The 72,089-nt window shown below is 41.1% G+C and overlaps 1 protein-coding gene and 1 long non-coding RNA gene across 4 annotated transcripts; both read right to left on the reverse strand.

The window, feature by feature from the left end:
- Nucleotides 1–6,504: 6,504 nt before the first annotated feature.
- CXADR (CXADR Ig-like cell adhesion molecule) lies at nucleotides 6,505–39,046 on the reverse strand. Of its 2 annotated transcripts, XM_064726544.1 has the most exons (8): nucleotides 38,906–39,046; nucleotides 22,938–23,107; nucleotides 22,047–22,251; nucleotides 21,526–21,681; nucleotides 20,428–20,550; nucleotides 20,006–20,144; nucleotides 19,470–19,656; nucleotides 6,505–7,093 (listed from the first exon to the last, which is right to left on the reverse strand). In XM_064726544.1, the coding sequence occupies exons 1-8, from the start codon at nucleotides 38,961–38,963 to the stop codon at nucleotides 7,052–7,054; spliced, it is 1,080 nt and encodes a 359-aa protein (XP_064582614.1). In that variant the 5' UTR covers nucleotides 38,964–39,046; the 3' UTR covers nucleotides 6,505–7,051. The 2 variants fall into 2 exon arrangements, with proteins under 2 accessions (XP_064582614.1, XP_064582604.1); XM_064726534.1 differs by lacking the exon at nucleotides 6,505–7,093 and having other exon boundaries at nucleotides 15,271–19,656.
- A 27,331-nt stretch (nucleotides 39,047–66,377) lies between these two features.
- LOC135443146 (uncharacterized) lies at nucleotides 66,378–68,838 on the reverse strand. 2 transcript variants are annotated; one of them, XR_010438842.1, is made up of 3 exons: nucleotides 68,257–68,387; nucleotides 67,721–67,925; nucleotides 66,378–67,553 (listed from the first exon to the last, which is right to left on the reverse strand). It is a non-coding gene; the product is annotated as an uncharacterized LOC135443146 (long non-coding RNA). The 2 variants fall into 2 exon arrangements; XR_010438844.1 differs by lacking the exon at nucleotides 68,257–68,387 and adding an exon at nucleotides 68,735–68,838 and having other exon boundaries at nucleotides 66,474–67,553.
- Nucleotides 68,839–72,089: the final 3,251 nt, after the last annotated feature.

The raw sequence follows: 72,089 nt of genomic DNA on the forward strand, positions 1-72,089 counted from the left end.
TCCAGCCCTATTTTAGTATTATGTAAATATTAACGTGGTATTACAGTAAACTCATGTAGTCAAATTGGAAAAACACCTCAGAGAGTGCATAATTTAAAAATATATACACATAAAGTGTGTAATATATGTATATGACATCTAAAATTCAATAATAAACGGTATATGTAAAGACATTTCAAAAATAGAATGAAGAGCAGGAACTTTAGCAGAAACGGTCAGACAAGCAATCCTAACAGCTTAAGATTTCAACTGTAAATTCCTTTTATTAACTCCATTTTCCCCTGCTCAGCTATTGTTTTATTGCTGATTCCTATTAGAAGCCTCTCTTCAGTGATGCCCTCTTGAAATCTCTCTGTTTCTGAGCACGCACATTCCCCACACATGAATCACCTCACAGCAGGACAAACCTAATCCTTATTCTTCCGCATGGAAGCACAGTGCCCAGCCAGAGCATTCAGGGACCGACACTGCTCTTGGTGTGGGACACATCCTTCATCCTCTTCCATACATTTCCTCCCTCCAGGCAACTCCCTGACGTGTCAAAATATGGCTTTTTAGCGTAATACAAGAAGACAACAATTTACTTGTGTACAATGCCCTTTGTGAATAGTTATAGCATTGTCTTAGGTCAAGAAACAGTCAGGCTTGGTTTCCAACTAAAAGGATCAGTGGAGTGATCCTGAGTGGATTGTGACTCCTGGGAGGCAGGGAAAGTGGTTCTGAATCTCATTTTCCCCTTGGTCCCCTGAAGCTCCATGCTGTGTCAGCCATTATCCTGCTACTCAAGGTAAAAAAAGCAAAACATGAGTTTTCCATCCATTTACAGCAGTACAGTCAGGGAGTCTGGGAAAGGTGAAAACCCTCACTTTTGCAGGAAACTCTGACATCACAAGGCATTCAAAACCCTCCAGGGCCCCTTTCTGGCCCATACCACCAATGTCCCCTGGATGTGGGTGGAAGAGGAGCCCACTGCACCCTTCTGATGTCTCCTAGTTTCTTACATGTCTCCAATTTTTTTAAAGAAATACTAAACCATTACCATTATATCTTCTTACCAGCAGTGTAGAAAATCATGTGCAATGATTGCCATTGCCACAAATACTTCATGTTACAAATACAGATTTCTTGTTGGCATTTCCATTTCTCGTTAGCATACAAACTATGCCAAGAGCAGCTCCTGCAGAGACCTGCACAAGTCATTGGAATGTGTCTTGTGACATCTAGATGGATTTGTTGCTTACCACACCTTTGCTCTGCCTGAGTGCTTCCCAATCTCCTCCTCTTCTGTATCCAGATGGAAAAGCTGAAGGTGTTACCTACCTACCTACCTGCCTGCCTTTCTGCTGACAGCTCATTCTGCTGGCATATTAGAAACTGTATACACACACATCAAATTAACCCCAGTAAAAGCTCATTTAATCCATGCCCATTAGCTTATTGTACTGAAGCCAAAGCAGAGGCCCTAGAATGACAAACAGCCACCAGACACTAACACTGGTCACTGAAATAGAGCACTGAGAGATGATAAAGGATTCCTCTTTCTTTAAGGAAAAAAAAAAACACCAAAATTCAACCCCCAGAAATTTGGCAATGTAGGACATCTGCTATGTCCTAGGAAAGTAACAACCCCACCTTCCCAGCCTCCTACAACACATGGCCAAGGGAGAGAGACCAAGAGCTTGGAACTGGCAATTCACACTGCTCAAAAAAGGCCAAGATTTTGATCTGGGGGAGAGGCAGGGAACAGAAGTCCCCCCTCAGCTCTGGTTCATCCCTGGGACTAGAACCACCCAGGATGGCAGCCAGCCATGGTGTCCATGGTTTGGGACTGTGCTTGAAGCTAATCCAGGGCACAGCTGCTCCAGACCAATGCTTTGCATGTGCAGGGATTATGACAGGCAATGCTCACTGTTAAAGACAGTTAATAATCTAAAATTTTGCTCTAAGATTTGAAACTAGTCTGGCCACTTCTAAACACACCCCTTCATAGAGAAATGCTTAGTTCCTGATTTAAATTATAAAGACATGTATAAAAATTATGGAATTATGGCTTTTAAAGTGTGAAACTTTTTTGTCATAAGACAGAATTTGGTGTGTTAGTGATCCCTTTCCCAGTTTCAGCAACACACTCCTTTGAGGAGTCCTGCAAGGCTTCCATGCACTTCATCTCCATGTTAGTGCATGATGTGAGATTTATTAGAATGTCCACCTTCTTCTCTGTTAACCTCAGAAGCGGGACTATTGGTGCTTATGGAAAAGTTTGACTACTGACAAGAGGAGAAAGGTCAGAAAAACATTTGTGAAGGGAACACAATTTCTCTGTAAGGACAGCAAATTCTTATTGCATTAATAATGACTCAGTCATGAGGACAGAGAGAAGACATTGTCAAGTTAAATACTCAGAAAAGGTAAAATGCAGAAGTGACCCAGTGTTATTGAAAACAGCAGTAATCCCATTATTATGTTTCTGCCAGCCCAAACTTTCATGGCTTCTGTTGTGATAATTGTAATTAATGTCATTTACTTTGTAAGAGGCAAATTATTCATAAAGAACATGGTACATACAGCTCATTGTAAATATTTTTGCATATTCAGTGTCAGCTCATGTCTAGCTGCCTCCTAAGCATTAATGCAGCCTGCACTGTATTGCAAAAGCAAGCTATTCAAAATAAATTACTTGAGATTTTTAATGTATCCCATTTTCCTGTAAATAATGAAAGTCATGTGAGGAATAGAGATGAAATGGAATGCATGACACTGAAGTTGCAGCTATGCTATGTTAACAGTGCTGTTAAAACCCAGTGAGCTGGGTCTCCAGCCTGCAGATTTTAACAAGCAATCTTTGAATGCTGCATTGAGTTACAGAGAAAGATTGTGTGCCTTCCTTTTAAGTAATGACTTCCTCCTTTACCTTCCACGTGCTCCTGGAGTTGAGATTGAAGTCCTTTCCCTTTGTTTGTGTTTGACCCACGTGGATTTTGTCAGTACCACAGGAGAGCTGCAGCCTGCAGAGGGAACTGCAGCACAGCACCCACCTGCATGGCTGCTGCAGCCAAAGGTGGTTTGCCCACGTGGATGCTCCACCAGATGCCTTAGGGAGAGACTCAGGATTACTTCAGAGTCACATGAAATAACTGCATACATTTTTTTGCAAGCTCATAGTCGATGACAACATCAGCATTATCAACTACCATCTCCTTTAAGTCTTAAAGGGAAAATGGCAACTGCTGCCGGCATGCTCTGTGCCAGCACTGACTGGAGCAGGGTGCCCTGGGAGTGCTGTCATTCCTGTGAACACTCAGCAGGGCTCATACGTGTGGCAGGCAATGGGGTGCACATGCCATGCAATGCAAGCTGTGCATCCTATGCAGAATAAAGGGTTTCTGCACATGGGAGGAAGGTAGAGGTGCCTGGAAACTCCAGTGCCAAAAGCTGGGGAGTCTGTAGCTTTGAGCACCACAGCTAAGGATCACCAGTTTTTGAATGCTGAGAGAATTTGGCTGTGTGCATCTTTTTAACAGGATCACAGAGGACTGGAAAGCTCCTCTGGAGTTTGTCTGGGCCAATCCCTGTGCAGAGCAGAGCAGTTGAGTGCCTTGGGCACTTTTAACCCCACTGCTGAAAGTCCTTTGTTTGCCTTTTTCTTGTACTTTGATCCTTCTTTCCACTTTCACACTGCCTCCTTCCCCTGTTGTCAGCACAAATATCAGTGCAGCTGCCTGCTGAACTGAATGATGAATGTACCCAAGTTCAAACTACACTTCACCATATGTAAGCAATTTTAAACCATATCATGTCTCTGATGTGGCTCACGGCAACTGCTCCAGTGCTTTTGCTGACAGGACAGGAGGGAGCCCAAGGCCAGGAAAGAGGAGTCAAGACAGGCTGGGCCAAATCTTTCTGCAGCTGCCAAATGCTGCAGTTCAAAATGCACAATTTGAGGCTTCTTAATTTTATGCAAGGACTTACAATGATGCCACTTCAGACAGGGGCAGTGTGAAACTGCCTTGCACTGGCATAGCTTCTGTTGCAGCCATACTGCCTGCAGGGCACTGTGTGAGTCTGAATCCCCCCTTGACCATGGGACAGTTCACCTGGTGAGCTGCCTGCTTCATCTCATACTCTACAGAGCCTGCAAGATGCCATCTGGGCAGTCTGAGCCCACAGAACCAACCTCAGTAACAACACACTTTTCCCAAATTCCACATGACTGCAAGGCCTGGCCACCATGGAGAAGATCCCAGGAAAGGTGGGAATGGCTGAGCACAGCAGTGCTCCTCAGAGACCTGTAATTACAATGGCTTTGGGAGAAACAGAGCTGTTTCAGAAGTGGTCAAAACAGAGATCTCACAGCTCCTGTTTGGTAGAACAATGTCGTATGCAAGATGGAGGGGAAGCACTTCAAGTTAATCTCTGCAGCAAAGATACAGCTGCTGTTGGTGACACTCAGGCTTTGTGACTCTCCAGGTCCAGGCCAGCATGCAAAACATCACATGAGATTCCTGTGGGTGTGAACAGGAGCACAGCTACCAAACAAACACATGCCTAAACTCTCCTGTAACAAGCAAGCCCTGGCAAGAAGGAAAGTACATGAAATGCACTACTTCTCCTCATTTAATAGTGTTGGCACGACAGTCAGGGAGTTTTCCACCTGCTGACCAAGCTGTTCTATGTATTACAGAGGATAAATAGTTGAAAAAATAATCTATACCAAGCAAAACTTTCCCCTGATATTTCCAGCCACTCCTAAACAGCCACAATAATCTATAGAGGCACAACCCCCAGGCTTAACCATTGCATCTTTCAAACCTGAGGAAGGTGGCAGAGAACAGACTGAGAGTGAGAATAAATCTTCAGAGTTTCTGTGTGGCACCAGACAAGCTTTCACACTCATGTCCTGCTTACACCATAACAACACAGCAACATAAAGTTAAGAACCCATGCTTGGTGACCTCAGGCAGGATGGAATTCTGGACTAACTACCGAACACAAAGCACCTTCCAAAAAACTCAGTATCTGGAAATTTGGTAAGAAGATGGGGATTAGCCAAGCAACTCTTCAGAGAGATGGCAAGAAAGTTTTACAGTTACTTGGGGAAAAAAAAAATTCTTGGGGGAAAAAATAAAAGCAAATTTCTTTGCAAAATTGACACATATTTACCTTCAATGACAGCAATAATATATATTTTTAAATTTTTTTTTTACTTACAATATATACCTATTAATTTGGATAGGAATTTAAGAACAAAGTTTATTTCACTTATTCATTTAAGAACATATATTAGTGCAGCAAGCTTTGCAATTTTTTCTGCAGAAAAAAAGGTCTACAAAATTCACTTTTTAAGCATAACTATAAGCTTGCACAGTTACTCCTACCTTTCTCCTACTTTCTAAAACACCAGCAATTAAGCGCTTAGATGATGGTGATCACTGAGGGCAGGAAAAGACACTTTCTCATCTTATATGGAGCACAACATAGCATAAAAGGTAAATGCTGTCTACAAATCATTACCTTACAGTTGCTGCTCCTTGACAAGGCAACTTTCATACTGATCCCAGTGGAATTTTACCCTGATTAATTACTTGCCAGATTCACTCAGAGACAAGTTTAGGCAGCGTGGAGTCAAAGGAGAAAATGAGGAATGAAATATTTTGGCACAAAAACAAGTGCTTCTTAAAGGCAAAGTATCTTTCCTGTAATTACAACGTTGAAAATAGATTTGGAACAATTTTTTGTTTTTAATTGGCTACTTGAGCCTATGATATTTAAAAACCCTACACACTTCCATTTTTCTCAAGAAGTTGTTAGACAATTTTACCAGACTGTTCATGTGCAGTAACAAAACTCATTAAATGGAACTTCTGCTTGACAGTATCTGAGTTTATTCTGGAATTAGCTTCTCTCCAAAACAGAAGCAAAAATAAATTAATAACTTTTCAACATTATAACCACCAGTTTCACAATGGATGATGTGGTTGCCTTCAGACCACAGTGTAACACATGCCCCGAGATTAATGTTTAAATTAATAACTATGTATTTACAATAGTCAGAAACCAGCACCAGTATTTCTTAAGAGCACAGACAGATGTAGTTAAAGGCAGGTTTGAGTCTGCATATGCTCACTGCTACTGCCTAAATTCTGTGTGTCCTTCAGTGTGCTCTGATTTATGTGGACTGTGACAGGTAATGAGCTACCAAAAATGCCCCAAATACAGGATACCAGGCTCCAAAAATTGACTCAGTAAATTCCAGTCCATTAGATCAGATTACAGTGGTCTCATCCTTACATGGTTAAGTAAATTAATATTTTCATTGTGAAATCAGTACCCAAAGTCTCCCCAGTGCAGGAGGAATAGGGACCCCATAACCAGCCTGGTTTAAAGAGCAAGCTCTTCTTCCCTCTGGACTCCTGCATGGTAAATTGGGGAGCAGGAGGAATAAGGAAGTGCACAGACAGGAATTACCACACCACCTGCATTAACAAATTATGCTGAAGCATGTGTTAACTGTAACATTCAAGTATGTTTTATTAAGTGTTATAAAATATATACAATCTCAAAACACAGCCCATTTTGCACACAGTTTGTCAGCCCTCATGGCTATCACTACAGCATTCAATAGATAACACACTTCCTTATGAAATCAGTAGACCAGAAAGCTAGGAAAACCCAAAACTACTGTATTTCAGATTACAATCTTTTTACCACCCCACTGGTTAAGGCTCTATTTGTGCTACCTGAGTTGATTTTGTTAAATTCAAAATTTTTTGCATCTCCAGGAATGGGGTGGGGGAAGCAGAGAGGAGGGATGGTGCACGCTTTTCAAAACACAAAAGTAGTCAGAAAAACGTCAGGAGTGGCTTTGTAAACTTTGCATTCAAAATATGAAAAAGAAAAAAATTTGGTACTTACAAAACTGAATACAGCCTACTTTAAAATCTTGAATCTAAAGTCAGATCAAGTAAAAAAAAACCAGCACTTCATTTCATAATGTACTTCAGTTTCACCATACTGGAAAGTCATGCAAAAACAGATGCCTGTTTCTTCATGTTTATACCACTGTTATGTCACCAATCTTGTGTGCGATGTCATACTACAAAAAGAAAGAATATCATTAATCTATAGCAGCAAGAGGCCAGGGGCTGAAACATACAGTAATTTAATGCATTATTCAGATCATCATCCAATTGGTGATCATTCAGATTCAGGTTTGTACCAGTGTCTGATAGCAAAAAGGTGAAGTGGTGCAGCAAAATAAAACTTCATTTATCAGTGGACTACAAATAACTGTACATTTAACTTGGAAATTTTCAGTATCTCATGGGTTTCCCAGTCAATACCTAGTGCATTGCACTTTTAAAGTACCTGTCAAAATCACTAAATCCTCTTGGCTAAGTTTCATACCAGTAACTTTCAGTGTCAAAGAACCACACAGTTCTGTTGTTTACTGCCATGAACACTCGGTTTTCTCAAAGTGCCTCATCCCTACCAGCACACCTGCTCATTTCATCGTTTCTTTAGAAATCAGTTCTAGTTCTTTGACTGTTGTAACTGACTTTTTTGTACAAAGATAATAAATAATTCTTTGTTGCAGTTCCAATTCTCTAACAGCTCTATATTCTTTGTGTTCATATTCTAAGACTGTGGTATTGTAAGAAAAATGATAACTCACCATTTTTGCCACATCTCCATGCTACAAAATGCACTTTCTACATGCTGCCTTTACCTAAATGCTGCTGACAGTCACTAATATTAATTTTGCAGAATGACAATACACCAGAAAACAACTAATAATCTTCCTAACTAATAATCCACAAATGTATAAGGATGTATTGTGTTTACTGGAAACATCTCATTTTCTTACAGAATTTCAGCTTATTACAGGCCTTTGTATAATTACACCCATCCTCACAGATTTTTAGGACATGCCTCAATGACACAATAATTTCTCCATAAGAGCAGTAATTAAAACAACTGACTCAGGCTATTTCTGCAGCAGCTCACTTTCTTCCTTGCACTGTCACACTGCAATTAGAATTACACATCAAATGGAATCTCAGTAAAGAGAACTGAGTGCCTTCCCAAAACATTGCTTGGAAGAGTAACTCAAAGCAGCACCAAGTTCTGCTTGGCTGGAAACCACGACCTTTGGCTTCTTTCTATTTCAAGCTGTCACCTGGCATGAGAACCTGCTGTTCTCTGAACTTCATTCTGGCTATTGTACACATAATTATTGTTGTAGGGAATATTAAGAGACTCATTAATTGGGACTGAACACTGAGGCCAGAAACGTCCTTTCTGTATTCCTGTCTTCGCACCATGGATTGCATAATGCTTCTATTTCTAATTTCTTTCATTTCTAGTTCTCAAGTTAATAATTAGCAAACATATACCTTCTAAATAAAGTTTAGCTGCTCCACACATAGTTCATCCTATCACATTCTACTGGAAGAGCTGAAGAAACAGTGCTCTACCCTCCAAAACATGTATAAATCCAGCTTTTCTCAGGGCAGGTGTGCAAGCAGGGGTTCATGTAATGATGTCCCTCCATCAAACTCCTCTGCTCCATTTCATGAACAAGTCAAGAGAAAATTAGCATACCCTGCTTGTGGAGAAAATTCTGCTACACGGCACACTGAGGCAAGCTGGACAGGGGAATAGTTCTTGATACCCCTGTTGTTTGGAAAAGCAAATGTTTTCTAAATCTGATGCTTAAATGAGCTAAAAAGGCAAACACAATCTGTTCTCCCTTGCTGCACTGCCCTGATACTTTCAGTCTTGATTTTCTTTTCCTTTCCTTCTCATCCAAGCAAATCTCTATAATAAAACAAAATTATTAAAATAAAGAAAAATGCAGTCTGGCAAGTGAACCTTAGCATGCAGCTAGGGGCTGTTTGTGCAGCTGTGATGAAGAATAAATAAATAAAAATAATAAAAACAATGAAAACATCCACCCCCCAGTGTTGTAGCTTATAAACAAGATGTGCTAAGTCCTTTGGATCGTGCAAGGAAAACTGTCAGTTAATAAGAAACTACTGTCTGCCCAGGTACTTGCAATCATAACCCCATTAAGTTTAAGCTGGAAAACCAGAGGCCAGTTTGAAAACCACTGTATAAATGTAGTTTAAAGTGCCTAATGCCTAAAGCAGAGACAAGCAAAACAGGCTGGGAACAGAAAATATGATAGAAAGTGACAGTAAAAAGAACGACCCTCCACAAAAGCGTGATCAAAAGCAACATACCACACTCAGAAAAAAAGAAAAACCTGCCTCAAACTCTGTCCTACTCCAGTAGTGAAATCCATACCACAGACAGGAATAGAAAGGCAGCATGTGATAGAAAGAGGAAGGCCAGGCTGTAGGCAAAAGTGTATGAAACACCAAACACCAGGGCAGTGATGCCAAGGAGCTTTCCACCTCTCTGGTTGTATCTCAGCCTGTCACACACAGGGTTAGGCACCTCCCATGTCAGTAATGGTGAAGGAAGCACTCAAAACAACAAACACATCTGTATTTTCATTATCTCACTCTGAGAATACCTTCCAAGACACCTGCAGTGAGCAGCAGGGAAAAGGTGCTGCTGAGGGAGTATCAAATGGAGTGATGAGGACACTTTCCCTTGCATTGGCAATACTTTGGGGGATCTTTCACCCTCAGGAAGCCCCATAATGGGATCTGCTCAACTATTATGTTTTTTACAACCTAAAATACTCAAGGAGTGGCAGAAGTACTGGAAGAGTGACTGCTGTCAGGACAGAATTAAAAAAACAGGAAGCAGCAGGGGACAGAGACAACCGCAGATGGTCTCATCAAGAAATGATCTTCAAATACATCTATTTCAAAATTTCCTAAGATTATGAAAGAAATGGCAAGAAAGTACTAGATGGACATCTGGGGAAGACTGAAAAGGATAGCAGAAAAACTTGCCAAGGATAGCTTTAAAAACAAATGACAGTGTGATGGGAAACCCTAGTTCCAAAAGTCACAAAGAGTCAACAGAACGCTCCATTCTAACAGCTATTAGAGATGATGAACTAAGAGGATTTGTCAATGCCAATAGAAAATAAAAAAATAAATAAAAAAAACACCTCTCAGCTAAGTCATGACAGAGCCAAGACATCAACCCTAATTCTCCAGCTTGTTAATGAAAGTCCTCTGCCTTTGGAATATTTTGTTATTGTTTTTATTACTATATTTTATTCTATCCTGTCAGCCACATCAGGCGTTAAGGATGTCCTCAGCCTCCTTGCATGTTCAGCAATTTTCCCCCCATGTACAAACCATAAAGCCAGCAGCAAATGAATTAGCTCATATGGCTGGCACAGTCACGAGATGTTGACAGAATTAAATTCACATGTAGAATGTAACAACCCAATTGTCACTGTCAGTTGAAATCTCAGCTTGCTCAGGTAACACCAGGGGCAGGGAAATTATGTTAATTTCTAATAGGCAACAAAAGGGACTGTTGAGCATAAAGGCTGTAACCCTCTTTCCAGCCCTTTCATCTTGGAATAAAGGATTTTAGTGGGTTGGTTGAGATTCCTGCCTGCCCACCCAGTTCAGATGTGCAAGGATCATACTTAAAATAATAAACCTAAAATGCTTCAAGTAGCAACAACAACCTTGATTTTAAAAACATAAAATTGCTGTCTAGAACTTTGAGGCCTTTCAAGCATGCAAATCTAGCATGATCACAGCTGTAGGTTATCTGCACAAGAATCACAATTTTCATTGTCTTGCTGCTAAATAAAAACCAACAGACACACTGATGATCGAGCTGAGGATTTTTTTCCCTAAATGAGCTGCAAATGAAGAACCATCACTGGTGACCTTAACTTCAGTCTGAAAAATATTGACATTTTAATGACTAGTTCTAAGGTCTGTTTCATACTAGGCAACTGGACAATAGTTGCACCTACTTTTTTGGTAAATAAAAGGGATAGAAGTATGTACTTCAATCTTTGCAACAATGTGTGTACAGATGATATAAATAAAGATATTTATATGGTGATATAAATATCACAACTGTTAAAACCTATCAAAAACTGCATTCATAACTCAACTGTACATTTCTAGAGCTTTTTTTTAGAACTTGTTAAACAAAAAAAAGGTTTGACTGATGCAGATTTCTCAATTATTTTCCTGAGTAAACAATAAGAAAATAACCATCTGGCACCTTAGAATGTTCCTCAGCTTTCTGTTGGAAAACACTCTTGGAAAGTCACTGCAGAGCACCAGTCACATTTAGGCACAGAGAGATGGGGACAGAGGCTGCTAAAGCATCAGCCATGGAGGACACTCATAATTCCCAAAAACAACATTTATTACTCTGTTTCCATACAAAGCATTTATATTTAGCCATAATTTTTTGGTTTTCAAAATAGGCTGGAGACAGTATGGGAATCCACAGCATTTTTTTGTTTTTTGAAGTTCTGTGTTTTAAACACAGTGAGTTTTCCCATCTTAAAAAGGAATACAAGATCATTAAATTTAAATAGGTTACCTAAAGAGGTCACCCAAACCACAGCTCAAGTCCAAAGCAGAAGATATTGTAATGCCTAAGCAACTTCATTTTGAATTACAGACTACAAGGACGAAACCAGGGCAAGACCAAACAGTTCATTTCAAGCTCTGTCCTTTTAGGAACTTTGAATTTTTCTCATGTACCAACAAGAAAGAGGGAAACTATGTGAAAATAAACTAATTGCAAGCTTTATTTTGTCTTTTACAGATAAGAGGAACGGTTTCTGCTCTTGACAGTTACAGGATTGGAAGTGACATGGAAGGACATTTTATTTATGTGGAGAAGAAGTGCAGTGCTAGCAGCCACAACATAAGCTTTTTGACATGTTTCACAAACCACCAGCTGTGCCCCAGAACTGGCATCTCCTTTAGCAGGCAAAACAATTCAGTAGTGTGATGTGTTCCCACCATTGCCTTTATTCCTAGTCTAAGGTATCGGCTTCCCTCCCACCTGAGCTATTGTACCAGGAAACAGAAATCCTAAATTAATTTTATCTTGATCTCCTACAGCTAAGTAAGGCACAGCACAAGTGTTTTGACTCCAGCAAATAGTTTCTTTGAAACACCACCCACTCAGCTGCCTGAGGAGTCATCTGTGAGTGGCTGGGACTGCCATCAGAGCCCTTAAACATTGGGAACAACTGCTCTGCTGCACAATTTAACTTCCTTGAAATCTGTCTAATCCCAACTACTGTCTCACAGGTAAAATATTGCCTAGTGACACTAAATAGGGAGATTCAGATCCCTGGATGGGATAATGGTTTCAATTACAAATCACTGACCAGGACAAGTCCCAAGTTGCAGAGAGGTGTTGTTTCACTTGCACAGCAGTAACTGGCCACAAGAAATGAAAGCTCAAGTTGCTTTCCTACTCACACAGAACCTGACATAATTGGAAGCTGTTTAGTAATGGCACTAAATGACTTTTATAGCTCTTTACCATCTGATTCAGTACTCCTTCATTGCAAATTCTAACCCAAGTGACCACCACACCTCTGCAGATGTTTGTGCTCAGAGCACCAAAAAGCTGAGCTGTCACCATTTGCCCTGTTTGGAGGGTTCAGGAGAATCTACTTTCTTCTGCTTCCTTACACAGTACTGTTAGTAATGATATAACCAGAGTCATCCTCTGCAGAAATTATGGATGGTAGGCAGAGGACAAGGCTCTGCAATTTGAGCAGTGGAGGTATGCTGGCTACATAAGCAACTGAATGCAAAAATGTTTTAAGACCCCTAAGCCAGATGTTGCTACAAACCAGAGTAGGGAAAGGTTTCAAGAAGTTAGAAAGTTCATGCATGCTTCCCAGAATTCCCATTCCACAGAAACTGATCAGACTCACTGCTTTGCTCTCTCCAGTTTGCAATTAGGAAAACTTCTCTGGGAAGGAGCGTACAATACCCTTCAGGTACAGCACTCAGCTCCTGCCCTGCCTGCAGCTCCCCAGAGCCACAGCATCCAGCCCTGGAAGTGGGACAACTGTCAAGGCATCACGCAGCTCCCCGCGCTTCCCAGCGGACACACTGCCTCCAGAAGTTTTCCCCCTAAGAAAAATTAGATTAACATCTGAAAGCACATCATTTTATCTTTGGTAATGTCTCTTCTAATATTGCCACTTTTTAAAACTGTTACATAATCAAGTTGTGTAATCAACAAGCTCGACTTCCTTGCAAAGCTGTTCCCCTCCCTCCCTCTATCCATCCATCAGCCCTGGCATCATGCAGGTTCCTGAATGAATTTCACTGCTTTGTTTCTCAAATAATATAGTACAATTGTCCTTCGTCTGTTTCTCCAGACAGCATTGACCAAAAGAAACTTTACTAGAAATGAGGACCCAAGTAGGAGCTGCTGCCATTAAATACTACTCATTTTGCATATCCAAAGCAACCTGGCCAGTGCTTCAACAGCTGAAAACTGAAGTCTTCAAAACACCAACTTACGAGGGTAACACTGACTTTGATTTCCAACGATCTAAAAATCAAAAGATACTTAAAGGCTCCCTATTTCCAGAAACCTGACTTTGAATGGAAATCAGAAGCAGGGACAACACAATCCTCCAGGCCAGTTTTCTGCCAGAGTGGTTATTTTATAAAATTAAAGGTTCATACTCTTCTCCTGGTAGCTGTGCCTGCACCATTCCGTAAAAAGCCTAAAGCAAATTAGGAAGAGCAACAGAATCATCATAACTCAAGTACACACATTATTTTTATATTAAGATGCAAGTCTTCATGTCTTGAGAAATCACTTATGGTCATACACAAGCTAAAATTAGTTTTAGAATAAGCTGACATTTGGAAAGGTAGGCAATACTCATAGCTTTGTTTCATCCTATTCCTACTTCTGCTACTCAATCAGCTCTTTTCTTTACAAACTATTGCACTTTATGAATTTTACAGATAGGAACCAAGGCTAAGTTGCTTTTTAAAAGAGCCTAGCAATCAATTGCCTATCAGTATTATCATAGAGCTTTGAAACATCTCAACATCAGGGAAAGAAATTAGAGGCAGTAAGCTCAAAAGACACAGCCAAGACGTTCAGAGAAACAAACAGCCAGACCTTTCTGACACTTTATCCAAGGCATGGTGTAAAACACATATAAAGGACCACAGAGGTTCTGCAGAGCTACCAGGTGCTGAGTGCCCTCTGTTCTGTCAGGACACTCAGGAAAGTTCCAGCTGTTTTGCTGGAATTCCACAGACCAGCTGGAGGTAGTGCTCAGCTTCTGGTTCACGGTCACCTATTCTCCACATAAAACACCTGAGGAGCAGCTGAGGCATGCAAGAGCCATCTGTGACAAAACTGCCACTCTAAGTTCAACACTTCCAAAGTCTTGACAAGAATGTTAAAAAGAGTGTAAGAAAGGTTTCTTAGAACTCTATAAAGAGACAAATCTGAACTTCCATTTTTATTAGGTTTCTTTTGGTATTTAAGCATGACTCTTAATTTGAAATTTAAAAAAAATCCTAGAGGTTTATCCACCAGTATTCCATTTAATTTCACATGTTTGTGCACACATATATTGGGTTTTTTATATAAATAGTCACTGGAACATCTGGCCTGGCCCAGAACACATTAATATATCAAGATAGGCATGCATTATAACATAATAGCATGCACATATTATGAGCAAATGAAAGTTAATTATGCCTCCAATTATATGAGCTTAATGCATGCCATTAATGCAGATAGAGCCCATGCCAGACTTTGGATCTCCACCCTGGAGATGACACTGGAAAAATCACATTAATCTCATGTAAAATGACAAGGACAATAATCAGTTGGCTTGCAAGGCCAAGCAGTGAAGAATATCCCAAGTCAGCTTTGTCAAAATTGAAAGAGATGCAAATTAACACATTAACAATAAAACCCCCAGCATTTTATCAACATACTTTGAGTGCTGTCAACCTGCTTGTTTCAACTTTAAACAACAAAGACTAATCAGTTTCAGGAATTTTTGGTTCTACCAAAAATAAATAAAATAAAGAGGGATGAAATCTAATCTGAAGTTCATTTCCAGGCTTATGTTTCAGAATAACTATACCTACAATTAAAAATCCCACCTAAAAGTGAATATTTTAAAATATCTACAGTTTTATTTGCCTTGGAAGGGGGCAGGGGGGAAAAGCAGTAAATAAAATTATTCATGCCAGCATGGTATACACAGCCATATTTATTAGTTCACTTCCAATTACATAAAGAAAAAGCTGAAGACATATACAAGTGCTGCTTTAAAATAAAGACAGACTACTGTTTTCTCCAACAGTTTTATTTCAAAAAGTACACAAGTCTGTCATGGAATTATAGCATTTTAAAATTTTGGATTTTGTTTTTTTTACAAATTCACTCACAATACCTGTATTTTAAAATACCATTCCCCCAAAAGTGTGAATATAAAAACCTCATACTGAAATTCATATCCATGTTCAAAGTCCATGCTTTGTGCATGAGAAATGTAATGTAACATTGTAACATTTTGGATCCCAGGAAGTTGTTATTGCTCTGATTTCAGCTGAGCTATGCCTCAGTGCTAGGGGATTATCCAACAAAGGGCCCCAAAAAGCACCTATCAAGTGTATAAAACAAGGTTTAAGTGACACAAATAGCATAATATCTTTAGACTGAACAAAGACCTAGAGTGATCCAGAATATATACACTGCTCAGAACAAAACTAAAAGCTTGTCATGGAAACCAGTAATATACAATATTCAGCATTACATAAAAACTTGCAATTCAGAAGTCTTACTTGCACTATTAAACAGGAAGCATACATCTAATATGAATGAGACTACCAAGAGCTGAGAAAGACGTATGCATTGTACATTTCTTTCAAAAGTCATGTTTTACCCCTCCAACAAGGCATTTCTGTGCACCACACAGTTTTGAAGAAGTATTTGTTCTTAGGGAAGGAAGTTTCACACAAGTATCTTTAAATACCCACTGCAGAAAGTTGATGAAAACTCTTGTAATGTATGGACAAGTGTTACGTAACCTCTACAGAATTACAAGTCTAACACTTTATTCACACCATGCTAAAATTGAGGGGTTTCTTTCTATATATAGTAGTCCTCAACAGGCAAGTTTACAGTCATGACATTAACTAGAGGTTTCTTGAGCTCACTTGGAGTATTTACACAATGGTACCACCCTCCCTCCCCTTACCCCCCCCTTTTTTTTTTAACCAAATGAGACTTTAAAAATGCCACCTCCTAACTGGTATATCAGCTGCCATTACTTCCTACAACTGTTCTGTCAGCAGAGCTCTCTGTCACATCAGACACCTCATATGTTTAACCAGTTCATCTCCCACACAGCTAGAAATTATCGTCAAAATACAGTAGCTGCTTTTGAGAATCATAATCCAGTGTAAGTGAACAACCTAGTGACAAAAGAAATAATTTATAAGAGCAGTATTATGTTTTCATAGTAGTGTTGCATCCACCCAAAAAGGCATGATGATAGCAACTTGAGGCAGAGTTTACCCCAAGTCAGAGGTTCTATATTTCAGATAAGGATTGTGTCAGATCCCATTTCTTTCATTTTTCCATGCAATTACATAAATAGACAGACACTGTCAAGGCTGCTAAGCCTAGCAACCAGGCTCTGAGGGCACATCAGGCTGTCCTTCTGCCCATTTATTGTTTCGCACAAGCTGACAGAGCATCAAGCATGTGTAAACTCTGCTCCGTGTGCTTTACTGAGACAGGTTTCTGAGTTTGAGTGTCCTAGGGCTTACCTGACTGTAAGTTACAGGGTCTCAGGCCAAACCAAAAACAAACAAAAAATTAATTTAAAAAAACCCTCAAAAAACACATAGGTCCACAGACGGCTTAGAACCAAATTTAGTAGGTTTGCTGCCTGGTTCCTTAGGTTTATAGCTCTCTCTCAGTCTGTGATTCACTTTAGTCTTGCACTCAACTTGTATTTGCAGTAACTATACCCTTTTCATTAAGAAAGGCCTTAGTTTCAAGGTAAACAATCAGTGTATGATTAACATCTTGGACATCTCTTCTATCACAATAATTGGATGCAAAAACATGTCTCCTCATCTATAGTTCTTCAGAAGCTATGTTTGGCACATTTACTAAGCCTATTATTCACCACATAAATGAAAGTCAATAATCTCTCTCATTGGTACAACAACTGAAGAGCTTACAGGAACACAAACACTTGAATCATAATTAGCAATTGAAGGATTTAAGTGACATTTTGAAATACAGAACAATACAGAGAGAGACACTGAAGTTCACATCCAAAAATAGGCATGAAGAGGTATAAATAGTACATAAGAATCAAGAAATCAGATCACAGTGTCATGTTTTAAGAACTGTACCATCATCTAAGCACCTGTTCATACAGTATGTTTAGGCACCAGAAATTTAATAAAAACTGAAGTTACAATCAGGTAAATTTTATTGACAAGGCACACATGAAAGATAAAAAATCTGATCTCTAACAGTATCAGTTTACAATCTAAAAAAGTCCCAAATGTGTAAAACTAACTCTATATTACTTAATAGCCATTCAAGTTTCTAAATTCAGTATGAAGGGTATGTTAAAATCATGAAATTGTTGTAAGGAGCTTAAAGATGACCTTGTACCAACCACTGCCATGGGCAGGGAAATTTCTTTACATTAATAGTGCCAGCCAAAAATTGTGCACCTATTTACAGATAGGACAAACATTTAGTAGTAAGCCAAAGAATTCATCACAGATGTATAGGCAGCTACAGATAAGCAGATACTAAACCTAGAAGTCTGGGTTAATTTTGTTTTCTCTCACTGTTGCTACACACAAATAATCCTAACATCTTTCAACAGCCTATTCAGATATTTCCTTCATCAACATCAGTGCACACACTGTAATGAATTTACAGTTTTCCAAAATACCTTGCACTTCAACATCTCTAGCTAGGGTCAGCTAAAAGAACTCTGCCCCACCTGCTCCCCAGCACAAGACAAAGAAGGTGGAAAATAGGAAGAAAGGAAGAATTCATAGATTCAAACTGTAAAGAGTTTTAAATGGAGCTTTTGCAGGTATGTAACAACAGTCATTAGAAGCTACCAGAAGTCCTTAAACACATGTGAAAGTAAGACAAGGAATTGTTGTGTTTCTCCTGTATTGCTTTAAGTTTGCAAAATTGGGAAAAGCGTTTTCAATCTTGCAACATGAGATTTGTATAAACAATTCTGGGTAATTGTTTTCTCTGTTACATGAAATGCTTGCTCTCCACAGTCTGAACATTGGTTCAGAATATTTAGGGTTGTTAAAGAGGCAAGAAAAAATGAGCTTTGAACTCCTTGCAAATTCATACAGCCAGACATTAGCATCTTGAACAAGGACTGACTACTGCTTAGGGGCATACAAGAAAAGTTGTTTCCACAGTGGTTAGAGCAAGAGGACAGACATAAAATACCAGTTACTTAAAACAGGTTTCATCAAATCCCCATAGAGCTTCTAGGAAATTGCTTTGGAAAAAACACTAAGAGCACTGCCTTAGTATCTAACCAGGCATTGGAAAATGCAAGGTACAACTAACTTAAAGACCTGTGCAAAGATACATTAACTCATTCTTGCTGTGACAGTAACTGTTGGTCTGTAGGTTTTAGAGCTTAGACACTTCTACCAACAATCTGATAGGACCTCTTGCATCAGATAATGTAAGTATTAAGTTATCTGACAGGACCAGAACTAGTTATTGTAAAAAAATTTGTGTTTCAAAGAATTTGCAAGGTTTTCTGTCACACTTCTACTCATTGCCCTTTTAAATTCAGAACAGATTAATTAAATGAATTGAACCAATCAAATGACTGTCTGCCCCTGACAAATAAGAGCTCCAGTACTCCAAACAAACATCACCAGGTTAAAGAACCACATAAATACTCAATTTGAACAGAATTCAAAGTCATCCTTGGTATTTCAGCCCCCTGCAACTATACCAGACAGTGGCCAAGTTAAAATATTTCTGTTATTCCACAATTAAGAATAAAGTCTCAGGAACTCTGAGAAACTTCATGGTCTACACATGAAATGCTTTTGCTACTTCTCACCTGTGTCTCACTGTTACACATTCAGAACTGTACATTAGCTGACAGTGTCAGAACCTCCTCAGCAACCTACCAGAGGTCCAAATACCTTCAGTGTCCGATATTTATTTATGAACTTCAACGTTTTTAGCAAATAGTTCAACTATCATTTGCGAATAAATTTAAAATTAAACATGAGAATTGGTGGCTTTTCAAACTCACTTGTATATTTTCTTCAAGGAAAATTTCATGCCAGTGTTTAAATGAGGGATGGAACACAGTATTTTTCTCTAATACTTACAATGAACACTTTTAAAAAAACAGCTTTTAAATTAATAATATTTTATACTATCGACCCATCTTTGCTTTGTGCTGGAATCATCACAGGAACAGCTCCCATTCTACTTAAATTAGGTGCAGCTACCTTTGAAGGTGCAAAGGCTGGGGTTTGAGTAGGAGCACGTTCAAAGTCTTCACTTGGGACTTGGCTATATGGAGTTTTGGTATATCCTTCCATGTTGGAGGGAGACATTGAGCCCAGGGAGGAGCGATTGCTGCCGATGTAGCTGCGAGCTGTAGAGCTGCGACTCTTTGGAGGTGGAACATCTTCTCTGAAATGAGCAAAACACAAACAAAATCAGTTGCAGAACAAGAGTTCAGTCACTATTTCTTTAAAACAAATACTCAGTTTGTTTTTTCTATTTCAATGTAGTCAAAAATATCCTTATATCTTCCTTTAAAGAAACAAAAGCCCCCCCAAACCCTCAAAATTCTTTGCCTCTAAAATGTTTGCTGAAATTAGACAAACCACAAGAAATTCTCCAACAAGCCATTAGTGTTATAATAAGCTTTCCAGATTAAGACAGAAATCTCAACTGTTAAGTAACTTATTTGCAAAACTACACATTTAAAAGTTAATCTTCCAATAATACTGCTCAGAAACTAGAGACTCATTGTTACCTGATATCATGATGTACTTCTTTCTCGTATTTCTTCTCTCTGTGCTTCTTACAAAAACAGAAGATGATAGAACACAGTACAGAGAGACCCAGCAGAGTTCCTATAATAGCTCCAGTAATTATACCAGCTGTATTTACGGCTAGAATAGACAAATAACAACACTGTGTGTTAAATGTCAGAGTTATGAGACCTTTCTTTAAACATTAAGCCCAGTATGTTTCACACGAGGCAGGTCAATAATCCTGAATCACTGAATCCGAGGGGAGTGCCCAATCACATGCATTTAAAACACTAAGACTTGAAGTGGCACCCACAAGTTACGTAAGAGCATTGGGGTTTTTAACCATTTAAGAGTTTAGAGAAAAAGACTGCTCAGCTTTAATACAAGAACACTGTGTGACTATTGCACAGCAAACACTTACGAGGGGTGACATTCAGCTCAACAGAACATTCATCTGTGCCAACTCTGTTTGTGGCCACACAGCTGTATGTGCCAGAATACTCTCGAGAGGCGTTCTTCAGAAGAAGCTCCCCTGTATTTTTATCTACAAACAACAGAAGGGAGAGGTTTACCATCTTCCTAAATATAATTCCATATTTCATATCACAGAATTATTAAACCAGCATATACATGAAATCTTAACTTTAAAATGCCATATGAAAAAAAAGAGATTAAACAGTTCTATCATGCTGTAAAATGCTATTGTTTATAGAAGTCTTACTCCATTAGAAGTGTATTCCACAGTATTTGACTTGCTCTATCTGCTAAACAAGTTAGATAGGGTCTAGATTCTACAGAACACACTCAGTGTCCCCAAAAGTACATTCACAAGCCCAAAACTAACATGGCTTTTCTGAGTTACAAGTCACTCTTGCACAATGTGCTCTCATTCTTGTCCAGCACTGATACTGCCAATTTCTCTTTTTGCTACCACAAGACAAATTTGGGATGTGGAGAAAGAAGGGTCACAACAACAGTAGCCTAAAGTCTTGAGGACATGATCAACAGATTCACTGTCAAAACAATGAATAAGAGACATCAAATAGGAGACCAGGAGTCAGGTCCAAAATGAAGAACAGTATTAGGTTCTTCCTTTGTAGATGATTTTTAGGGATCTGTGTTTTAAGATATTGCATACTCTAACAGAATGCAGAAGCTTACAAAAAAACTGGATATTTTTTGCTTGTTTTAAATCATATTGAAGCCACACCTGAATTCCCAATGTCCACTTAAGCACACAAAACCATCAGCAAGCAGGAGAACCAAAAACATCTGGGCACAGGTGAGCATGATACTGCAGCTCTTCATGATAAAAATCTCAACTTGAAGCTTGAAACATTTCCAAGCGTGAATTAAAAGCCAGAATCAACTCCAGCTTGTTTCAAAGTCAGTTTTGTTAGAGGGCAGAAGTGACATTTAATCTTGACAACTCTATAGTAACCCAGAGATGCTTACAAGCCAAAAATAATATTGCAATCTTTTTAATTATTTCAGAGTAATAAATGAAGTTTGACAGTACTCAGCACAGAAGTGGCAGGAAGATTCTGTGTGCCAGACACTCTCCTCCAGTCGTAAGACAGAAGTGGGGATCCTTCTTGTGACACACATTTCAAGGTAACGTCTTTTCCAATCTCCTGTGATCCTTCAATGGAACACTTAGTCCGTGCTGGCTTTACTAATAAATAAAACATCACTGAATTAATAACAGTCACAATTAAAATACTTCCTAGTTGTGTTCTGGCAGCCAGTTCATTCTGTGAAAGATAAAGTTTGTGCCACAAACCATTTCTATGCACAGAAAGATTTTTCTACAAAATATGAGTCAGGTGCAGAACTTCTAGAAATGCTTATAATTCTAAATATCATTCCCTTCATTTCCCAGAACAGAATTAAGCCCATCCCTCCCTCAGTAACGACCATAATCATCACAGATTCTGTACAACACTGCCCAACAGAAGCTTTCTTTTCAGACATTGAAAATAGGGTGGAATAAGCACATAAAAATCATCACTGAAAATTTAAGAAAATAAATTATCTTACCAAGTACAGTCAACTGTATTTTCTTGCTTTGAACTCCAGGAGCCTTCTTCACTTTGCACTGATATGTGCCAGTGTCTGATGCTTTTAAATTCAGGATATCCAGTGAACCATCACCAGATTTGGGATCAAGGTTAGTAAACTGCATTCGCCCAGTCAAACCAGCATAATAATGATTATAAACCCTGTCTACAGCATACATAATTATCTATAAAAAAAAAGAAATATGATTCAGAAATCTACTTAGTGCACAAACATTTAAAATAATTTCATCTCTTTGAATTTTCAAGTTTCTTTCTATAGTTTTAATCCCAGAAATAAAACAGAGTGAGTCAAATATCTCCACCTTCAAAATACCACCACATACAGCATTATAGTGAATACTCCAACTAAACACCTGACCAAGTACCAATATGTCAGCATTGACTTCTGACTGAAAGAAAACTGTTTAGAATTGCTCCAATTTAACTTTGCAAAACCTGCCTACTAATATGAATCATCTTACTTATAAGGCTTTCAAAGACAGGAAAGTATCAATAACTAAAAGAGTTGAATATATTTAAAATTAAGTCCTCGTGAATCTATTTTCAATAAGGAAGATAACGCAGGTACAAAAGCAAAGTTTTCTTTTTGGAACTGAAGTGTATTTAATTTGGAAGTTCTTCATCAGAAGGCAAGTTTATAGTGAAAAATGTCTTAACATTTCATTCTTAATCCAGTATTTCAAAACTTCCACTAGATTTCATGTGACTGGTGCTTCAAAGCAATTTAAGATCACAAGCATCCCAACCTGAAAAGGTGGAACTTTAGAGAGTCAGTAAAAACCTCATACATTGACCTACTAAATTCAGTGTTAACTGAATTAACACTGTAGAAAGAGAAGTCTCTACTTACTATTTGTTCCTTCTTTTGATTATCTGCTGGTATCAATACCCACTCAATATCTAGTGGTCCCTCATCTTCTGCCGAGAGTTCAAATGTACATGGCAACGTAACTTTCTCTCCTTGTGCCTTTTCAAACATTGACTGGTCAACTGAAGTTATTGTTAGGCTTCTTGTCAGACCTATAAAAATATAATTTTATGTTTTGAAAACAAGTCACATGCAGTGGCTCACTGTAAGTGCTCTATGACATACTTCTCCAGTATAGAATTCATGCCATCAGTCAGAGTTGTCACTGCTGAAGAAAGCCTGTGCAGACCCTGTCACCCAACACAGTGCAAAATCCTGTGCTGCTCATGTGGAATTACATCCAACAGGCAGCCACATCTTTCAAGCCATACTTGTTGTTGTTTGGAGTGGTTTTTTTGCACAATTCACGTCCCACACAATCCTAAGCTAAACATTTTCAGCAGCAGGTTTTCAAGTCATTATATAATCACTTTACTATTACTACCTCACTGTAAAATGAAAGTATGGAACAGGAATGAAGTCTGCCAGGATAGACAGAATTCTTGAGAAATCCTGGGTTGGAAGTAACTTACTTCGCCTTTAGTTATAAGGGCTCCTCCATCTACAAGGAGATAGAAGGCAAATTAATCTTTTTGAAAAATCTCAATGAGTTTTTTGCATTTGTTTGTCTGTTCTGTTTGTCTTCCTCCTCTAAAAAGGCTGCATAATCCTTATCTGCATGCCTCTAGGCAAACATGCTTCCAAACAACAAATTTTCCTCAATTCAACCCTGAAAAAGAATTCATATAGTGACACAGAAAAAGCTACTCAAAAAGCCTACAGCAAGATTCCCTGTTTCACCACAAACACAGGCTTCCCTTATTCCAAGTGTACAGGCTTGCACATCACAGCCAGGATGTGGAAAGCAGACCCTTTGCTCATGATGGAAACAAGTTTGGCACTCTTACATCCACTGTTTTGTCCACCTTGCTGGAAACCAAGCTCAGATTTTTGGTCAGTTTATGGGTGCTAGACACACACACAGATGTGAGCACAGCCATGAGAGCTGCAAGGCACCAGGAGAGTGGACAGCATGAGGAAGATAAATGGCTTTGGTGCCTTTTCAGAGGTAAAATAACAGCCTCAGATGAAAAAGTCTTTAAAATCATTTCACACAGTGCCTTTATGTTGTAACTTGCACTTCTCCATATAGCAGAGGAGCTCCAGTGAAGTAGAGGAGCTTCCTTCAGTAGATCATTGAATATGGTGAGTTGGAAGGGACCCAACAGATATCTTTTTGCTTTTTTAAATTTTGCTCTCTATCAAGTGTTTGCATTCTCTTCCTGATGACAAAACAGCAGGATCTTTAACAGCTATTTTTTAAAATCCTTCAGAAAGACAATTCACTTGACATACTAAATTCTAGACTACAGCCTGCAAGAAAAGCCTTTCACTGTTTGATTATTAACAAACTAGGTAGGATTATATGTTTCCTACCATTGATGGTATTCCTTTTCATGACATTACCCTCTGTCTGGTAAAAGAAAAAAAAAAAAAAAGAAACACCAACCAAAAAAATCCACACCAGCTTGAGGTAGGAAAGAGACTTACATGCAAAGTCTCTTACCAACAATGTACACCTTTTCAAGGATAACTCTAAGAGATTTGTACTACCTCTTTTTTGACCACAGTAAACAGATCTGAACAATTAATTCTCTACTACTAGGTTGAATTAATATTGTTCCCTAAATAACAGTGATCTCCATGAATACCAGTTAACTTGTCACAATTCTATCCCCTCCTAAAGGATCTTTTCAGATTTTCAAACTAGCCATTCTAAACCTCTGAATAAGCAAAGACAAGACTAGTACTACCTCTGCTTATGGGTAGATTTAAAGTGCATTCATGTTTCCATAACACCCAGTAGCATTTACATTACTAATGTAAATTCCTGAACTATTTTTCCACACTCTTCTGTTTCCCTTTCCCCCACAGCCTCATTAGGGAACTGCAATACAATACTCTCAAGTTCATCTCCAAATTGCATCTTCAACATTACTATATTAAAGAAAAGGGATGTGAACTCAAGTGCAGCATAAGTGACTGATAATGAAATACATTATGATGTTACTTGCTTCCTTAAAAGCCTCAAATCTGTAACCTGGGAAATTAAAAGCTTTCATTCTGAAGTAAATCACTGAAGCAGAGCTGCTGCTCTGTGGCAGCATCTCCAGTCACAGTCACTTTGCCATCTGAAGCTCCACAACAAAGGATCACAGCACACACATTTGCTTTCCCCTCCCCACAAGGGAGCCTGCTGAGAATTTCACAAATGGGACAATAATTCATGTAAGAGCAACACTCTGCCTTTTCACAGCAGATAGTGGGGAATACAATTCATACTCTGAAGACAGTAGGACACATCCCTACTACTAAAAAGTATCAACCCCTCTGATTTTCAGTTGATACCTGCTGAAACACAACATGGCCAAAAAAAATGGACAGATGAGTATCCATGTGCTGTTTTTTTGACTGCTTTTCTAAACAAATGGGACTTCTATGATCAATGTTTTATTTCTCTCCTTCTTCAGCTGTTACTTGTTCATCTCTTTGACAATTTCAAAACAAATATAAAAGAAGAAATAACAATCCAGTACAAGCAGAAGTCCCCCAAGTACTCATTTGTACTGACATAACTAATAAGCATTAGATTCTTCTACTATCTCTTTTCTCTCCATTGCCATTATGTGAGTGTAATTTCAAAGAGGACATTACACAGTTTCATGGCAAAACACTGAAAAAGTGGCAACTGGGAAGAAAAAAATATGCTAAAAGCTGGAAGTACCTCATTTCAGAGACACACTCCTAGGAAACCAGACTCCAGCAGTCCCACCTATCACTGCCTGGCAGCTTGGTCCAAGTGCTTTAAAAGCCAGAAATAGCAAATGTTTCAGTTTCTACTACAGCACTCATTTCTCTGATCCAAACATATAAATCAACATAGTAATCACATGCCAAATAAAAGCAGAACCCAACAGCCTGAAGAGGGTTGCCCAAAATAGAAGATTGTCATAAAAATATTTTTTAAAGTTTTGATTTTTGATACTTTTGAAGACCAAGTAGTATTTTCATATATGCACATTGACTGCATGCAAAGATGTTAATGAAAGCTAAAGCACACAGTCCTCAGGATAACACCCAACAATCATTCCTGCACGTGAAGCTCCCAGCACACAGTAGCTGCTGTGTGAGGTACTCAAACATCAATCTGAGCCTTCTAATTATCAGAGCTTTTCCATAAATCTCAATTCCTTTCTTACTGCACATCTCCCAACACCTCTTTTTCATTACACCACTATTCCATGGTCTTTTCCTTACAGTAAGGCTGCAAACACAAACCTTTTTTCCACTTTTTTTTTTTATGGGTCAACATCAACATGCAGAAGCAGAAGCACCTCAATTAAGGTACATGTCAGAGCTAGCTGGGCTTGGACTGAGCATTAGCAACACAAGGGAGGGGCAGGTAACACTAGTTGGAGATTCCCTTCTGCAGGGAAGACACACAGCTGCTGCCAGATATGCTGGAAAAGGAGGCTTGGCCAATTTGACATGTCAAGGGTCCTCTGACCTCGATAATCATCACCACTAGTGCCTTTTTCTTTTCTTTTTTGGTTCCTTTCCCACTTAATTATTACCTGCTATTAACAGAGACCTGGATGGGGCAAATCAAGTGTGGCTAGAAAACTGGACATGAGATCTCAGGTCCTCCTGGCTCTTTTCCTGTGGTGGGGAAAGGCTGGTAGAGACACATCCTTCAAGTGAACAGCTCACCACAGGAATGGCACTGCAAGGAGCACTTGAACTTTTATGGCCCTGAGAAACAAGGGCTGCTAAGTTAGAAATGGATCCAGCCAAGGAAGTGGGATATGAACAAACTCATCAGAGCTGGTGAGGAGCCCTGTAAATGAGAGATCTCAGGGAATGGGAATTGAACTTGGCCATAGGGAGGGAGTAGAGACTGAGCCATGGGAAGTACCTGGGTCAGGCTGGTGGAAGGAAGAGATACCAGGAAGAGATACCCTGGTGAGGATAAATCAGGTTAAAAGGGAAGCCACCCACAGCACCTGCACACAGAGCTGACAGCAGAGTGAGGTGTGTGACAGCTTGCATGACTGGCACTGTGTCATCAGTGGACACAAGCTTTTAAACAAAGCCAGGAAGGGAAGCACAGCAGGTGACCTGCCCTCTACCTGTAGGAGTAGCTGGAACACAAAAAGCTGCTCTACAGGACAGACAACAGGCTGGCTAATAGCTTGTGGGTCAGGGTTAAAGGAAACATCACAGACCAAGTTTGTTACAAATCACATGGTCAGGATAAGAACCTGACAAACTATTTCAGCAGTTCCAGGAAGTTTCTAAAAATGACAGAGACTGGTTACTACTTCACCTCTGTGACATCTACTAGCAGGGCAACACAGCAGGATACAAAATCTAAGAGGTTTCTGAAATATTTCAGAGGAAAACAGCACTAAATGAGTCAATTCCCATTTGATACTTTCTTGAGATTGCTTTCAAGGAAAAAAACCTAAGAACCTGCCAGGGATGGGATCAACAGCAGCCTTGACCATGACCACTTGGCCATGAAAGTGACTAATAAAATCCTGAGAGGAGGAAGGCAAATCCAGCACAGACCCTGCACTTCATTTGAGCAGACTGCCTTACCCAGTAGCTGGAATTCTGTGGAATCCAGTTCAAAAAAGCAAAAGAGCTCAAGAAAACTGAGGAGTATTTAAGGACAATTACTAACCACACACAAGGAGTACATCCCAAAACCCAGCAAAATAAGCAGATTAATCAGCAGCTTGGCCTAAGGAGGAAGAAGCAAGAACAGCCTATCAGGGAAGAATACACAAATATTGCCCAGGCATGCAGCACGCCTGCAGGGAAGTCAAAACACAACCAAAGCTGAAAGCAGCGTGGGACTCCAGTGCCACATGAAAACCTTCTACTATTACATGGGTAGTAAAGAGTCAGAGAGAAAACTGGACAGGTGATAGCTGGTACAGAGAAGACCAAAGTACTCAGAGTTGCTGCTGTTTGGAGCAGAAGGTTGGACGCGACCGAGGTCATGTCCAACACAAACAATTCTGCAACTGCATTAAAGATCTACATGAAGCAAGCACTGTGACAGGATGACATTTTCTCCATTTTTCCCCAAGATTTACCTCTTCAGTTTCCACTCCAATCAGGGAGATTCTATTTATTTACATATGCTCCTCAAAACATAAGAGGATCCACTGTGGTATCCAACTGCTAGTACATGACAGGCAGACATTTTATCACAAGCTGAAGGAAGACCTGTGTTTGTTTTGGTTAGCACGGTTTAATGGATAAAATTTCAGACCCTTTTCTGGTTTAGACACAGATAAGTGACTCAAGTCATTCATCCTACTTATTCAAATATGCTTAGCATTAAAATATCTAATTTCTAACTGCAGCAAATAAATCTCTGCAAAGTGTAGACTCTGAAGCACACAACAAGCTCTCAAGAAAACCCCTGAAAGTCAGCTTTGAAGTGCACCTGATCCAAATGACTGCATATTGTTTTCAAAGTATTTTGCAAGAGAACATGTGCCATATTCAGCTGTGGCAAACAAATGAATATTTGTGACTGGCTGAGAAGATAAAAGCACCCTTCCCTTGATGAAGAATAACAAGTATTATCCCTAACAAAAGTTTGTATTAGAAGAAGTACAATACACTATTTGGGTTCTGAACATTCAGATTTAAGTTTCTTAAGGCGGAATAAAATACTCTTTTTCTGGGGAACTGACCCTAAAGAGCACTGCAAACTATATCTGTATGACTGAACAAGTTTTTCATATGATTTCTGAAGGGGTGCAAACCCATAGCAAGTCTTTAGAAAAACTCTTTCCTTCTGAATATCTGAACTTACTTTTAGGTATCACTCAAGTAGAACACAGTTTACCAAACGACATTATTAAGAATAATCTAGGGAAAATTAAATATTTTATGGAATCTGATAGAAGTTGGTTTCTAGTATAAAAGAATCTTCAAAACAGAAAGCAGACAAAAAATTAAAATGGAGCAAAGCTTTCTTCATTCCAACACAGACATAAGCAGAGCTGTGATATATACTAATAAAAACAGAAAGGAAATTACTCTGTGAACTACTTATGCATTTAGTGCTTTCATATTTAATCAGGACACATTGAAATTCTGCCTTGCTGGCTTACACAAACGTAAGTGTGCATCTAAATTTGGCATGAATGTTTGTGGCATCAGATAGGGCAGTGCCACAGAAGGGTTATGTAACCTGGCAGACACGGTCCCTCCCTACGTGGGGAACAGGACAGCTTCTACACAGAGTAAGAGCTGAGCTCAGAGATGCTCTTCTACTCAGTGATCCACCTGCAACTGCATCTTCAGAGTACTTTAGTACCAGGATTTCCAAAACCAGCCTTGTTTGCCAATACCTGACTGCAAACAAGCAGAGGTTCTAAACATAAAAATGCTTTTTCCCACAGAATGTGGCCTTAAGTAGCAAGCAAAGATCACAACCAGAAATGCACATTAATGCTTTGCGAGTCATAAGCTACAAAATTCACTTAAGAGACTTCAGCTTAGACTTGTATTTCAAATGCAGATTAGGGATGTACCTGTGATCAAATCTTTTCACTGGGCAGATTTCAGTCTCAAAAACTGCCTCCCCAACAACCCTACTTTACTTCTGAATATTCTCCTTCTCCACAGTTCATCTCCTACTTTTCTCAGCTAGCTGTAATGACTTTACAGAACAAAGCTGCCCAACCTTTCCCACCTTAACTCAGACAGTTCTACAACCTCTTATCTCAAACCTGCACTTCTGAACCCAGGCCCTGTAGGAGTGAGTGAGTCAGGTTTACACCCTTAGCAAGCAGGGAGTGTGCAGGGAGGAAGGTACACACGAAGAGGGCCTGGCTGAGGAGACTCCTGGTGTTTATGGCACAATCTGACACAAACAAAGGCTCCAAGGCTGATGTGCCCACAAGCACCCCACAGTCCTCTCCTGCTTCCTCACAATGCCAAACATCAGCATCCTCAGCAGCCAAAGGGAATGCCTGCAAGGCAGGTTCCTGCTGATCAAGTAACTGCATTAAAAGTTGCCTTCGCAAAGGAATAGAAGGAAACAAATATTTGGCATTACTTATTTTAGTGGGTTTTGCAGCACCCAGGAGCTAAGTCACATCAGCACAGCTGAGATGGCCAAAAAGCTGCAGTTATGCTGTTTTGCCACAAGTGAAAAACAAAACCACATCCTAAATTTATCAGTGAAACCCCTCCCCAAAAGGTAAAACACGTTTAACAATAAAGGCCCAGCTTCAGAGTTGGATTCTCAGGTTCTACATCTTACCTCCAAGAGCAAAAAGACCCAACACAGTTACAGCTTTCAGAAGCTTGGGCCCAAAACACTGTGAATCTTTGGTGACTCTAACTTTTCACATGTCATAAACTCTGCAACACAAAGTCCCTAAACAGTATCCTTTAGCTTAGTAAACATTGGAGGAACAATGTCAATAAAAAGGAAGTTTAAAAGAAGGACTAAAAAGATTAACAGTCTTCTCTTTAGAACACAAATTCAATAGACTTGGGGATTTTGAGATGAGAATGAAACTCAAAATGTTACAGATTCCATCACACATATTAGTTCAGTACACATCCTATTAATATTAATTTAGTCAGGTATCTAGGTATCAAAGAATATTCAGCTGTCACAGTAACCTCAACGGAGGTAAAACAAGCAAGAAACAAAGGACAGGAACAAACAAGCAATTGGTCAGGAACCAAAAAAGCTAGATAATAATGCAGCAGTAAATAAAACAAGAGAAGAAAAAGTCCCACAGCATTACTGCATCTGAATCTATGTGTGTAAAGAGGTTTAGTTCTCGTACATTCTATTTTAGAACTCCACAAAGAATTCAGTTTTGAGGATAATCCCATGCTGATAAAGGCAAATCACAAAGCCCTTCCTGACAAAGAAAGTACTGTCCTGCTAATATCAAGTGTTAAACAGTTACTATTTAACATGCTCCACAGACCACATTTTTTCCATGCTTCACACCCTAAGTGTTATCATACAATGCAGTGATACAAATTTCAGAGATAAGCACAGCTCACTGGAGTGGTAAAAACACCCAAAAACACATTTTAGCAAAAGGAACAAAAGGAACAACTTAAACCTAACATTTCCAAGGCTAGTCTCACTACTGTACCAAGTATTCTTCTACTTAAACCTCAAAAAGGCCCAATGCAAAATGGTGAGAGAGAAGATAAAGACTTACCTTTCTACACTAGCCTAAGTCCACTAGGCAGAGCACTGGTTAATCCTCAAAGGCAGTAAAATTAATACAAAAGATGTTCACACCTGCATTTCAGACTTCCCAGGTCAGTGCTCTCTAAACTGGAGTCACAGATCTCAGTGAAACTCCTACTGTGCAGAAAAGACACAGTTTATGGAGCCAGAGAAAGTAAAGGCAGCCCAGGAATAAAAGTGCTCACCTAGGACAGACTTGGCTCCACATACTCTCCTCCTTCCTACTTTAGTCCCAAACTAAATATAAAAACAGTTCAGGAAGCAATTTTTGTAGAAAAGAGATAGAATTTTACATACTTAATGTTAGTAGGGGCAAAATTTTAAAACACTCTCTTGCACATTTCATCTCAGCTACCTCACCTACAGCTCAAAGAGGCTGAGTGACCAAATTCCCGGTTTTCAGAACACTTCTTCTACTGAGAGTGCAGATAAAAGACTTATTTGCATGAAATAAGTTTTTGCCATAAGCTACAACAAGAAGGCTGATGAAACAGCAGGGCACTTAAAAAAAACCCCAAGCAAACAAACAAAAATAAGCCAACGACAAAAAATAAAACACAACAACAAAAAAAACCCAAACAAGAAACCACAAAATGAAACACACGCCAAAAAAAAATCCCCCTACATATAAGAATAAGCCTGAGAAACTATCTACTATCCTGGAGAGTCAACTCTGCTGCTGGGTCTCAAAACAGTGGGCTTGTATTTCCAAATTTTACTTCCTCTGAGCAGGGTGGGGGAGAAGCACCACTCTTCTGAGGCACATTTACTTGAATCCACAAATCCTCTGTCAAATCACACGAGTTAAAAAAAGAAAAAAAAACTAGATAAGAAACTGACTATGCACACTTCTTCAAAGACATTAAAAAAAAAATATCAGTCTGGATGCCTTCAGACAGCATTAAATTAATAAATAGCTCCAATTTGTGTAGTGTAGCATACCCCTGCCCCAGTTTAAAAGCTACAGCACAATTAAGCTACAAGTTACACATGCTCCCAATCTAATAAAAAATTCTTAACTTAAAGGCTCATATAAACAAAACTACCAATAACCCCAACTCTGCAAATACACAGTATGAGCTTGATTTCACTTTCCTCCACAGTTCAGAGACCAGCTGAAAAAGCTATGCAACAATTAAAACTTAAAAAACACAGGCTAAGACTTGAATTATCTTTCTTTTTTTTTTTTCCTCACAACTTCCTTTTTTCCTCAACACACCCTTTGCCTTCAGATTCACTCCAACATCCCTTTCTTTTGCAACTGTCCTTGTGCTCCTTACTTGTTCAGCACATTCTTGGAGCTTTTGGGTTGCTAAACCCAAAGCCACCAGCCCGTCTCCTAGCAACTGCTGGCTGATGACCTTCCTGAGAGGGACGTGCTTATCAAGAGCAGAGAGGGGGCATTCAGATCTCCTTACTGAAGGGCAGGATAAGCTTTCGGGAGGCAACCGAAAGGGGGAGGGGACAGTGTAACACAAACCGGGACTAAGATGCGTTTTAAGCAGAGGAGTAGTGTTTAGCCCAGTATCTCCATAAAACCACAGTGAGTTCCAAGTTTTCTGTGGGATCAGCTGGATGGGCTTTGGCAGCAGCAGCATGAGGCTGCTCTGACACAAGGGAGGGGAGAAGGAATCCAATGGCACGGCTGGAAGGGGCAACAAGCACAGCAGACACGAAGATGTAACCACATCACATCTGTAATGGGGACAGGTGTAATGCGACACTGTACCTTCAGACTGCACTTCAGAGACTTTAAGAAACAGCACTGAAAAGCCCAAAATGAAATGAAGGCCAACCTTACAAAGACTTTTTTCAGTGACCACAAAAAATAATAAGATCAGGGCCAAAATCCTGCCATGACTTACACAAAATCCTGCCCCTTCTCTCCCAGGTCTCGGCCAGCTGCACAGGTTGTTTTGCCTTTAGCCCTGCAAGTCACTTTCCCACTACAGAGGGATATTGGAGGCTTACACAGTCACTAAGCAATCAAGGCACATGATTCGATCTTTTTCCTGCCAATTTGATGGCATTTAAAAGGGAGCTGAATGAAGCAGCTCGCTGGCAGTGTGAATGCATTGGGCACATCTGTCAGCCGATGCATCAGGGAGTTCACTACAATCCAACACTTAACTGAGCAGCCATGTTATTTGCACTTGAGTAAAGAGGCTTTGGCTCTTCTGAGCTACTGAACACACAATGCTTTTCCCCCAGTACATGCAAGGTTAGCATTAAGATTGACAACTACTTGATTCACTGGCACAGAGTTGATTTTGGGCTCTTTTCTTGTTACTGTTTCATTTTTTTAAATATAAAGGTGAAGCATCATAATGTCAGAGAAAAACATCTTGTCTGCCCGCTCTTGTTTCCCTCCCTGCCCCACTCCCACCAAAAGGAATAAGCTCGAAGAATTACCCACAAAGTTAAATAATTAAAAAATTTAGGGAGACTAAAACATATTTTTTTACATATACAGGTTAATTTTTTTGCCTTAAAACTGAGATTAAATATTCCTTGTATCTTATACTGTTAATACATCTAAAACAAAGAACTGAAGATACAGGATAAATGAATACAGGATACTTCCTTATGCAAACTAATTCTGTACAAGTTCAAACAGTTGAGAATGTATCAAATCCTCATCTTTCCCTCCAACACACCAAATAGTTCTTACTGACGAATTATTTTTCAGCATACTAAGCATATAGGCTTTAGCTGTAGGGCATGAAAAACAAATCTGTTAAAAAATGTAGCAGCAAGTGCAACTGCACAACTTGCAAGCATCAAGTACCTCAAATGCATCCTGACAGCAGCTAAAGGACATCAGAGCACCAGGGAATGGCTCCAGTGCAAAACCAATAAAGCTCCAAATTGTGACTCTTTATCACATTTTGAACACATTACCCAGGAAGTAGGTGAATTTTAAATAAATTAATAAATAAACAATAGCAATAATGTATTCCACCTATATGCATTTGAGGTTCCAGCTGACACACCCTTGCTATAATTCAGACTTGATCTCATTGAGTTGGATCAGGAAAAGGAACAGGCAGAAAACTGACCTCACAAAAATTTATTCTTTTTATAACTTTTAAACTCCCTGAACTAGCTGACTATGGAGCCAGATGAATTCCAGGTACAACTTTAAAGGGGGTGCAAAAATAATCTTTGAGGTTACATCTGGACATTTGACTGATTGCCTGATTTAGCCATGTAGTCTTACTCCTAGTGTTAGCTCTCTCCAGGGCAAGGTTTTACAGATATTTCCCTACTTTGGGAAAATACTGATCAAACAGAATAAGTTTTCCTCCTAATGCTCTTCTGCCATCCTTCCTGTCACTCATTCCCACCCTGCACCAGGGCAAATTGGCGGTAAAACACTTTCTTCTTTCAACTCACATGATCTAACCAGTTAAAAATTAAAGTTTTCAGCAACTGAGACCTGTTTACAACTGCAGTAAAGGAAAGCACCAGCTAGGATGCAGGGGCTGCTCATATTGCAGTTGCCACTGAAACTGCAATATGGTTTACACAGAACTGTGACTTCCTGCCACTTACTCCAGGACAACTGGCTGAAGAGACTTTTCTGAGCCATCTCCTGAAAGGTGCAAAGGAATAAAAGAGGAATTCCCTAAAAGGGAAGAGGGGAAAAAAGAAAGAAACAGAAAAAAAGAAAGTGTAACTAAATTCCTGTAGTAGAGGGGGTGGGGACACATACATTCTTCCATGCCGGTGAGCCACACAGTTGTTAAAGTCTTCTCCATATTTATTATGTTTCACACAGTATCTAAAAGTTTCAAGAAATCAATCAGAAGTTGCAACATGACCAAAGAGGATCCCTGTCATTAAAAGCTTACAAAACATGCAAACAACAATTGATTAAATTATTGTGGAAGTATGTTGAAACAATACTGGCCTCAAAAACAGCTTCCTAGTCCGTACAAATTTCTGCAGGCACTGTGGCAAAGGAGTTTTAATCTGCTCCAACACTGAGGCAGATTTAAAGATATTCAAGATTACTTTCTTGAAGTGTGAATGGAATTACAGCAAAGCATACACTTGCTCATATAAAAACGCGAGCACAAATATTTTTCGTAAAGCAGCAACAGAAGCCAAACCAGACACTCAGGAGGGGTGGTTTCATGTCTGTAAGTGGCTTGGCTGTGCAAGAGGCAAGAACTGGAAGTGAAGACAGAGAGGAGCTGAAGTTTGATGCAACACAGGGGGCAGTCAGAGGAGACCAAAGGGATGAGTTATAATAATCTCTGCAGCAGCATTCTCAACATAAAATTCCTTCTGGGAAACACAGATTAGCTAAGGAAAAATCACTCATTCAGATGTCATGGCTGATGTCACAGCAGCTGACTAACAGTGGATTAAGTAATCTCTGGTTAAAGACTTCATACTTCTTAAAACTCTAAGATGCAGGAAACAGGTCCCAAATTTCGGGCAACTTCTCACATCAATGGATGCTTTAGAAGAACCTGAACCCTGCACCTTGTTCAATTACTGCCCAACAGATGCAGTATCCCATGTTTAGCAATTAAAAGACTGGGAGTCATCATTAAACTCCTGTGGTAGTCACACTTCTAATTTAAGGTTCTGCAAGATCCTATTGCATGCATAAAAACATGAACAGGCTAAAGTTCCTTATTATACTTATTTGGTGTATCAACCACCAAATGCTGACTTACCATGCCTGCATTAGGTTCTACTCCTACATGCACAGTACTGGAATTACTTTTGCAAGTTTAACAATACGGCACTAACTACAGATTTTCCTAAGGTTTACCAGAACTTTTACCTTATTTAAAAGCTTACAATTCTGTTAATAAAGCATCACACATCACAGAATTTCAACAGAGTACAAAATTACCAACTATTACCACTGCAAACAAAAAACCAAAATGCACATAAAACCTACCACAAGAGCAGCAACAAAAGATATCACTACTGACTAAAGAAGTTCCTACCCAATTATTTACCTTAACACTCTACTCAAACTCATCCTCAGTTGGGGCATCCATATGCACAGCCATTTCTGGTTTGTAAAACCTTCCTCCAAAGGTTAAATGGTGGAAGGTTTAGTATGCATGCAGTATCTTTTTTTAGCAAGTCTCTGTGGCTAAGGTAACATTTTCAATTATTGAAAACTTGTGTTCTGAAGTTATGCATTTTCAGCAGCTTAAAAGCCGTAAATTATCATATTTGTTAAATTGGGATCACAAGTTCAGCACCTATATTTATTCTGTCATTGAAAACCCTACACAAACATGAATTTGCACCAAATGGAATGAGATTACTTTCCCAACAGTGCATACCCACAGAGAGACAGTGCCACACCAGGCGATGTCAGGATCACTGAACGCAGCTGGGTGAGGAAGGAAGTGAGGATGTTCAGAGTGACAATGTTTCTCCTGCCAAGCCACCCTTGGGTGTGACAGAGCCCTGCTTTCCTGGGCACAGCTGAGCATCTCCCTGCCCATGGGAGGTGGTGAATTCATTCCTTCTTCTGCTTGGCTTGCATGCATGGATTTTCCTTTCCCCATTAAACTGTCTTCATCTCCACCCACGAGTTTTCTCATTTTTACCCTCCCAATTCCCTCCCTCATCTCCACACAAGGAGAACAAGTGACCATGTAGGTGGTCCTCAGTTTCTTACTAGGGTTAAACCACAACCACCACAAATCCAAGTAACTTCAGCACCTAGGCAATGCTTCACTGACAACAGCTCTCACTCAACTGCACAAAAAATAGCTTCCCCTAAGTTTGGTCCATATGGAGAACAGCAACTCACTGACATCTGCTCCTTCAGTGAAGGAAGCAATGTCTATCTGCAGCACAGACCCAGAAACCGTAACTCAGCCTGATGGGAAAGAACACAGGCTAGTTCAGAAGACACCTCAACTCCTACCATACACGGATTATTCAATTATTTCCTTCAGAGGACTGAAATATACGTGTTTTAGAGTACAGTCACTCAACTGCATGAAAGAGGCATGTGTGTTTTTATTAGGAATATTTCTTTATTTACAAAGTCAATTTCACACTGAGATCTGAAGACACCTGTATCCTTCAGCAGAACTAAAATGTAAAATTCCATTACGGATTGACATTTCTTCATACATTAATTATTCCTAATTTTTGTAACCATAGCCTTTGATAACCTAGCAGTGCAAATGTAGCACATCTAATTCTACTCACAGTAAGTTCTTTTCACAGTTTTCGTTACATGAAGCTTTTCAATATAAATCTTGATGACAAACCTTGCCAACTAAATACTAGTAACCCACAGCATCTACCTTGTTTCTAACTCTGTTTCAGGAAACACATTTAATGCAGAACTACCTATTCCCTTTCATTCAGGAGATCAGAGTTCACCATTCCATTACAGACACACAGTTTTGATCCCATGAGTAATTTCCCAAAACAGCAGTGACATCAAGACAGGCATTAACATTTCAATAGGAAGTAAAACCTGACCCCCTGACACAACTGATACACATTTTACTGTGAAGCTGAGCCTCCATGGGTGTTTTGTCACCTTTTATAATTTCACATAAGTTTGGGTCAACTTCAATGAAAACTCGCTTTTATTTTAGAGGTATGTGTAGGAAACACTGATATGGCAGCCAAGCTGATTACAGGAACCCAATAACATCTAGGATTTGAGATGAAAAACATCTGCCTGCTTTTTAGCAGCCTAGGCACGTTTGATTTGGTATGTGTGGGTTCTGGGAATGGTTGATTGCTTTTTTTGTTCGAGACTATCTACTCCTTTGTTTTCTTTCATCACGAAAAACAAACGCGTTGAGGTCCATCCAATTCAACTCCTTTCCTCACACCCTCAAACCCTCTCGCGTTTCCCCGGCAGGGCTCCATCGTGTCCATCGGCTTTGGACAGCCGCGATCCGAGGGCTCTCCGGGAGCCTCCCGGCCCCTTCCACCCCTCAACAGCAGCGCCAGCCTGGATGCTGGAGGTGCTACACAGCAGGGTTGGGGTTTCAATGCAACACAGGGGGAATTTCTTTTTTTTTTTTTTTTTTTTTTTGCTTCTTTTTGCTTTTTCCACGTCGGTTTTCCGCGGCTCCGCCGCTCCAGCCGGGAGACCCCGGGCGGGCACCGGCGGCTTCCCGGGAGGCGGCGGGGGAAGGGGAGGGGGAGGCGGCACATAAAGCTCGGCAGCGGCGCTGAGGGCGAACAAAGCCCAGGTCGGCTCCGCGGCGCGGCCCCTCCGCCAGCGCCCGCCCGGGCACCGCGCCCCGGGCTGAGGGCGGCAGGGGACGGGGAATACACGAGCGAGGGAGACCCGCACCCGGCCGGGACTCACACACAGAGTCTCTCTCACACACAGACACAGGGCGGAGACCCCCTCACGCCCACACACACGGCGGGGACCCCACACACGCAGGGGCGGAGGTGCGGCGCACCCCAGCCCCCGGAGCGGCCACCGTGCGGGCAGCACCCCCTCAGCCCCGCCGCGCTTCCTCCCAGCCCCACAGAGCCGCCGCTGCCTCCCGCCCTCCCCTCTCTCTCTCCCTCCTTTTCCCTTCCCTTTCCCTCCCGTCGGTCCAGTCCCGTCCCTTCCACCTGCGCCCACCTGCGGAGCAGAGCAGCACAAGGGCCACGCCGAGCAGCGACAGCAGCGGCGGCTCCATGGCGCGGCGGGCACCCGGCGGCGGCGGCTCCGTGCCCGGGCTGCGCCCCGCGCACCGCCCAGCAGGTGAATCAGCCCGGCCCGGCCCGGCCCCGTCACTTCCGGCCGCTCCCCGCCCCGCCGCGGCTCCGCAGCGCCCGCCCCGCCCGCGGCACCTGCGGCCGCCGGGGCCGCTCGCAGCGCCGGCCCGCCGGGGCTGCCCTCACCGCCCGCACGGCCGGCAGCGCGGACGGGGCGGAACACGCGGTGCGAGCGGCGGCAGGCTGCCCGCGGTAACCGGAGGGGTGCCCGCGGTAACCGGAGGGGTGCCCGCGGTGCGGCGGGAAGCGCTGCCCTGCCGTCGGTAGCGCCGGTCCCTTGCGGTCCCTGCGAGCGCCGAGCGGACGTGTCTCGGTCCCCATGGCAACGCGGCTGCAGCGCCTTGTGCGCTCCTTGTGCAGCGCACACGTCTCGGCGGTGAAGGATCTGGAATCGTGGAAAGCTCGCTCAGGAGACAAAAGGGAGATGAGAGCGTGTGAGGAAGGGCACAAAGCAGAGTTCGGTTCAATAGCAGCCCTCGCCGGTTCCAGAAAGAACCGGATCATGCTTCACATACAGCAAAATCAGATACATTTATCAGAATAGAAAGTGTACCTGATGCGGTTTATTTTCCATTAATTATTCCCTTGTGTGTGTCACAGCATACTGCAATAGCAAAGCTGTTTGATGTAAATGTGCTTCTGACACTTGTAAAGGGTTAAGTAGTTTTGGTACCCTCTGTTACGTCCACAGCTCAGTCTCTATTGGGAAAATGCTGCCATAACCAAATATTTACATAAAGGTTGTGCAATCCAGATTTTTCATTCCAAACAGATTTTGAAAGTGTTACCATTTCGTTATTTTTCTGTTATAAATACATTTGAAATACATTTTATATGATTACATTCTGTATGTATGAGGTGAGAGTTTAAAAAACAATTTTTTTTGCCCGTGTCAAAAGCATTGGATTAAGTGGGCATCATACAGGGTTTGTTTCAGATGCACTTAGCCAAAAAGGAGGTGCTACACCTTTCATTCGGTAAAGGATTCCTGGTGCTGAAATTTGCAGTGTCTCCATTTCTGCTGGAAATGAAGATTATGTGAACATGCACTTAAGTCTTTCAAAATGGTTGGTTACTCTGAGTAAAGCAGCAGCTTTTACCTGCCAGCTCAGAATTAGTTTTTTGATAAGTAGGGCAAATGCATTGTCATTTTCTATGAAGGTTCAGATAAGTAGTGCTTACATCTTGTAAGGACATGACAACTCACAGTGTCTGTTAGATCTCCTTTTAAAAACAAATCTACCCAATAAGATGCTGGATACTATACATAAAGCATAGAATTTCAATTTTGGAGGTTTCAAGCATTTTATTTAATGATAGAACAGAACTGTCTTTTCTTGTTGTGAGGAAAATAAAATATTCTTGTAATCTGAAGTTAAAGGAACCATAACCTCAAAGTAGGGGTATTAAGATTTTGCACTCTTCTGGCTTTTTATATGTGCTGCAGACTTTAAAGGGTAATCTGAGTCGAGCATCCCAGGCTGACTGGATGAGTGAGGTTTTTTGCTGTACATCCACTTGTGTCAACACAGAAATTATATACCAAGGAAAGTATAATGAGGCAATCACAGTCATTACAGAAAGAGAAAATGATTCGTCATTAGAATGGAGATGCTTGCCCTCCTGTGAAATAAATCCTAGCTAGTAATTAAAATTAATGCTGTACTGCACCTAGAAAACATGAGCTCCACGTTTTGACTAGCCTAGACAGATCTATTCCTGGTCTTCTTTAAATCAAAAACAACACTGATGCAGTCAAGTTCACGCTCCTGAAAAGTTTTCACATTCCAGCAAATGAACAGGATTTAATAATTATTTTAAAAAAATAAAACCAAAAAAAAAAAAAAAAACAATAAAACCCAAAAAACTACCTCAACCTGTTTCCCTACTGCAAACATTGGTCCAGCTGAAAAGGCATAAAACTAGCAGGTTTATTAGAGGATGTGACATTCTGTAGATTTTTAGTGACCTATACTTCCTGGAACAGTGAACACAATGTGAGAAAGAGATAACTGTGAAAATGACCACTCACAAAAGAAAAGGTCAGGTTCAAAACTTTTTAAACAGATTTCCACTAGTGCCAGTATTTTGGATCAAGCCCAAAAAAGGCTTCGGGATGAAGGCAGAATCCAGTCAACAAGGAAAATGTTGCCAGAGCAGAGGTCTGCAGTCCAGACCCACACACAATTTGCAAATGGAAAATTATTTCTCATCTCTCTTATGGAGAATGCTGTCCCATGCTCAATAATCTTATGTTTTTATGTTAAATATAAAATATCCATCTCGTGTGTTTAATTGTACAAAAACCCTTCAGTACTACCCCTACATCAGTCTCAGCCTGAACTTATCTATAACTTGAAATAAAATGTAAAATGAATATAATAATCTCTAAATTTTATATAATTACTTGCCTGCCTGACCTTCCATGAAGTGAGGTTACTCTGGGTTTAGTTTCTTGAGGGGATGGGTAAAAGAGCACCAAATGAAGTTACATGTTGAAGTGAGGGAGCGACCACCTTTGTTGATTTAGCATCTGACTCCGTTTATTCACTCAATCAGTCACTTTTTATAACCGTGTTAATTAAGTTCATGCATATTGCAAAATCTGAGCTCCTGACAGGCTGTAGAGAAAACTTCAGCTCCTCCTTTTGTTTACAATACCTGAAGTTAGTTTACTGAAACCAAGATCAGTGTTCCCACCATAATATGAAAGGTTCTCAAAACCTTCATATCTATTCCCAGGCTGGCCGTCTGTTCCCAGTAGCAGCCAAGGACAGAATGGTCTGAGAATCTTGTTGTTTATATAAAAGGTGGCTGAGAACCTAATTATTTACAGGATAAAGCCTGGGAAAGGCTGCTTCGCAGCAGGCTTCTATATTTCCCTCAGCTGAATACCTTCATGGCCTCTTTCTTTAAGCCATGCTTAAACCAGGCTCTCCACAGTTACTCACTGGTTTGACTTACAGGAGAAGTGAAATGGAAATCATCCATGCTTGTGTTACACAGGTCACACAGGACATGTCCGTGCCATACAAGGAAAGCAGGGCTTGTTTTCTGTTTCAGTTTCTGTCCTGTACAGGAGGAGCTGCTGTCATCAGCCATTGCAATACCTGAGACAAAATTCCCAAAAGGACCATATAGTTCCTGAAGTGGATACCAGCATCTCTCAAGAAGAAAACAAAATAGGGAAGAAAACTAAAGAGGAGGAGAAAACAGTACCCCGGGGACTTCGGCTCTGCATTTTTAGTTATAGGAGGGAATCACATATGGGACACATATTCTTCTGGAAAAAGGATGGATCAGCAAACCCCATTGCTTTACTCTGTAATCCAGGCCAGAGTAGGCATGAGGGAGTGTTTGGGGAGTTGAGGTAGGAGGGCAGGACCATTTCTGTTGCAGGCTGTTGGTGTTCAGTGTGAACCCACCTGGAGGTTGCCCATTTAAACTGGAGGTGCCGCAGCCCTGCTGTCCCCCAAGCCCCAAACTCCCATGTGTGCACTCGTGTTGGCACTGGAGCTCAGGACAGCAGTGGATAAGATAGTTTGGGAAGCCAGGCTGCCCAAAGATGAAGACCTTTTATTTTCAGCCAGCTGAGCTCCATGAAGTATTTTCCTGGTTATTTGCCTGCCTGGCAGCTAGCACAAAAAAAAGGAGTGGCTGGGTGGCAAGAGGGGAAAAGGAAGGACTGAGAATCAACTGGACTCAGTTTTATTCAGCACCATATCTAGAGCTGTGTGAACAGGAAGGTTTAATTTGTGCAGACATTTTTTCCAAAATGAATTTTGTCATTGCTTATGCTGGCGTCTGTGCCCGATGTGAGGAACGGCCACTTGTCCTGCTCAGCTTTTTGGCACTAACTGCCCTTATCAGCATTAGTTAAACCAGCCCGGGGCCAGGTCAGGCTGATATGCTGAAAATAGCTGCCAGAGTCAAGAGATGGTCTACATTAAGTTCTCATCAACTCGGGATGGTTACAGCAAAGGATTTGGAAAGGCAGAGTTACAGAGAGCTGAGTATTTGATCAAAAAGCTTTGAGTGCAGCTCTCAGGCTCAGTCCCAGGCAGCAGAGCCTGGAGCTGTGTCCCAAGAGCAGCTTTCCAACCTCCCTGCTGGGACAGGTCCAGTGAGGGATCACCCCCTTCCTCAGCTTCTCCAGGGAGTGTTGCACCCTGTGACCAGGGTTTGCCTTTTCTGTAACTACCTTGGGCTGTTTCCAACTAAGCTTTCATGCACTTACAGCCTTTTTATAGTGATAACTAAACACAATCCATTACTGGGGAAAATAAGCAGTAAAGGAAAAATTATTCATCAGTAGGTAAGCTTTAATTGTCTTTAATTCGACTTAATTTTTTTGAGAGCCAGTCTGGTTTCTAGTTCAAATAACAGCTTTCCCATTTAGCACCTCAGTCAAGTGACAGTTGCACTCAGGGTGAAATTTGCACCTTGCCGTGCTCCTCTTTTTGGAGAGACAATTTTTAGCAAAGACGTTTTAAGAAGGTAGCAATTTACACCTTTGTCTCTATGTAATATTAAAGCTTAGAAAAATCATTTGCCTTGAATAATTTTCTCTCAGCAGTTACTTGGACGTTTGCATCATTTTGAAACGGAGAAAGGAGAAAGGAGAAAGGAGAAAGGAGAAAGGAGAAAGGAAAACGGAGAAAGGAGGAAGGAGAAAGGAGAAAGGAGAAAGGAGAAAGAAGAAAGGAGAAAGGAGAAAGGAAAAAGGAGAAAGGAGGAAGAGCAGTCCACTACCAGTGGTGGTTAGAGTTAACCCAGGCTTAAACCTTTACATTTTTGCTGTGAAAGGGAAGCAAAATCCATGTAATATAAAATAGATTTGCTTTGTTTGAAGTCCAGAAGAGGAGTGCATAATGTGATTCATCTTTATAGAAATATGAGTGTTATCTTTTCTTAATTATATATTTGTATTCAAATTTATTTGTGTTCACATTTTCATTGTCCATGCATGGCAGTAAAAATGTAATGTCTGTTGGCTGGAACATTAATGCAATAGACAATACAGACCCATAGTCTTGCAAACTGTTTTTTCTGAGCTTATATTCACCACAGTGATGATTGAAGAACAATTTTTTTTAAAAGGACAAAAATATGTGATTTGCAGAAGTGATGAGGAAATTCAGCTTATTAAAAGAGAAGTCTTATCTTAAACACACCATTAGCAGCTGAGCTGAAGATTTTCAGGTTGAACCCATTGATCTTTGTCTTATCATTATATTTCTTGATGAAAAGTCCTTCTCCCTCTTCCTGGTAGTCCCTTTCAGATACTGGAAGGAACTCTTTGGAGAGTACAATTGAATGGGAAGTTAATCAAGGGATGCCAGAGGCAATGGGCTTTCATATCTAATCCTACTCGGGTCAGTTTTAATAGTGCAGAACTAGTAGCTGATGGTGGCTTGGACTGCATTATGGACTTCCAGGTTATTTTATTTGTGCAAGGCATTCATAAAGGGTACTTTAGCACTCACCAGTCTCCTTGGTGTCTGTACCTACCACTGGGGACATTTCCTGAATTGCTGCTCAGCCTCCACTGTCCTGATAGTCAGCCAAGTTCCTCCTGGTTGGCACTGCTGACATTGCCTGGTCACTAGCAAGCTACTCAAAGCCCTTTCCTGGGATGAAATCCCAGCACCCCTGCAGCAAGGTTCTCTGTAATCTGTGGAAACCACCCCTTCTTAGGAAGCATGAGGCCTGAAGCAAGTGTGTGAAGAGGGCTCAAGAACAGGCACAGGGTGCCATTTCAGGGCTGTCGGCTCTCCTGTGGAGTCAGTAGCTGAGATGCCTTCACCCCTTGTCTCACACTTCTCTCACTCTTGGCCTGTGTGAGACACTCTGTGCTCAGCTGGCTGCGCTCTGTTTCTGACATTTTCTTTGCGTAGGTGTCTGGCACTCCCCTCTCCTGGGAAAGCCTCGATGGATAGCTCAGGGCTGTGAAATCTGCTCCTCCCAGCAGCTTAGGTGTTTAGGGTAACTACAGCAGTTCTTGCAGCCAGGCTCCTTAAAGGTAGCTCAGGGTTAACTACTGTTTCTTCCAACAAAATTGTTAAATAACACAGAGAATCTGTGTGTTGGGGCCCACAAGTTACAGACATTCTGACAGTACTTCCACTGAATACCTGTTGTCACTGCCCATGAGGTTGTTGCAGAATGATCATTTTCTCCAATTTGATTGAAGCTTTGTGCTGCTCAGTCTCCTAAGTCATCAGCTTCTACTTTCACAAAAAACAGATCTTTTATTAAAAATGAAAAAATACCAGAACCTGTTTGCAGCTGATAGACTGGGAAGAAGACCTGCACAAATTGTAAAAATGACCCAAATAAAAATATCTTAACTTCATTTGTTTTAATAAGATTTTCTTTGTTGGTTTTAATTCAGCCTAAGTATTTGGGGGTATGTGGAGAAGGATTTTACTCATGAGTTTTTGGTTGGTTGTGTCACTATAGGACACGAAATTACACGACACGGACAAGCTGCTCTTTCAGGGTAAAAAGAGAGTTTTTTATTTCTGACTCAAATACTTATAGATTTACAAAAGTGACAGTGGGTTGGAGGGTGAAAGTGCCACCTCTCCAATGACACTGGACAAACCAACAGTCTATCAAATTTCTCCTTTTCCATAAAAGAATACAAAACAATGAGTTATTTACATAAAATGCGTGAGAAAGTTCGCTACAAGAATGTAAATATCAGAAGGCTTAGAAAATCTTAAAAAATCAGGGTGACAGGCTGTACTGTATAAATTTCCTAGCTCATTCTGAGGTGGATGCCACTTCCTCCTCCATTTCCTGTACCCTGGGTGCTGGTCATGTACCCTGGGAGCAGCTGCACTGACAAGGGTGACAGAAACCACCCTTTGCCCTTCATTGCTTCCTGCACAGCAGCCACACCCTGCTGGGCATGGCAGAGACCTCGGCACAGGGAACCCACACAGGGTTTTTTTCAGGGTGATGTTTCTGGTTGTCTGAGCTGGATGTTCTGAAGGAGCCTTCCCTCATGGAGGTAAAAGCAGAGGTAGAACAACTTTGAGCACAGAACTTCACCAGTTTCTGGAAGGGAGTGCATGATGTGGCTGCTTGAGACTGCTCACTGACTCAAAGAGAAGCCTTCCCCTCTCATACACACAGTTGTCCTCTGTGGGGATTTTCCTTCCCTGTCCAGTGCATTTAAACAGTGTCCTGTTGTAAGGCTGACTCCTACATTTTGTTTCAGGTCCACTTGGATGCATTTTTACTTGCTGGATCTTTTAGCATCACATCATTCTGAAAATCTCACTTGGTTTTTGGTTTTTTTTTTTAGTTGGCTGGTTGGTTTTTGTGGTCTGTTTCGGTTTTTTTAGGTAGGGTTATGTAATTTCCCTTCCCACTGTATAAACAGGTTGGGTTGGTTTCAGTAGTGCTTTGTAATTACATTAGCCCAGGAAAAAAAATGCTGACAGTGTAGGGAATAGATATTTTTACAGCTAATGACCTTTGTGAAGTCTTGCGTAACTGTTTGCCGTGAAACCTGTTCAGGATGGCTCTCCAGGGAGCCTCTGGAAAGTGTTTGCCCAGGGGAAGCAGCACCTAGCTGGGAGTCTGGCACTGTTAACCTCATGGCAAACCAGAACAATGTCACTGCTGATTGTGTGTGGCAAGTATTGCAGAATTCTGGTGTATCTGGGGACATTCTGTGAGTAGTCCTCTACCAAAAAACTGCTTTTCAAATTATGTACTTTAGGGTGTTTTTTTCTGAAAGCAGTTTTCCCCTTTTTTCCATGCTTTCAGCTTATTGCCTCTTGTTAAGTCAGATTTCAGTGATGAATGTCACCCTGAATTATACTTTAATGTTTCATCAATTAGTGAAATGCTCCAGAAGGATGAGCAAAATGTATTCAGGAGTTCAAAGCTAAATGGCCTGACATGGAGAGGGGAGTGGAGAGGCAGGACAGCCAGAGTCTTGGTTTTGCTGTTTGTTGAAATCTCTGGACTATTTGCTTAATCTCTCTGTCCTCAATTTGCTTCATCTGAATAATTGCATGATTAAATATTAAATTGCATTATTAATAATTTCATGATTATTTGCTTGTCTGAACGGGACAGTATGAAAAACTAAAATCAATAGCTTATTATTGTCAAAACACTTCAGTTAATGCTGATCATAAAGAGAACACCAAAGTGCAAGAAAAGTTATAGGAACTTGTAAGGTCCATTTCATAGGACAATTTAGTGCATTTTATGACCTCTCCCTGGAAGTTCAGAGATCTGTTTACAGTACAGGCTAGCACAGGCTGATGCTGTGTCTGCAGGGAATGAAAAGCTGCAGTCCTGGCCCTGTACTTTCACTGCTCCCTGCTACTCTATTTTTCTTTGGCAGTGTTCAATGCCTTGCAGCCACTGGGGAGATGAGATTTGCTAAATTGTGGGATTTGCCCAGAGAAAAAGAATTATCAGGACAGCGGAGGGTTGGGATCTTCCCCTCTCAGGCACGTGAGCAAACTTTTATATCATCAGTTTCCATGATGGCTCTTGATATTTCACCTTAGCAATACTTCACCTAAGCACAGGCTGCAGGAGAAGTCCTGGCACCCTTGGAATGAAGGGCTGAGATCCCACAGGGCTCAGATAGGTCAGAGGGTTCCCATTGCAAGGTTTAGCTTCCTGTCATCCCCCAGGCAGCAACGTGTAGTGGCTCAGGAAGCTGTGACACAACCCCAAAAAAGGTGTGACACAACCCCAAAAAAAGGTCAGGCAGGCAGTGTGGTTGTGGTTATTGTACCAGGTAAAGTGAACATCACCATTCCCCTGTGCTGGGCACTGGTGAGGCCACGCCTCACATCCTGTGTTCAGTTTTGGGTCTCTCATCACAGGAAGGACATGGAGGTGCTGGAGCATGTTCAGGGAAGGCAGATGGGGAAGGCTCTGGAGCACTGGTGTGATGAGGAGCAGCTGAGGGACAGCTGGGAGTTCAGCCTGGAGAAAAGGAGGCCCAGGAGAGACCCTATAAATCTGTACAGATCTCTCACAGGAGGGTGCACCAGGTGGGATCACCTCTTCTCCCAGGTCAAACAAGAGATAGGACAAGAGGAACTGGCCCTAAGTTGCACCAAGGGAGGTTTAGATTGGACATTGGGAAACATTTCCTCACAGAGCACCAGAACAGGCTGCCCAGGGAAGTGGTGAAGCCACCACCCCTGCAAGTATTCAAAAGATGTGGGTATGACCCTTGAGGACACTTGAATGTTTAGTGGTGGTGGGACTAGGCTAGCAGCTGGACTTGATCTTAGAGGTCTTTTCCAACCTTAACAATTCTATTATTTTAACTAAACCTGTTATTAAAAGACTGTCAGAATTATTAATACCATTGCCTGCTTGTGCTAAAAGGTTCCAGTTATGAGTCATGGCTCTGTTTCATCCAGTGCACGTGCATAACCAAATATTGATCTATGTCCTGAGTACCATCTACTCTGTTCTCCAAAGCAAGTGTTTCCTTTTAGCACTCTAAAAGGTGTGCAATTAATAAATCATCATGAACCCAACTAGATAAAAGCAAACTATTCAAGATAAAGAGTCCTGGTGGAGATACAGCATTTTTATTTTACCACAAAGTAACATTACTCCAGTGATAATTGATCTGGCATTGCAACCTCAGAGCAGGTCAAATACAATTCATTTTTAGTGTGACTTTATTACATAATAGGCCCTTCTTGGGGGTGTAGCAGCCTGGTTTGTTTTTTGACTGTCATTTAAGATGGTGTTATTATGAACTCTCAGTTGGAGGTTACTACCACAATAGCAGAAAAAAAGCTAAACAGGATGTGTGCCCACAGCTCAGCTTCTCTGGTTTACACCTTGAAATCTGCAATATCAAAGTGTGCTTATCTTATCAGCTTCAGGGTGAACAGAAATGACCAAAAAAGGGAAGGAGGGAGAACAGCCCTTCTTTTTATTCCTGCTTTTTCTCTGTGTTGGAACTTCTGGTGGCTGAGGCTGGGGCAGGGGTATCTTAGTGGGGTGAAATGGGCAGGGTGCTCTATAAACTATCCCTCTTATTTGTGAGAAAATTTTTATAATTTTCTTTAGCTGGCCTGAAGTATTTTATTTCTATTATTCTTTAGCAGCACAGAGAAATCAGAACTAAACTAAAACATTTATAAATCTTGACCAGATATATAGAGACCCCACTTCTCCCTGCAAGTAGAGAATAAAATTTTTGAGGAAAAAAAACCAATCAACAAAAACAACCAAAGGTATGACACAGATTTGTCATTTAAACAATGCATGCAAAGAATTAAACAATGTAAGTAAGGGAAAATAATAAGTTCCTCCAAGGTGAGTATGAAGCAGATGGAAGGAGATGATTATGCTACAAGTAATAACATATAACTGCCTACTTACTAGCAAACTGACATGTTTCCTGTGAGACAGTCTTTAAGCAAGGATGTAGAATAAATTAACTTAGTGGCCTTATCTTTTTGTGTGTGTGTGGGGGGTAGAGATAGGTGTCCTTTGATGCTACTTTGATAACCAAATAATGTCCTTTGATAATCAAAGAAGAAAGCAAAAAGGTGTTATGTGCAATAAAAGATGATGCTATCTGAAAATGCAGAGACCAAGAAGGTGAATCAATTGAAAGGATGTAAGAAAATATAGATAAAGTCTTGACCAATGCAGAACTAAAACATGTAGTGTTTATGACATGCTGGGAAAAGGAAGTGATGGAAAGACACAAAAGGAAATGTTCTGTAGTCAAATTGATGAAGCTGGAAGTAAGATGTGTTAATACATGGAATTAAAGAACAAGATTGTATCTGCTGAACTGGGGAAAATGATGGCAGCAGCTTATCTACAAGATTTTCCTGTAATACAGGAAGCAAACACTTCACAATTTAAAACCTTACCATGAAGCTCCACAACAATGATTTAAAATAAAATAAATAAATATAATAATAAAATGAATCTAATAGAATCAGTTGCCTTTCTCTGTAGGTGTAAGTCTCTCAGAGCAGTTTAGAAATGTTAATGTCTCTTCAAACAGTCAAAACAACCCTAGTGTTATGATGGACTTTTATTTGGATCATGGATTTAAAATGAAGACTGCAAAATCTTCCCCTCACCAATTCATACTCAGATATCTCTGCCCCATCACATTCTGCTGTCTCTTTGCTCTCATACAGATGGGAACTGGATGGCCTATTTTGAATATTACAATATTTATGTACGTCCCAAGCACGGCAGTTCCTCTCACCAACCTTCACTTCCTCCTCTGACACCAGTAACACTCTGTCACTGCCACAGGGAGTGTTGTTACCTTTATGAAAAAGAAAGATTTTTTTCTTGGGATCTAGTTCAAGGCTCATCCCAGAGATACTTCAAACCTGCATGCACTGGCACAAATATAACCCTCTTAATTTTTTTATTTTTTCCCAATTGTTTCCTCAAGATCGCAGGTGAGATACACATATACTAAAAAAACATGCTATTCTTTCTTCCCAGAGAGGGAAAAGACCAACCCAGATGCTGACTCTTATGTTTCCACTCTTGTCTCTTATATTTACTATCTCTTATATTTGTTAATGGTTATAAAACGATCAAATAATTGATGCTGAGTAGAACACACCATAAAACCATCAAATGCTTCAGCGCTGAGCAGAACGCAGCATGTAAACATCAAAGGCTGCTCAGGCTGGAAACACAGACTAGGAGCTTATGACACTGGTTTTATGTGCTTTAGAAATGCACTATGACCCCGAGGAACTTCCTGGATGGAGAAAGCTCCCCGTGTGTGGCTGCTGTGCTGAGAACAGCCCTGGGAGAGGGCAGGCTCCAGAGCCAGAGCAAAGCTCATCCCGGGATTTCCAACATCCCCAGGGGTGGTTTTCTCACCCGTTCTCCCTCTCTGGCCATTGTGACTTCAGGCAGGGAATTCAGGAAGATGTTTTAGAGGAGGCAGACGTTGCTGTCTGCAGGTTGTTCTCTCTGGGTCTGACAGGGGAAGGTGCAGTGCAGCGATGCTGAACAAACACTCAGGGATTCTGGACCACATCTCCCTCCTCTTTAGCTCAGGTCTTCTCAGGGAATTCTGTTCCCATGGAAACCTCTCAAAAACCTGCTGGCACCACCATGGGGACAGTGCTGGACTCCCACAGCCTGGGAGATGGGTTTGTACACTCAAACAGTGCCAGTAACATGTTGTAATGGATTTGGAGGTCTGTCAGAACCTAGGACATCGCTCTGACGGCCCTGGAGGACTCAAGACCTTGGCAAGGAGCTCAGAGACCTTGGCACGGAGTCAAAGACACCTGTGCCTTTGATTTTAGCCCATGGAGAAAATTACCAACTTTGTGTGAAGATTTACAAGCCACAAGAGTTTGAGCAGAATGATATGTTAATTTGTCACAGGGTGAAAAAGTAGAATTTTGGGGATTTAGAATGGGGGTTCAAGAGGCAAGATGGAGGAATCTGGGTATGTCGTCTCCTTCTCCTTCTCCTTCTCCTTCTCCTTCTCCTTCTCCTTCTCCTTCTCCTTCTCCTTCTCCTTCTCCTTCTCCTTCTCCTTCTCCTTCTCCTTCTCCTTCTCCTCCTTCCCCTTCCCCTTCTTCTTCTTCTCCTTCTTCTTCTATCTTCTTCTTCTCCATCTTCTTCTTCTCCTTCTCTTTCTTCTCCATCTTCTGCTGTGATGGCAGCACATCTGGATTGGTTTAGAATAGAGACAGACTGTCTAACACAGGTGATAGGTATTGGATAATTATTGTAAATAAAGTACACGCAGTTCTTAGCATAAAAAGCTAACACCACCCCAAGGGCAGTCAGTGTGCCACAAACTGACCTGCCAGACAGATCTCAGCAGGTCAGAGAAAGAATGTGTTAGATAAGAGAAAATAAACAACCTTGAAAAGCAGAACTGATGAATCTTGACTGAATCTTGACTTCTTCGGTCGTGGGGCTGGGAGAAAAAAAGACTTTGTAATACCTCGGGAGCCATTTCAGCCACAGAAACCCGAGAGAGGTCAGGCACCCAGTTAGAATCCCTAGCACTTGGAAATGCTGAAGGCAGGCAGCACAAATGAGGGCTACATTAATAGGAGCAAATAAAGCCAGACAAATAATGTTTGACACTTCCCTGCATCCTCTGCTCAGCTCACTGGGTGCATTTCCTCATTCAGAGAGCTTATTGTTAGGGATATACACGGGGAACAATCACGGCACAAAATGCTCCAGGTAAAATACAGTGATAAAGGCAAACTGTTCGACAATTTGAATGCATTTTTTAAGCACTAATAAATCTGTAAGCACTGGTGAAGACATAATCTTTTAACGAAGCGAGGCAAGTAAACAAATACAAGAGCTAGGTTTGTAGTTAGCCTCCGGGAAGAAATGAGAAACAAGCAAATGAATAAAATAACCCTTTAAGTTAAGGAGCCTGCAGGGACCATTTAAATTCAAGCCAACACAGATGCCAGCTTCAGTTTTGAAAGACCAGAAGGGATGCTTAGAAATGCAAACCTTTTTTTTTTTTTTTAAATACACTTTATAATATTCAGAATAATTCATTAAAAAATCTCCTTTTCTGAAGGTCTTCAGACTCTTTATTGCCTCTTAAGCAAGTGAGGCTGTTTAAGGAAAGATCAAGAGGCAAAAGCAGAGATAAAGAAGACAATAAAAATGCAGCCTTTAAAAATGTAAAAGAAGACCATCCTTCCGAGAAAAAAAAACAACAAAACAAACCAATAAACAGCCAACAAAAATGTTATATTGCATGCAAAACAAAGAAATTCTCTGATATATGAATCAAAATGTGATTCTACTTATTTTATAAATGTAACTTTCAAAACAGAAGGATGCCCTAATGTTTTGTGTTTTTTTGTTGTTGTTATCACTACTGACATGGGCAGAAGGATTTTTTTTATTAAAAATGCTTCTGGTTTTTTTTACATTAAAAATTGGCTTTCTACAAAAAAGACTCCTTCAGATTTTCAAATGTATGTCAAGAGTTCAAGGCAAATACTATTTTAAAGTCCTTTTTCTTCTAAGAATTAGTCAACACTTTTGTCACTTCGTAGTGACACCCTAATTATACTATCTTGTGCCCGTGTAACTGCATTCAGACAAAAAGCCACAGTGATGCAAATGCTCCTCCTCCCCCTCGAGTGCCTTCAAAAAAGACAATCATAGGAAAGGCTAAAGGCAGGGGAAAAGCAGCATTTAAAATAAAAGATATATGTAAAAATGCAGGCTTTAGGTACATGCTATAAGAGGTTGATAAATAAATAAATACATAAAAATCCAGAGTGTTTTTATGATTCTCAAATGATTCAAACAGCGTTTCCAGGATGAGCTGCTTCTGTCATGAACTACACCAAAATGTGAAAGGTGAAAGTTACAGCTGCCTTCCAGAGTAACTTTTTTATATATACTGAAAAAAGGGGGTTTTGTGATTTTTCAGAGACGTAGAGAGGGGCTTTTTCAGCTAAAACCAGAAGTCAGAAGGCAGAATCAAACCTGAAGTAAATCAAAGGAAAAAAAAAATATATATATAGGGCACCAACAGTAAAAGAAAATTAATATAATGAATGGAAAGGTGGAATCAAGCATACAAAAAACAAAAACCAACCAAACAAAAAAAGCTGAAGTGATTTCATTTTGCCCCCCATTTTTTTCGCTTTTTGTTTCTCTTCTTTCTGAGGGGATTAGTCTTTCTAAGTATTCCATTTATTTTACCGGGCCAAAATCAAACACAAAGAGAGCGCAGGGCAGTCAGGAATGTAACACTTTCACACTGAAATCTGATACCACCAAGCTGGATGAAGGAGGCTCCGCAAAGCGCTTTTTACTCAAAGAAGGACTGATTAGCAAAGTGAACTCTGAATCACATCGCTTTGTGCAGGGCTCAGAGACAAAAAAAAAAAAAAAAAAAAAAAAGAAAAAAAAGAAAACCCATCACAAGGGATGGTAACTACCAGCTTGGTGGAGAAGAACAGAATATAAAGAAGAATATAAGAAGAACAGAAGAATATAAGAAGAACAGAAGATAAAATATCTGTGTTGACCATGTGAATTAATGATGCACGTTTCCACATTTTTCCACTGTTTTATTTTTTTTTCCACATACACAAAACCTCGTGGCGAGCTCAATGTGCTGCACGGGGCTCAATATACAGAGAGAGAGAGCCGGGCAGACAAAAAACTTCCCCAGCCTGCCAAAGCATTCCCATCCTCTAGGAAAACAAATGGAACAGCCTGAAACCAAAGCACTGGAGGCAAATCTTTCCCCCCAGCCGCTGCACAGCCAGACACAGCCTGGGGCTGGCAATCCAGTCATGGAAAAGGTGCAATCCATGGAATAACAATGCCGCTATCTGCCTCTGGTGCTGACAATGAGATGGGAGCCTTTCTGGGAATCCTGATTTCCGATCCGGGTAAAGAATGATATTCCCACCTCGGCGATGCATTTACGAGCTGCTGAGCTAAAAGAAAATGAGTGTCTCTGCCGTGTTTTTGGAAATCTACACCGGCTAAAAATAACCCGCTAAAAACGCAGGGAGTGGTTTCCCCACCACGTGTCGCAGCAAAGCGGACCAGAATAAAGACATGGGACCAGAATAAGGACATAAAACGGACCACAATAAGGACATGGGGGTAACCCAGCACCTCGTTGCCGTCCTCCAGCTCCCTGTCCCCCATCCTCACACCGAGGAAAAGGAGCATCAGCTGGGGGGTCAAGGATGCAGCAAGGGAAACACGCGAGTGCCTGCCGCATGAATTTCCATCTATTATCGGGGATCGCCGTGCTCTCGGGCTGCCACTCAAGGTTTGTCTCCAGGATCACGCCCTCCAGCCCCTCGCCGTCATTGGCAGCAGCTACACCGCCTTTCCCACCCCGGTACCCGCGATCCAGCTAAAATAAGCATCACCAGGAGAGGGGCTGCTCCCATCAGCCTCCTCCTCGCAGCTGGCAACAGCAGGAACGCCAGGCATTTGCTCTTTACAGCATCATTAGCACCAGATAACAGGAGCAGAGGCAGGGCTGGGTTGTTTTTTTGGTCTTTTCCCGCCCCTCCCTTTTTTTCCCCATTCTTTCTGGTGTTACTGCCCGGAACATCAGGAAAAGAGACGATCAAAACGTGAAAAAGCAAAGAGAGGTCGGCGGTCAAAATGTGCAGGAAGAAAACAAAAGAAGAGAGAGGCAGAGGAGGAGGTGCCATAAAGAATTAAAATTATAAAAATTTTTTCACTTCATCCCTGCTATATGGAGTGTTCCTCTAGAAAGATTCAGTATATTGCCTACATGCACCCCTGTCTCCCAGTGGAAAACTGCTGCACTGGAACATACTCATGTCCTAAAAAAAAAAATAATTATGAAGTATTTTTATTAATTAGATTCGTATTTCACAGTGCAATAAACCGATTTAATCCAGTTAGGTTATGTATAATCATGTAAATGCTGAAAGTAGCCCAGGCTGGGTGTATGCCTTGATTTCGTTTGCCTGCTTCATCACACGCTGCTGCTTATTCGCTGTCTTGGCCTGGGTGGAGTCCTGTGAGAACTGGTTCTTTCACCAACTTTTCAGTTTTGCTGCTTGTGAAATGTGTGTAACTCATCATGCAAACGCATTTACTTTCTAAATATACCTCTGTGCCCTTTGTTATTCATCCTAACCCGGCAAGAACTTCCTCGATTTGTCAGACTGGCAATGTGATCCTTGTGTCTAATGGCTATTTCTCATGTTTACAAACGTTCCCAGACAACTTTTATGAGTCAGAGCCGGGTATCAAACACAGCCCAGTGCAGTTCTGCTGAGCTACTGCTGCTAGCCCTGCCAGCCAAAGGTTCTGATCAGGACAGAGAAAACACAAAGCAGATCAAGAGGAAAGTGGACTTCTATTGGGTGGTGGGGTTATCTATTAAGAGAGTGCTCCAGCAGTTTTTGCATAAATGCATCATATTAAGCACAGAATCTCACAGGCTTGTTTGCTTTCTCACGAAACAGTCTTTTCATGTTGGGGAAAAATGCTGGAGGAGAGATAGCTGCTGGTGGTGTTTCACAGCTCCGTGTTTGTTGTGGTTTATCAGGTCACTAGAACAACAAGGAACCTTTCTGTCCTTTGTCAAAGTAATTTCAATTACCAAAGGATTTGCTATGAGGAAATGAGCCCTGGTGTTTGGGCAGAGATTGCTGAAAGGAACACTAAACTCACCTTTGCTCAAAACCTCCTGCTTTTAAGAGTTTCAGGACCTGGCTAATTCCCACTCAGCAGAAGGATGAGAATTCAGTTTATATTAGGAAAATATACAAACTTACTTGCAAAGAAAAGAAATGTGTCTCACTGAGTTGACAGCACAACTTGTTTTGTTTATTCAATATATTCATCAGTGGGTAGGAAAGGGATGGAGCACCTCTCCTGTTAGGAAAGGCTGAGAAAATTGGGACTGTTGAGCCTGAAACAGAGAAGGCTTTGGGGTGACCTAATTGTGGCCTTCCAGAACCTGAATGGAGCCCAAAGGAAGGACTATTTACAATATTTACAAGGGGCTGGAGTGACAGGGCAAGGAGCAATGGCTTCAAACTGACAGAGAGTAGGTTTAGATTAGAGAGCAGGAAGAAATTCTTTACTGTGAGGGTGGTGGGGCTCTGAATAGAAAACCTCTTACTTGGAAAAACTGCTCAATGAAACTTAACTTCTTTGGTAATCTCATTTAAATGCTTTTATCATTCATCTGTTGAAACATAGTTTTACTTCAGCCATCAAAACATTGGAGTAATTAATGATTATATTGTCATTGTTTCAGACTTCTATTTGGATTTGACCAGTCTGATAATATTTTGTCATTAATTTGCTCGTTATTCTGACTAAGATTTCGTGGTTATCTGTGATTACCCATACTTCCTCCTCTCATGGTGTACTGATGTGATATTGCAGTCTGTGTGCCCAACCCATGCTTTTGAGCAGTTTCATTTCTTGCATCAGCTCCATGATGATTTTCCAACAGAGTTCAGCTGTAGGCCATAATTTGCAGTAGTAGTAGTAGTAGTAGTAGTAATAATAATAATAATAATAATAATAATAATAATAATAATAATAATAATATTTCAGGGTCAGAGATTTAGATGAGTGTGGAGTACAGGACTCAATGTTTTGACTGCTCCATACCAAAGTACAAAGCTAGGGGAGGAGATCTGTGATGGATCTGAAACCTGACATATGGTGAAAGAGCAGGAGTGCAAATGAACTTTTTCTAGCAGCAGAGAGCATCCATTCCTGGATGTAGGTGGAGGTCTGGTGTAGGTGCCTGTGGACCAGAAGTCCTGACATTAATATGTTCTGATTTTCATAGTTTCTTTTGTTTCCCAGTTGTTAGAAATGTTGAGTCTCTGGTTAGAGCAGTAAATGTTGGTGAGGGCAGTTCATGAGAGGGAGCAGGTTAAATTAACCATGCAGTAAAATGTATAACAGTGCACAAGTCAATGGAGGCACTTTGCATGTACAACTGTGCTGCTGACAGCACATCTCTCACCATTATTTATAAATGATGTGGAAGATTCCCCTCCAGCAGCTTATTGATTTAACAGCCTATAAACACACACGATATAATATATTCTGCTGTTCTCAGCCCACCATCAGACAAAGTTCAAGGACATAAACCCCAGGTATTACCAGCTAGGTTACACCAGTGAATTTATACTATAGCCACTAGTAAACTTCATTCTGCTCAACTTTGTGCAAGACCAAAGAGTCACTTGGAGAAGTCCAGAATCACATGGAAAGTGCCACGGCAGAGCTATGTACCAGGTACCTCACCACTGCCCATAGCCACCAAATAACAGATAAGCAAATCAGACCAAAGTTAAGCAAAATGAATCCTGCTGAGAGGCACTGGATTCTAGGCAGTGCGCTGGGACCAGAGAGAGCATCATGCACACCCACAGGCCACCCAAGGAGCACCAGAACTAGGACAACTTGTATTCCTGCATATTTGCCCTGTGCATGACTGATGTGGGAGCTTTTCCTGCTGCTGGGGAGTCCTGCCCTTTGTCTCCCTTCTTTCCCAGGTGAACTCAAGTGTATTGCAAGGCCTAAGCTCACACAGCAGTCTCAGAAGTTCATTATTAGAGTCTCTATGTGTTGTAATGACACTTAAACTACATGTTTTGTCTTGGAGACCTCTACGTCTATCTGTGAAATTAAACTGGTTAGCTCCTGTCTGAGCTACTGAGAATCAGGGAGGACTCACACGTAGAGGCACACAGAAATTTAAGGTATAAGAATAAAAGGCTTGTTTCTGTGGAAGAACAGCAAAAAATGGGCAAGTAAGGTCAGTAAGTCCCTGAATTCAAGTGTCTTTTTATGGTAAAAAGGTGCCAAAATCAGCAAGCTGTCCCAATGTACATATTGGCATGGTCAAATGGAGGGAAGGATGTTTCTGGCAATTTGAGAATTCCCCATGACATTGAGACAACAGCAAATATATTTTCATTCTGAAATTACACTAGAGAAAAAACCCCACACAAATGCACGTGAAGTAACATTTTATATTTTATGCACACATGCCTGCAGATAGATGTATTACTAGGAGTTTCATTCTCTTGTGATTAGTTTGGAGGAGTTAATTTATCTTTGCTTAGAGATGGGATAGAGATTATCAAGTTAAAACAAAGGAAATGCAAAATCTTTTAGTATAATTTAGTTTAATAAAACTAACTTCTAGATTTACAAAATATTTCACTTCAAAGCCATTCTTATAGATGATCCCATCTCTTGATTAAGATAATGTGTCTCATTTTTCAGGTATTTTTTTTTTACAATAATAGAATTTTAAAGGATAAGGATGGTGTTAGTTCAGCTGTTAAAATTTTAGAGTCTGTATTTCTAAACATGTGAGTGTTTTAATGGAGGTCAGAAACAGGAATTGGCAAAAAACTTGAACTATCTGCAGGTAGACTGAGTTTAAGAATCTAGTTTATAAGCTCTTGGAATAGCCACAGTAGTAAATGAGATGGCAAATGCAGTCTCAATCCCAAATTCCTGAAAAAAATTCCCAGAAATGACCTTTGATTGCTTGTTCTGCAGCCATTGTTTGCTGCTGACAAGCTCAAGATCTCTTTTGCAAACAACTTCTCCCCTTCTCATACCATCCCCAGCCAACTGTGGCAGGAAAAGCAGGAATAAGGGACATCAACTGATCCTAGAAAGTCAGTCTCCCAAACAAGCTGCAGCAGCACCAATGCTATATTCATTTTGTGATGTCACAGATCTCACAAAATTGTTATGTCAAACTCTCACAAAATTACTCAGAACTGATTGTTTGCATAAGTAAATTAAACTTTGCTAGTTGCAGCACAGAGGCAGAAAGGCCTGAGATTTCAGAAGGCAAGTTTCATTTATACAAGCTAAAAAAACCCACAAACCACAATCTGGATATAAAGTGTAACTGCAGATGGCCCTTGGGGAAGCATCTGATGATACTTCTAGTTTCTGAAAGCAGATGAGGCTTTGTGGTAGCTTTCACATCAGGTAAATTGTATATTTTTTGAAGAGTGAGGTGATGTGGTTGCATAGAAATGGCATTTTGGCTCCTGAGGATCCTCACTTTACCCAGGGTAGCACTGTTGACTAATAGATGAATAAAATTCCTAAATAAAAGTTTTAGTCCTCAGGTTTCAGGTTTGGATGTCTGATGATGCTGCCTGAGAGTGTTTGTCTCATATGTGACAGCTCTGTTTTAGCAGTTATTATTTATGCACAGATCCATTTTTTAAATACAAAAATCTCAGCGTATACACATGAATGGTTTCCAGAATGAACTCTGCACAATTCTGCTGCTGTCAATTGCATTATCTGGATCTTTTCCCTTAGCCTGTACCCCTTGGCACACTCTGCACAAGCTTCTAACAGAAGACTATTAAATGTAATTAATAGGAGCCTGCTAGCAAATCCATTCAGCTGTAAAATACTGGAAAATAATTCAGTTCACTTACAAAAGGACATGATTGTAAATTGAGAATTTGGAGTTAAATTCCCATCTGGGAATTTAAAAGCACATACTCCATTTATTCTTTTTTTCACTACTCCTATTTTTTGCTGTCCACAGCAAGAACTGGTCCATTGCTAAAGGCAGATAGCAGATGGTAAACCTCCTCTGCCATATGACTCTGCTATTATTCCATTCCTCTGCATACCTAATCTAATAAATTGAGTTTAATTGACTGTAACTGTTCACCCTACATGTGAACACATCCCAGTATGTTACAGATTTAACAGGAAGACTGAGCAGATTCCTGGAGCTGATGATGCTCTTCCCATGTCTATTTATTAACACATCTAGAGCAGCCAGGTTAGTTTACATGTGAGATTCAATGGGGAAAATAAACTTCTCAGCACTGGGAAGACCCCACTTCCATCAGCTCTTCCAATCCCAAATGAAACAATTTATCAGACATAGCCAGTTCTTGGGTTAAAAAACACAACAAGCAAGCAAATTGTATAATTGAAAACCACTTTGGGATTAATTCATACAACTCATTTAATTTCATTGGGATGAAGCAAATCTCTGTGATATCACTTTGTTGACTCTCAGAGAGGGGTAAGGTCTGTACACAGTGTGCAGGGGCCAAAGAAAAAATTGGAATTGAGATCCACCTTCCAGCCTTTAATGCTGCTCTGCCCAGAGAGGGGTGCTAGGCCAAAGTTCCCAAAGCCAGCATCCCGCTTTGGAGGGCTTCCAGCTGCACAATAATCTGTTCATTACCCAACCTGCAGTTATATAACCAATGCACTTCTGTAGGTGCTGTGATTAGTGACTAGTCCAGCATACAAAAGCAGTCTGACACCCCAAGGTCCCTTCCCAGCCCTGGGATTTCTGCCATGCTAATCAGTTCTAGGTTACCCTGGGGCAATTCTGCTCCTTTCTCCTCCACCTCCTGGCCCAGAGGTGATTCATCTTTGTTGACATTAGCGAGTTTCTGTCATTCCTGTGTTATCTCTCTGTGATTCTCCACTTTGAGGTCCATACTTTTCAACTTGAAACATAATGACCCGAAAACTTCCTTGGTTTTGAAGTTTTAATTTTATTTCATTCTTCAGCACTGCCTTGCTGGCTTTCAAAAGAGGTTGACTTGCATGGTTTGCAGCCTTTAAATCAGTGTCCCCCATGCAGGAAAACATGTAGGCTTATGTTTAGTTTTAAGCTCAAACTTGAATTCAAGTGCTTTTAGTGAAATTCGAGTACCTGCTGAAAAGCATTTCTGATTGAGGCCATTTTCCTCAATTAAAACTCATTTTTCTCAGGGTTAAAGTGTGTAGAGTTCCAGGCTGATCATCAGCTGTATCCTAACTGGCACTGATTCTCTTTACAGTCCTGATTTATTTGAGCAGTATTTAGAGTTCATTGTTTAATTATCTTGCGGGCCTAGTTTAGATGATGGTGCTATTTTGTCAGGGTTTGTGTAAATGCAAAACCTATCCTTGTATTCTTACAGCTGCAGCACCTTTATTAGAGTACTCTGAAACATTTCCCTTCAAACAAATTGATAAATACATTGACAAACATATTGACAAATATAGCCGTCCTGAGAACAATATCAGAAGAAAATAAACTTTATTTTCTTTATGTAAGAGCATAACAGATTTGTTGAAAATTCCTGTTTTTTTTCTTTGCCCAGATATCTGAATACTCTCTTCATCTCTCCCACCTCTCACCCACAGCTCTGCAGTGGGACCTGTGGGCCTGGGATTTTATTTAAAGTGTTTTGCCTTGGCACTGCTTTTCTCCTCCAGCAGTTTGCAGACATTTCTATTGCAGATTTGGCTGTCCCTACTCCAGTGGTGGCACAAGCCCAACCTTGGAATATTCTGTATTTGCTTATTATTTGGGAGCCTGCCAGTGTGCTTCTCTGGCATGCAAGCTGCACCAGCAAAACCAGAATGCAGCTTTATGAAATTGAGTTAATTAAATCGTATGCATTTAATCCAAGTTTATTAGCAGTGAGGGGGCACTTTGCTAGCCCATGGGCTTTCCCTTTGTTAAATTGCAAAGAGCTGTTGTAACATGGCAATAGAACTTTGTGGAATGGCTATAGATTGTTTTGAATTCAGAGTGTTTTATACAGGTCACTACCAGCACACACTTGGCATAGGAAACAGAAGTCACCATCAGCCACCTCTGTCTTATTGAACATGCTGACTTTTATTTGGTAAGTTATCACAAACAGATATAGTATACCTTCCTTCTCTTCTCTTCTCTTCTCTTCTCTTCTCTTCTCTTCTCTTCTCTTCTCTTCTCTTCTCTTCTCTTCTCTTCTCTCTCTCCTCTCCTCTCCTCTCCTCTCTCTCTCCTCTCCTCTCCTTCCTCCTCTCCTCTCTCTCTCCTCTCCTCTCCTCTCCTCCTCTCCTCTCTCCTCTCCTCTCCTCTCCTCTCCTCTCCTCTCCCTCTCCTCTCCTCTCTCTCTCCTCTCCTTCTCTCTCTCCTCTCCTCTCCTCTCCTCTCCTCTCCTCTCCTCTCCTCTCCTCTCCTCTCTCTTCTCTCCTCTCCTCTCCTCTCCTCTCCTCTCCTCTCCTCTCCTCTCCTCTCCTCATTTTACAGAGGTATGTTAGGAAAGGCAGGTCCTGAGGAATGATCTTAATGGACATAAGAATCCTGTCAGGAAGGATTTTCTCTATGTGTGAGCAGCCTTTGCTGGGTTAATTTATGTAATTGGTGAGGGTAGCCACTCCAGAAGCACTGCAGGAGTTACCATGTCAGCACTTGCTGGGATTTCTGGGGATATATCCCATGGCTATTTCACTCCATTAAGGTGAATTACACTGGGATCCCAGTGAACTGTGGGAAGAGGTTTCCTGCTGAACAGCTCCAGAAGACTGTCTGCATTAAAGTTGTTTTGTGCTCTTCCAAATCCCAAAGGGGCCTTGGTCTGCTGATTGGGTTTTGTTTTTGCCTGGGCCTTGGGGCAGGTTAGTGAGCTGTGGCTGAGAGCGCATCATTCAAGTGATGGAATACTGCCTGGGAAAATTGTTCAGGGAAAACACCTGAAAACACCTCATGTCATTTTAGTGTAATTCATCCAGGTAATTCTTGCATTTGTGTTTCTGCAAGGAAGGCATTGAGATGCTTGAGTGTGTCCAGAGGAGGCAACAGGGCTGGTGAGGGGCTGGGAACACAAACCCTGTGAGGAATGCCTGAGGGAGCTGGGGGTGTTTAGCCTGGAGAAAAGGAGACTCAGAGGTGACCTTATTGCTCCCCAAAACTTCCTGGAGGTGGCTGTAGACAGGTGGGGTTGATCTCTTTCTCCAAGCAGCAACTGACAGAACCACAGGACACAGTCTCAAGCTATGTCAGGGAAGGGATAGGTTGGATATTAGGAAAAAAAATTCACTGAATGAATAATAAAGAACTGAAATGCTCTTCCCAAGGAGGTGGTAGAATCACCATCTCTGGATGTGTTTAAAAAAGACTGAGCATGGCACTTGGTGCTATATTCTAGTTGAGGTGTTAGGGCATCAGTTGGACTTGGTGATTTTAGAGGTCTCTTCCAACTTCGTGATTCTGCGATTCTGTGACATATCCTGGTGGGCTTCCCACTGGGGAATGAACAGGAATGAACATCCCCAACAGGAGCAGAGGCTGTGGGGCATGGCATGGAAGGAAGCAGGCAAGGAAGAAGAACAACAGGAGGGAAATACAGCTGTTGAAAATGCATGGCAGTATTAGGCAGGGTGATAGTTGAGCCACCAATCATGCTCAGCAAAGTGTTTGGGTTAACCTCTCCTTGAAAATCAGAGAATCACGGTTTCATTTGCACCAATGCATGCCTTTGATATCAGAGGAATGTATACATAAGCCCAGTTCTGACCTGAGTGTTAACAGACACTGCATTCCAAGGAGAAATGCAGGGCTAAGATCAGGCCTAGTGTTGCTTAGTAACCTCTAATCAGGATCCCAGACACAAATCAGAAACCCTTCTGCCTGTTTGTCTTTTTGCCTTACATGATACTAAGTGAACAGACCTTTTTTGTAATAAAATGTAGCTATTCCTCATATTTTTTTATCTAGGATTTTGTAGTAACAGCACTTTGCAAGGAGGCCAGAACAACTGATCTAATTCATTAAAAATTTACTTATTACACATTCCTTGATTAGAGAGGGAGGAATAAAGGAATTCTTACATCACCAGCTTCAAGAAAGTCAAAGACAACTCTGACTTTTACCCACAAGGGAAATTATTCTGCCTCTTATTTCCATGTAGGGTTCTCCTAATCTGTTTCCCATACCTGTGCATGGCAATTTACTGTATCTGTGTTGGGATGAGTGTCAGTTGGTCTGGTAGATTTCAACTAAACATTCAGTCTCACTGGGTTTTTTTCCAAAATTAATGGTTTGTTGTTTTGGTTTGGTTTTTCTTTCTTTTTTTTCCCATTTAAGGTTTCTGACTTGTTTTTAAAGAGGATATGAAGAACACTCTTTGTGACACTCATAGTCGTGTGAATTTCTAGAACAGTAAAACAAGTGTAAGAATTCTGCAATGGAAAATTGCAAAATTAAATCTTGGTCACCTCAGGAAACTGCCTTATTTCTTACCTGCAAATAAGTGCAGGAATTGGAAGAAGAGGCTCTCTTTTCATTACAGCAGTGCCAGGATCTTGTGTCAGTGACACACAAAATTTTGAAGCATACAGATATGGATTAATCTACCTAATCCCTGCCTAGCCAACTTCCATAGAGAAGATGACAAAAAAAAAGGTCAAAAAATGAGCAACTGTGACCCCAAACCTGTCATGCTGCAGTTGTGCTGCATTTCAACTCACTTTCATGCAATAGATCTCGGCTCTACAGCTTTCCCATTATCCTACCTTGCTCAAGAGGTAGCCAAAGAAAATGATTTACAGCAGTAAATCAGCAGTAAATAATTTACATCATTTAAATAATTTACATAATTTTTTCTTCTATAAGGGATGTCCACTGCTGTAAATGATTTAAAGCAGTGGACATCCCCTATAGAAGAAAAAGGAACAGGCTCTATTTTGTAATATTATGTCCCAATCTCTTTGTCTTCTTTGGAATATATGTATTGAGCAAGTTGTGGGGACAGAAAGGAAGATTTGGGGTTTGTTCTTACATTTCAGATTCAAATCTTTCAAAATGAATGTGTCAACACACACCACAGCTGCACATAATGAAGAATTCCCACCAAGACCAGATGGATGAAGTATTCCACTAACTTGTCTAGGAGATAAATTGCCTGAATACTTAAGAAAGTTTAAACCTTAACAGACACTTATCTAAGCAAGGAAGAAAAGAAAACAAAACACAAAGCTTCATTGCTGTCTTGGTTTAGGGCAAATTTGGGAGAAAACTTCAAAAGGGTTTCTCTAGAAAGCAAATTCAGGTGGTTCTTCTCCCAGCTGGTTTGGGAAAAGATTTCCTTGGAGAAAAGTGAAAAAAACCCTGTTTATTTAACACGCAAAGCATTCACCAGCACACACAAAAATATCAATATTAAACAGTAAAACTTCTTGCTCCTCAGAAGAGATGACAGACTCAGGAAGTCCCTCTGTGGGCTGTAGCTCAGCTCACTCAGTCTCTGATCAGTCCCTCTGGTGCTGGAAATGCCACGGCCCAATCCTGGCCCAGTGGGCCAAGGTGTGAGATGCTGGTGCTCTGCTGGTATTCAGTGCAGAGCAGGTTTAAACTGGTCCAAAGAAAAAGAAAAACTCCAGTCCAGGGAACTTCTCTGCCTCAGCTAGCTAAAACTAACTAAAAGCAAAGGAGAGCTCTGTCCCTCTGTCTGTCTGTTCTGCAGACAGCACAATTCATGAGCAGGATGTGGGGGAATGAGTAAAATTTCTGAAGACAGTGCATTTCTTCTTCCCCCTCTTTTGCTTTTGGAACCAGTCTTAAAGGTGGAGAACTTAACATCCAGCATAAACAGAACAGATGACTGGGGATATAAGCATCATAAAGTCACCCCAGGACAATTGTTTAAAACTATTTTTGCTGTCAATAGATCCTGTGGTATGAAACTCAGGGTTTATGGCTGATCAATGGATGATAAAAACAGGCCAGGAAGGATTGTGAGAAGCTCTGTTGCCCTCTTGCCAGCCAAAGCAGGATCAGCTATGTCACAACCATTTGTCTAACCTAGTTTTTTCCAGGTTGAGCACATCCCAACATGTCTCCTTGCTTTCCATGGAAAACTTTTTCTACCTCTCAACTTTTACTTGCAGTTCAAGCCTGTTACTGAGTCCATGCAGAAGAAAAGACTAATTTTCTCCTTTGCAGCAGTGTTTCTCCTCACACACCTCCTCTGTGGGCTAAACACCCTGAATCTTCCAGCCTTTTTCCTCTTGGCCACGCTCCATCCAGCTGCTGCCATTCATTTCCCTCTCCTCTGGGCTCTCCATGTGCTTGAGAGAGTTTGTGTGTCTGCAGTGCAGCTGTCCCAGCCAGGCAGCCAGACTCTGCTGGCAATACCTTTACATATTTCAGTACCCTGCTGTGTACCTTTGAAGGGACAGCCTGCACTTGTGGTGTGTGCAGGGAACTTTCCTCCCTTTCACTCAAAGTCCATGTGAAACTGAAAGTCCAGCTCTGCTGGCACTCCTGATGCTGCAGGCACAAGCACATACAAATACTGACAGGCATTTAGCAAGCTGGATAAAACAGCAGCTGGATTTTAACCATGTGGTTTCCCCTCCTATTTCTGGGTTGGTTTCAGTGTTACAGCATGACCTTTGTAAGATTGGTCTGGATTTTGGTGGAATCTTAAAGCACACAGTCTTTGCCTAAAGAATACCATGAGAAGGGGCTGATCTTTATTGCATTCACACAGGATGAGAGGCATAAAGTTAACCTGAAACAGCCATGAGCTGCCTGAAACCTGCACTCCATCCCAAAGGCTCTGGAAAGTTTTGTTGATGTTATAGATGGATAATGAGATGATTTGCTCTCGCAATTAAAAGATAACTATTGTGTGAATATTAAGAAAAGCTTTAGTGATGTATAGTTATGTTATTGTCCTCTGTTCTTCCCACAGTTCCCTTCCCCCCCTGTATTTTTGCCATCAGACAGCCTGAGGTGTCTAGGACAGGTACAAAGAAGGTGTGCACAAATTCCCCTTACCTGGGGCAGTGGGGAATGGAAAAGCTCAGGGGGTGCAGCATGGCAACACCTGACCTCCAATCGAGTCACAAGAGAGGAATCTCCACTGATAAATGGCAAAGAAGAGCTGAGTGACAGACTGTGGGAGGGCTGGGCTGGCTGATGCAACCCCCAGGGGTATAAAAGACTGAGCATCCATCTTGAAGATGAACCAGCCACATGGCATGCACAGGGCAATTCCCAGCTCTGCAACTTTTTCCTTATGTAGTCCTTTGCTGTATTTTTGTTAAGGTTTAATAAATTTTTTAAATTTTCAAAGTGAGCAGTTGTTTCTCACAGTCAGATCTGGCAGCACTCCTGTTGTGACAAGGTCGAATATCAAGGATGGATATCAAGGCTGAATGAACTGCGCGTGCTGACGTCCCTGAAACGATGGGGAGAAAGGAAATGAAGTTTATCGGGGGCTATGAAGTTAGGATAAATGAAGTTTATCGGGGGTAGAAGCGCAAACCCTCGGTCCCTGTGAGCGGGGCAGGGGAGGGCAGCGATGGCACTCGGGGACAGGAGAGGCTGTCCCTGGGATACACTGACCTCCACCGGTGCCTTTCCCAACTACATCCCTGCCTTGCCACACTCCTGCCCAGAGTTTCATCAACCATTTCGCCACGGTTGGGATTCCTAATTCTCTCCCGAAGTTTGACTTGAAATGCCGGGACAACCCGGGATTCAGCAGAGCAGTGATTGACGCGTCCTTAGGTTTGCCACAGTGCCTTTGGCTTGCTGTCACCTAAGCAGCCTAGGGAAAAAAGTATTAATCACAAACTATTACAAGCCCAAATGCAAAAACACCTTTGCCTTTAATAAAGAGCTCCTTTGCCTTTAATAATTACATTAATAGTAAAAAAGCCCCACGATATTAATAGTAAAAAAAAAATCATGGCCACATCAAACAAGCTTTTGGACAATGCTCTCAGGTATGTGGTGTAATTCTTGGGGCTGCCCTGTGCAGGGCAATGAGCTGGAGTCATCCTTATGGTCTCTTTCCAGCTCAGCATATTCTATAATTATATGATCTTATGCTTTACTCATTAGGCAGAAAACATATTTGTGTTTCATAAGAAACTCACATTTCTTAATAGTTGCATGTAAGAAATGTGTCTTTCTGCACTATGGTGATTCAGGTTGAGGAGTGTGGCGCTTTATCCCTGAGGACTTCAGAGCACTGAATGAACCTATAAAACCATTATGCAAAGCCCTTTTCTACCTTCCTCACAGCCTTACTCAGCTGAGCCCCTTTGTCAGCACGTGTGTTCAAGATGGGCAAATAAAGGTGTGTGTGCTTTCACTGCTGCCACTCACTCAGGAGAAGCCACAGGCTGCCAAGGCTGTGACTGTTGTGCAAGGGGAAGCCCTCAGGTACCAGCCTGTCCCATTCCCCTCACATGAACTCCTGAACTGTGTGGGATTTACTGGCACATCACCAATGCAACAAGCCAAGCGATACTGCTCCTCCTCCTCCTGTGCTCCCCTTTGCCAGCATTCGGTGGTCAGAGCAAAGGGCAGCTGAGCCAGCTGATATTGTGGAAGCCAGAAAAGGGTTCTTACCAGAAGGCTCCTGTGGGACACTGGAATCATTGTACTCTGTCCTCACATTCTGATGTTACTCAAGCAGAACAGCATTTCTTTCTGCAGTGACTGTCACAGTAAAGCTGGCAATTTGAGCGAAAAAAGGAAAAGGAAGTAGATCACCTGCATAAAAACCATAGCAACCAAATATCTATTAATACTTCATTTACACACGTGAGCATTGTCTATTCCTATCAACCATGTACACTCCCATTCTCCTGAGATGTACTTGATTTTCTTTACAGGATTTAACTGTCTGATCTTTGGTGCTTGATCAGGTATTCCCACATTTTTTGCAAGTGCCCCACTGATCCTCTGTTTTGGGGGATCTGCATAAGATAGTTCTGTGAGTAGCAAGACATAAAAAACCTTCCCTTGTGGTATTTTCTGGGGTCCCCCATGGCAGGAAGGAATTAATCTGACTCCATGTTCTTAGAAGGCTAATTTATTACTTTATGATACTATATTAAAGAATGCTATACTAAAACTACCCTAAAGAATAGAGAAAGGATACTTACAGAAGTCTTAACAAGATAGTAACAAATAACTCCTGACTCTCTCCTCAGAGTCCAACACAGCTGGAGCATGACTGCTCATTAAGTTAAAACAATTCACATGATACCAATCAAACCATCTGTTGGATAAACAATCTCCAAACCACATTCCAAAGCAGCAAACACAGGAGAAGCAGGAGATAATATTGGTTTCCTTTTTCTCTGAAGCTTCTCAGCTTCCCAGGAGAGAAATCCTGGGCAAGGAGATTTTTCTAGAAAATATGACAGTGACATTCCCTCTCCCACTTTTCTCCCCCATGTTTTATGGATCTTCTATATTTTCTGTATTGGTTTCCTCTACTTATCCCAGAAAGCCAATCTCAGTGTTCCCAGGTTCTCTTTTATCCCTCCTGCTAACCATGTCTATATTCCATTTTCTCCTGTGCTCTCCTAAGTCAACTAAGACATGTATCTCCCTCCTGTATTGCCTGAGGCCTCCTGCTACACTCATCTCAGCTTTCATACCTCCTGTATCTCTCTTGTAACGTTCCTATTCCGAGTGTTTTACATGAAAGCTAGGCAAGATACCTCATACACCATGTCTGATTCAAACTCTGGGCATGCTACTCACTCAGCAGCCTGGCATGTCTACCAGAAGGAGGAACAGCTTTGTGTCACTGAGCAATAAAGCAATATCTGCTCGCCAGTTTCCAGGAAACCTGTGGGACACGAGATTTTTTATGATGCAACTCTGTCTCTGACATGTCTCTGTTAGGGCTTTGAAAGGGTGGTGATGACAGGGAGGCTGCACAAGCCTTGTCTCTCTGTGGAATCTGACTGGAAACCAAAGGCAGCAGCAGACAGCAGTGATAATGGGCACATCAAATCACAGCTGGGGTAAGGCAGGCTCTGAGGCTGTCTCTGCTGCTCCCTAGGCGTGGGTATTCCACTGCAGCAAAGCCTCAAGTTATGAGGCTGCTGGGAGGTTCTACCCTGCAAACCCTACTAATAACAGAGTGGGAATGTTAAGTAACAAAAATAAAAACAATAAAAAAAAGTTGCTAGGAATTAGTCCACCATGCCCAAAGAGCCTCAGGAAACTTGGTGTGACCCTTCCCAGCTTGACAGATCATTCTCCAGCCTGAAGAATGGGATCTGCCTTCTCCCTGAGACCTGAAGAAAGGGATTTTCCCTCTGTCCTGCAGCAGGGTAGAGCTGATTCCTTTCTCCTGAGTATCCACATGATGTGAGAGCCTGAATTCTCAAAGGATAAACATTGCTGACATATACCTAACCATGGGCTCAGAAAGACCAAAGCTGTGTTTAGAAAAGAAATTCCAGCTCATTTAAGAACTCTTTACAAAGTTATCTTTATGCCTAGCTCTGTCTTGCCTAAATGCATCTAATCTTGAAAAACAATTTGGTAATGTTGAGAGCTTCTATTTTTTTTCTCCTGTGTTTTAATATATTCTTTACAGTACATTTTATTTAACAGTAAATTATTTAATCTTTAATATCTTTAATCTTACATGTTTAATTTTCTAAATCTTCCAAATTGTTATCACTTAGGACTCAAGAAGGAGAATTTCTGCAGCTGTACATCATGCCTCCACTCAGAAATGTGTAACCAGAGTCAATCTAGCTTTACTTTACAGCCATAGAGAGAACTAAGCATTTTTACCATAGGACCCATCTCAGTGAGAGATTTTTTCAATGATCTGCTCTCTGAGCTCTATCATTTTTCCAAACTCAGACATAGCTGTTTTTCACAACTGCCAAGATATGATATATTTTCCTCTTTTTACTTCCTGCTGTGTTTCTGAGCTAACCTCTCTTCTTCCTTGGTGAGTTCAGGTTGTGTCTGGAGTCAGATAGCACCTCCTGATCTGCAGGCAACCAGGAGAGTCATAGTGCTCTTGCTTCTGATGTGTTTCTTCTCTCAAGTATTTGAGTTCTGAGTTCCTAAGCTCTCTCATAGATGGGAAGTAGGAAAACAACCAGATAATAATGATGGGAGCAGCAGGACCAATGCAGCCTGCTTTCCTATGGATTAATGTTGCAAGGTGTGGGTTCTCTGCTGCATGATAAGGCAGTAACAGGGATGCCAGCTGCAGGCTTTTCCTGAGCTGTAGTGCAGCATCTTTCTATACCAGACTATCTCCAAAAAACATGCCTAAAATGATTAACATTGACTCCTCTGACCAATTACCTGAATTGGTCAGAATTAGACAGACAGGTCTTTATATATATACACACACAGCCCTATCACTTAAGCCTAATTTGCTTAGACAAGCCAAAACTGCAAGGGCTGAGTTACACCAAAGGTACAAACCATTTGGCTGTGATTATCAAAGTCAGCTGCATACACATATTTTTTTTTGTGATCTTGCCCAAGTGAGGAGTTTGCACTTGCCTGGTTCTGCGATCTAGTTCGAATGCTGCAGATCCCAAGCTGAAATTATCCACTGAAGACAGAGTAGCTTTTAATTTAAATTGAGGCAGATATGAGCTCTGAGACACTGCCCAAGGATGCAACAGCTCTGCTCCCAAGGTGGGCAGGCATCTGCTCTCTCTTGAGGGCAGGGTGGCTACAATCTCATCCCCAATATCTGTTCTTACAGTGGATGCTTTTTACCCCAGGAGCCAGCTGGGCTCAGGTCTATCTCTCTGGGAAAAGCACAAGCAAGCCTGCAGGCAGAGGTGCACTCAGAGCAGTTAGTGGCCTCAAGAAAAGCCAAAACTGTGTAGCCAAGTGCCTTTTCAGCTTGGAACCAAAAGCACCGAAGTCTCAGAGCCAAATCCAAGTAAGATCGAGCGTAACCAGAGCGCACCGGCGCAGC

The sequence above is a fragment of the Zonotrichia leucophrys genome, chromosome 1 (genome assembly GCF_028769735.1).
Source record: "Zonotrichia leucophrys gambelii isolate GWCS_2022_RI chromosome 1, RI_Zleu_2.0, whole genome shotgun sequence".
NCBI classification, from domain to species: Eukaryota; Metazoa; Chordata; class Aves; order Passeriformes; family Passerellidae; genus Zonotrichia; species Zonotrichia leucophrys.

Bases quoted from the DNA above. Each gene is read 5' to 3' on its own strand.
- CXADR (XM_064726534.1), bottom strand. From the start codon at position 38,963: ATGGAGCCGCCGCTGCTGTCGCTGCTCGGCGTGGCCCTTGTGCTGCTC. The intron at 23,108-38,905 runs GTGGGCGCAGGT...ATATTTTTATAG, and splicing joins TGTGCTGCTCTGCTCCGCAG to GTCTGACAAGAAGCCTAACA. The intron at 22,252-22,937 runs GTAAGTAGAGAC...TTTTTTTTATAG, and splicing joins ATCAAAAGAAGGAACAAATA to ATAATTATGTATGCTGTAGA.